Source organism: Gymnodraco acuticeps, unplaced genomic scaffold (genome assembly GCF_902827175.1).
Source record: "Gymnodraco acuticeps unplaced genomic scaffold, fGymAcu1.1, whole genome shotgun sequence".
Lineage (NCBI taxonomy): Eukaryota > Metazoa > Chordata > Actinopteri > Perciformes > Bathydraconidae > Gymnodraco > Gymnodraco acuticeps.
Window position 1 is genome coordinate 641,652 of NW_022990999.1, and position 72,089 is coordinate 713,740.

The 72,089-nt window shown below is 40.8% G+C and overlaps 1 protein-coding gene across 1 annotated transcript; it reads right to left on the reverse strand.

Annotated features, from left to right (window-relative positions):
• Window positions 1–18,690: 18,690 nt before the first annotated feature.
• On the reverse strand, window positions 18,691–19,234 carry nppal (natriuretic peptide A-like). Its single transcript, XM_034235924.1, has 2 exons — window positions 19,160–19,234; window positions 18,691–18,978 (listed from the first exon to the last, which is right to left on the reverse strand). The coding sequence occupies exons 1-2, from the start codon at window positions 19,232–19,234 to the stop codon at window positions 18,691–18,693; spliced, it is 363 nt and encodes a 120-aa protein (XP_034091815.1).
• Between the last annotated feature and the right edge of the window lie 52,855 nt (window positions 19,235–72,089).

The following is a 72,089-nucleotide window of genomic DNA, read 5'->3' on the forward strand; positions in this document are numbered from 1 at the left end:
GGCGGTTTGTGGAGGCGTTGTGAGGGCTCGTGTTCGCTTGTCGTGTGCTGGGATCGGAGGAGGATTGTCACGGAGGAGGGCCCGTGTTCTGCTGGATCGGAGGCCTGCTCTGGTGCCATCCACCTGTCTTGGTTCCGGTGTGAAGGCCTGCTCCTGCCTGTTTCTGCTTCTACGGGTGCGAAGGCCTGATCTGAGATACTGCGGAGAAACCTGGAGGGTTGCTACGCTGCTGCCTCCCTGCTGGTTCTTGCTGCTGTCCTGGCGTGGTTCTTGCTCCGGGAACAGCGTGGATACTGTTGTGCTGGACTGGGAGAATGGCGGGTGTCGTGTTAATGCTGGTGCCTTTTTTTTGGCTGTGCTGGACAAGGAGAAGATCGCTAGTCATCCTGAAAAATCTACTGGATGTTCTGCCGCCCACAGTGGACATCCCTTGTACAGTTTCGGAGGTGTTGCACAAACAATTGCTGGTTGCACTGTCGCGGACATTCATTTCGGAAAATGTTTGTCTTTCTCACATGCCTGCCACGATGGTCCTTCAGAATTGTTTTTTAAACTCTAATCTCACTTTCGCGAAGTTTGCTGGTGACTCTAGAACAGCTGACAATGTATGTGTGTTGATTAAGAGGAAAAGGTGCTTGGTATTTTTGTTGTTGTTACTATCAGGAAATGTACAGCCAAATCCAGGTCCACCTAGCAGTATTAGTCAAATAGCTACTCCTGCTGATTTTATATCTAGATCTGGGCTAGGTTTAATTCATTTAAATGTGCGTAGTCTGTTACCTAAATTAGATTTTGGGCGAGTTCGACTGATGCTGATGTCATTGTATTATCAGAGACGTGGCTGGATAAATCCATTTTGGCCTCTGACATTTACATAAATGGTTACAGTGTATATCGTACTGACCGGCCTAAAAAAGGTGGTGGCGTTGCCATTTATGTGAAAAATAAGTTTTGTGTAACTAATATGGTTTCCAAATCTGTTAGTAAACAGCTAGCATTTTTAGCCGTGAATATTGAGGGTAACAAAGGGTCACAGGTCATGGTGGTGGGCTGCTACAGGGCCCCCTCGGCTGTCAAGGACTCTTTATCGTCATTGGCAAAAACTGTTATCACAACTTTTCCTACGAGGGAAATAGTGCTGCTTTGGTGATTTTAATTGGGACTGGTTAACTTCTGTGTCAGAGGATTTTAAAAACCTGTGTACCTCTTTGAATTTTACCCAGATTATAGATAGACAGTCCTACTCGCCCAAATATTAAGTCCCCAAATAAATCCTCCTTAATTGATCTAATTTTAACAAATGTTCCACATAAATACTCATCTGTGGGAGTATTTGCTAATGATGTGAGTGACCACTGTGTTGTAGCCACAATTAGGGACACTAAGGTCCAAAAGGTTAAACCACGTATCATCACAAAGAGAGACAAAAAACACTTTGTGGTGCAGGGTTTTTTACATAATCTGTTTGATTTTGATTGGGGTAAAATCAATCTGTGTGCTGATGTAGAAACTGCATGGTCTTATTTTTATCTTGGTTTTATGAAAATTATAGATAGACATGCACCTCTGCGTAAATTTAGAGTGAAGGGACGAAACAATCCCTGGTTTTCTGCTGAGCTGTCCAGTCTACTTCATGAGAGAAATAATGCTTGGGCTAAGGCTAGGAAATCAGGCTCAGAGGTAGAATGGCTACGCTTTAGGCAGCTAAGAAATATTTTCACATCTCAAATAAAAAGTGCTAAATCAAAGTACTATCTGTCAGTTACCACAGAAAACCTGAATAATCCTAGGAAATTTTGGAAAGGCCATCAAATCGATTTCCACTGGTGATATCTCAAATGAGCTACCTCCGTGCCTCACCACAGCATCTGGCATTATATCAGACAGGGCTACTATGCTAAATTGCTTTAATAAGCATTTTTGTGTCTTGTGGCTCTCTGTTTGATTCTGTTACTGACTGTACTTCTGCTTCTGTGAACACTCTAATCCTTGACTCTGAACAATGTGGTCTGGAAAACCCTTTCAGTTTTACTCCTTTAACTATTGGTATTGTTCATGAAGCATTATCCAAGTTAGATCCTAGGAAACCGGCTGGCCCGGACAACTTAGAACCTTTCTTTTTAAAGTTAGCTGCAGATTTTATTGCTCCACCTCTCACTACTCTTTTTAACCTCTCCCTCAGCACAAATACAATTCCAAAAGTATGGAAGTCTGCTTATGTCTTGCCTTTACTGAAAGGAGGGGAGGCAACTATTTTAAATAACTATAGGCCAATCTCAAAATTGTCAGTTCTGGCTAAGGTGCTCGAACGACTTGTGAGTGAACAAGTAAAGGAGTTTCTATGTATAAATGACATCCTGTCTAAACATCAGTCAGGATTCAGAAAGAGACACAGCACCATCACTGCGACAATGAAAGTGGTAAATGACATTACTAGTATTTTAGATAATAAGCAGAGTTGTGCAGCTCTGTTTATTGACCTTTCCAAAGCGTTTGACACCGTCGATCATCACATTTTAAAGCAGAGGCTAGCCAGTATAGGCATGTCCAGCCATGCAGTGGGGTGGTTTGTAAACTACCTCTCTGAAAGGTCCCAATGTGTTCATTTTGATAGACTGTCTTCTGAGTGGTTAAACATTTCTAATGGTGTTCCTCAAGGTTCTGTTTTAGGACCACTTTTATTCTCCATATATATTAACAGTGTAGGTGATAATGTGGATGAAGCTACTTTACATTTTTATGCGGATGATACTGTGATGTATTGTGCAGGTCCCTCCATTAAGGAGGCTGTTGTTAAATTACAGGCTGTTTTTAACACTATTCAGACTCAGCTCTCTGAATTAAAGCTTCTTTTAAATGTGGATAAAACCAAGGTAATGCTCTTTTCAAAAGCAAAAAAGACACCAGAGCCTGTTTTAGATATTGTAACTACGCAAGGAACAAAACTTGAAGTTGTTGCCTGTTACAAATACCTTGGTATCTGGCTTGATGATTGTCTCTCTTTTAAACTTCATGTCAATAACCTGCTTAAAAAACTAAGGGTTAGGCCTAGGTTTCTTTTTCAGAAACAAGTCCTGTTTTCTCGCTTGAGGCCAGGAAAAGGCTAGTCACTGTCACCTTTTTACCTGTCTGGGACTATGGTGATTTGTGTACATGAATGCACCTGCCAATTACCTGAGCAAATTGGATGCTGCGTATCACAGTGCTCTGAGATTTGTCACAAATTGTAAAGCGCTTACACATCACTGTATACCAAGGCGGTTTACCATCACTCTCTGTACGGAGGCTCAGTCACTGGTACACTTTTATTTATAAAGCTATGTTGGGCAAACTCCCGTATTACATCTGTTCTCTGGTAAAGCAGAAAGTTGCAAGCAGCTATTGTCTGAGATCGCAGGATGTAGTCTTGTTAGATGTACCAAAGGGTAAGGACTGTTTAGGGCAAGACAGCTTTTATGTTGCGCAGCCTCCACTTGCTTGGAACAGCCTACAGTCCAAATTGAATTTGAGCAATTTTATTTCTCTGAATGTTTTTAAGGCACGTCTGCACGAGATGCTTTCTGACACTATGGGTGTTTGTAAGTGTTGGTAAATATGATGTCCTCTATTGTTTGTTTTTATGTTGTTTTTATGTTTCATGTGGAACTAAATTGATGTAGGTCTCCCTTGTAAAAGAGATCCGTGATCTCAAGGGACCTATCTGTCTAAATAAAGGTTTGAAATGAAATGAAATGAATCATAAACTAAAATGTATATGTATGCATAAAGGGTTACGTCCTTAGCTGGCTAATAAGTAACAAGCTAAGCTACCAAGCACACAAACACCTGCGAACGGGGTTAACATGTATAATATTATAATTTTAGACTTCTTGGAAGTTCTGTTAGTACATTCAAGCGCACAGCACGACATTTTAATTGTCTGGTATTTGTAACACCAGACAATATTCCCTAAAAGTCCAGTTGTTCCGAAGACCTGGCAGGGGATAATTGTAAGAGAATGGCAAAAATATTCAGCAGCAGGCTTACCTGATGATGTCATCTGAATGGAAACAGGGCTTCCTGATCAGGCCATGTTTAAAAGGGTGGCGGGGTTGGTGGAGCGCTTTGTGGGCTCCATTGTGTATTTCGCTGGATGGAAAGTGGAGGGCATCCTGCTGGCAGACCAGGTCTTAATAATTAAACATTTGATCCACAAAAAAAAAGGATGGTCAGGATCTAGACTCAGTGTGTAGTTTATTAATTTAGTGGGAATGCTGTTAACAGCATTCCCACTAACTGTTATTCTACGGACGAAAAGTTTATTATTATTATTATTCCGCCGGTATTTTGGCCCTCTTCTCCCGCATTGAACATCGCAGAAACTCCGTAAAACATCAAAACGTTCAGCTCGGTCGGGAATCGATTGGCTATTACTTTTCTCCTCATTCATAACTTTCATAATTCCAGAGATACATCCCATAATACATCAAATGTTTAACATTGAAGTCAATGGAGGAAATCTTCAGACTTCAACAATCTTCATGCGACTTCAACTGCTAACTGTTCATTCATACTTTCACTCAGAAACCTCATTCCAACTTTAAAATGTTTCACATCTTTCTGACATTATTCGTGTAAAATAACTTTTAAATCTGATTCTCACTTTTAGAGATATTAAACATTGTTCAGACCTTGTTTTAGAGCAGGGGTACTCAAATACAAATCTTAAAGGTCCAAAATAAATGTTTCAATAAGACAAAGGTCCGTTTATTACGGTCATTCAAACTTTTAAACAATTGCAACAAGATTCTTAACACGAGGTTGCAAAAACAAAAATAATCTGTATGCAGCCGTTTTCATTGTTATTGTTTCTGTGCTTGACCCCTCAGAGTCGCAGTGTAAGAGCTGCACAGTTATGAATAAAGGCAGCTGCACCCTCTTTCATTCAGCATTCCCATTATTGCTTTATAAATGTCTTGCCCCCTTGTGTGTCCACTGAGGTTCGTCAGGCCCAACACATCTTCAACAAACTCCCCCTTTGCCTCATCATAAAAACTCACAAACACCAGCAACTGAGCATTGTCAGTGGTGTCAGTGGACTCACCCACAGCTAAGGAAATGCACTGTGCATTTTTTATTCCATCACAAAGCTGATGAATCAAATCACCAGCCAGTATTTATGTTCTTCTGGTTGCTGTGGAATCTGAGAGGGGATATTTGCTTGATTTGACCTGTTATTTCCTCTTTTTGTTTGCCTTCAACATGGTCTCCATCACTTCAGTCATGCATTATTTTATACTGCAGTTATTATCCAGTGGAAAGTCCTTACCTACTGGCCTAGTTCAATCAAAGTGGTTACTTGTTTTTGGCTGGGCAGTGTAGTTTTACACACCGTCTGATTTGACTTTCTCAGGACTTAAAACAGTTTTTTTGGGGGCAGACCCCCTCAAAGAAAAAAATATATTTACACACGTAAGGTCATCATCTTAATAGTTGTGTATGCTCATCCGTGAGCAGAGCATCAAGTTGACATGTCTATTACAGCTGAATGCGGCGATTACCATTTTGTTCAGCAAAACGCCTCACAAACGTATTAAGATCAACAGCTTTAGTGCGTTTTGATTCAATGCTGAGTACAGCCAAGCTGACAGTCTCTTCTCTGTCATTGTAGACCGCAAATACCTCATTCCTTCAGTGCTTGGGTCCGAATGCTTCTCGTTTTGCGCCGTCCCCACTCCCCAAATGAAATCGCCGCCAATCATATGTCCACGCTCGCGCCAGGACCAGGGGAGGGGTTACATGACGTGCATCTTGTAATGCATTCACTTGCACTCGGACATTAGAGACTTACTCTCATAAATGTCCGATGAGCCACAACTTTTCTTTCAAAAGAAAGCTGCCAACTGGGGTGGCAGCTCGGGTGGCAAGGCCTATTTTTAGGGTGTCAGTTGCCACCCCGGTAGGTGAAACTAGGCTACTAGCTACAGTACAGATGGAACTAGATGAGCTGTTAACTCTCGCTCTGACTCAGACAGGTTGAAAGAGACGAGACACACATTTTCCCCACCCGCATTCCGCGAAGACCCGCCCCTACTGTGCCTCTGATTCGCAGATTGTTTGGGGGGAAAAAACGCTGACGGGATGCTGAATGTGATTGGACCAATGCGTTGACAGACACACACAGACAGTGGAACAGGACATGCAGAGCGCTGTTTGCAGTCAGCGGATCATTTTGACTCGTTGCGTTGTGGCGATGTCTCGCAGATAACACAGATAATACAGATAATACATATGAAAAGTATAATTTGCTCAGAGTCCATAGACAGTTGTGGTTCGGTCCGGATCCGGACCGGAGTCCGGACTTTGAGGATGCCTGTTTTAGAGGTTTCTTCAGATTTTAACATTAACTAGAGTGCGTGATGTCACAGCTAGAGGGTAGAAAATCTTGAAATGTGCCTTCATATATTTTTTTTAAAACTGCCATAATTCCCAAACCCTACATTCCTGAGACATCATTTATCATGACAAACGTAGGAAAACATCTCATAGCTTGAAAAATGACAAATAATTAAGCAAAAATAATTAAACAAAATGCCTCTTGAGGGCATAAAGTGACAAAAACGTTCAACATGCCTCCATCAAAGCCCATTGTAATTTCAGGCAGATATTTCCTCACGGCAGCAGCCGCACACCTTTAGTTAAACTGCCAAAAAGGCCACATTATTAACCGAAAGTACACACAAATTACACTTCAGATACTCAACTTCCTTGACATGCTTCACGTTTTGAAATTTCACAGATATCTGTTACGGTTCTTCCACAAAACGTTCACATGTAAGAGGTTCATCTCTCATTCAGAACAATGGAAACCTGTGATCTCTACAGAGCTCGTTAGCTCAAATATAAACACCTGTAATGGAACACGATGATGTCATCACTCCAGCTGACGTGCTCAGAGCAGCAGACTTCAGATAGCAGTGTGCTAATAGTCCAGCTGTGAAGACATCTACCGACACTTTTGAGATTTCTTCAAATGCCGTTGCCATGGCAACACAATGCTCGCCTTGAAACACGGTTTTCTCATAACTTGAAAATACTCCAAACAGCCCAGAACTTCACAGGTTTGGTAACGATGCAGCCATCAACGCATCTAAGCGTAGTATGGGGTGTCATCAAATGCCGTTGCCCATGGCGACAGACCACTCGCCATGAAACACGATGTGGCTGTTACTCCAATCGATACGGTCCAATCGTCCCCCAATCTTCACTTGTATATCACCGGTCCATTGCCTCAACAGCTCTACGCCAAATCTGAGATCTCACCATATGCCGTTTCCATGGAACGCATCCCTCACCATAAAACATGATGTCGCTATAACTCCTATGAAAATGTTTCAAAAAGTGCTCAAACTTCACATGTGGTGCTAACAGTCCAGTCGTGAAGACATCTACGGGACAGTTTTGAGATTTCTTTCAAATGACGTTACCATGGCAACACAATGCTCACCTTGAAACACGGTTTCTCATAACTTCAGTGAAAATGCTCCAAATGGCCCAAAGCTTCACAGGTTCGGTAACGATGTAGCCATCAACGCATCTAAGTGTATTATGGGATGTCATCAAATGCCGTTGCCATGGCGACAGATCATTCGCCATCAAGTTAGTTCAGAAGTTTGCAGTTCAAATATTCTGCTGCTTTTCCAAGCCTTTTTACTTTCTTTTCTTCTCTCATCACACATTCAAGCCCCCAGTGTTCATGTATCATTTCAATATAAATTCTTCACTTTCTTCTTACACATTACATTTCAGCATAGCAGTTTAAGCGTCACATTTTCAGCATAAAGCATTCCCACTAGCAATTTCTTCAGGAATTGCATTCTCTAGTTAATCAATGCTCTCTACATTAGGAAAACACATACCAGTGTACCAGAGGGAGTCACACACAACTGTGCCTAGATAACCAAACAAATTGACAAGATAACCAAAATCCTTGAATCTACACATAGCAATAAACTCAAATGACACAACGAGATGTAAAAGGAGATGACCACATACAGTATAGTCGATATAAAACTGGCCGCTTCAATCTGAAGTGTTGTGAGTCTTGAGGTTTTTACAACCCAACTCGGCTCCGCGTGTCGTTTTGGCGAGTCCTGCTTAAATCATAACAGGAAGGAAATCAGAAGACACCAGGATACCAGTTAACACAATAATCTGTTTTAATTATAAAAGGTAATAATGCAATGCAATATATAATACAATACAATATAATATAATATAATATAATGTAATGTAAGGAGTACTCCTGCCCTGGTTCGCGTGCTGCTTAGATCCTTCGGTCTTGGCAGCCCGAGAAGAGAGAGCGAACACACAAAAACAGACAGGAGATGCAGAGGTACCATGGGGAGGAAGCCGGGCGAGATTCTCCTCCCACAGAGCCCATCCTGCAGCATCTCAGAAAATTTCAGTTGGGTCTAAAGAATATTCCCTTGTTCACAAAAGATATATTACAAGGTTTAATCTTCTCATATTTCCAAGCTCCTGGTTACATAGTGGCTTATTATTAATACAAAGTAATTAAAACACACACATCTACTATTCAAGATATGTATACTTCCCTTGGTGGAGATTTTTAAGAAGAATGTTTTCCTCCCCTCCCTCTCTAGTCTTCTGTCATGACCGAAGTAATTAAACATGTTTAAGCCAATTATTTCACAATATTTGTAGCAATTTAGTCCCTCACATTTTATGAAAGAATAAAGCAGAGAAGTCAATAGAACAACAAACTCAGGTATTGTTTGAGCAGTATTCACATATCTGCTCAAGTAGCCTTATTCTGCATATCTTTAACACACACATATCTTTATCATTAACAGAAATTGATTGTTCCTTTTAGCTTAAGGGCTTCTGTGAACTTCCTTTCACCCCGAAGTCCGCGTTTACTGGAATGAATGCATTCATTGACAATTCAGACTGACTATTGTCTCTCTTAACTGTGTGACTCAATTCTCAAGGCCTGCAGGATGCGCATCATTAACTTAAGAAGAATTTAACCATTATATCTGGGGAAAATGTCCCCTCTCAGTTCCCTTGTTAATTTGCAAAGAACATTAATGATTAACCAAGACCCATATAGATCATGGCCCCTAACTGCAACAAGACTTTCTGAAAAAACACTCAACGGGTAATCTTTTCACTCAAAACAGAACTCACAAGTAATTCTGCATTTTACCTCCTCAAAAATAGCCAAAAAACACCCTTTTGATTATACATACAAGTGGAAGAAAAAGACTATTGTGCTAATCTACCGCCTCCAGCACAGACTCAATGTTCCCCCCGTCCAGCAGCAGCTCCCCGCTGTACAGGAAGTCCACTACAGCCTTCAGACCAATGTAGGACATCCCAACCAGCTCCACCTGGAAAAGGAAGAGGAAGATGCAGGTAATTGGCTTTAGAACACATCATAGCACAGAGACAGCTCTGGTTAAAGTCACAAATGACATTCTAATAGCCTCAGACAAGGGACTTGTCTCTATTCTTGTTTTGCTCGATCTCAGTGCTGCATTTGATACTATCGATCATGATATCTTATTGCAAAGACTCGAGCACTTAGTTGGCATAAAGGGAACTGCTTTAGACTGGTTTAGGTCCTATCTATCTGAACGCTCTCAGTTTGTACGTGTCAACGATGAATCTTCTACGCAAACCAAAGTTAGCCATGGAGTGCCACAGGGCTCAGTGCTCGGACCTATTTTGTTCACATTATATATGCTTCCGTTAGGCAATATTATAAGGAATCATTCTGTACATTTTCATTGTTATGCGGATGATACTCAACTATATTTATCAATCAAGCCTGATGAAATTAATCATCTAAATAAAATTCAAGACTGCCTTAAGGACTTAAAAACGTGGATGACCTTAAACGTTTTGATGTTAAACACGACCAAAACTGAAGTTATTGTACTTGGCCCGAAGAATCTACGAAACAAATTATCTAAGGATATACTAACTATGGATGGCATTAATTTGGCCTCCAGTGAGACTGTAAGGAATCTTGGTGTTATATTTGATCAGGATTTATCCTTTAACGCCCACATAAAATCAATTTCAAGGACCGCCTACTTCCATCTACGTAACATTGCAAAAATCAGGCATATCTTGCCTCAAAACGATGCAGAGAAACTAGTCCATGCATTTGTTACTTCAAGGCTGGATTATTGTAACTCTTTATTATCAGGGTTGTACCAAGAAGTCAGTCAAGTCGCTTCAGCTGATTCAAAATTCTGCAGCTCGTGTACTAACCAGAGTTAGGAAAAGGGACCACATTACTCCTGTTCTGGCTGCCTTACACTGGCTCCCTATAGAACACAGGATAGAATTTAAAATTCTTCTTCTCGCCTACAAAGCCCTTAATGGGCAGGCGCCATCTTACCTTAAAGAACTCATTTGGGGAACCCAGCTTCCCCAAATGTCTTTCTTTTTGGTGTCTATATACGCCGGGATCCGGAGTCATGGATGATCCTGCGCTCCTCTGTCCTGGATCGCGAGCCCTGGATCTTGAGTCGTGGCTGTGGTCCTGGATCATAGTCCCTGGATGGATGTCCTCGTGGATTCATCTTCCTATTATACACACATGCATTTCCAAACATTTGGACTACCTATGTTGCAATGTATTATCTTTTCAATTTACACACGGCATCTATTGCACGTCTGTCCGTCCTGGGAGAGGGATCCCTCCTCTGTTGCTCTCCCTGAGGTTTCTCCCATTTTTCCCTTTAAACTGTGGGTTTTCTTCGGAAGTTTTTCCTTGTATGATGTGAGGGTCTAAGGACAGAGGGTGTCGTATTGTCATACTGATATTTTGTACAAACTGTAAAGTCCACTGAGACAAATGTAACATTTGTGATATTGGGCTATATAAATAAACATTGATTGATTGATTGATACATAAGAGTATAATTCATATGTATAATATCAGTTAAAATAAGTGCTTCAACATAGTTAACATTGCAGGAAAGCAATATATTAGACGTTAAGTACTTTGTCAGGCTTAATATTTATCTGTAGATAGATACCCCCAAAGTTGTTTTCTTATTTAAAAGAAGACCTTAATCTGTTATTTAATATTTAAATAAAGGTTAATTCGTTTTTCTGTTTTGCACCTCCTCCTATTAATATCTTTGTACATTCTGCACTAAACTGTTTTATTGTAGAGATCACTTATAGTATCTTCTTGATTTTTTATATTCTATATTTATACTTTCCCCCTATGAAAGTATGTACTCTTAATATTTTTTTTTAATCAAATAAAACACAATAATTCAATAACGTGCTTTAACCACTAGGAGGTGCACACAAGGTACACACAGCCATAATAACTTTGTGTTATTAGTGTAGGACACTTATGTTTTCGTGCAACATCTGAAGATGTGTAGTTTTATGCATGCTTTCACATAGTTTTTCAGCATATTGCTGTAACTATTTCAGACTCAGTATTTACATTCTTACATTCAAAGAAAATCAGTAATATCTTTAAAAACTACAGTCCTTTTATATCAGCTGTGCACCGTTATGGTGTAAATACAACCTATCTGTGAATTAGATCAAATGTAAAAGTCAGCCGAATTAGTGTTGATACTGCAAGGAGACGTATTGTGTGAAGAGAAATTGAAGATGTTGTTTAATTGTTGAATATATTTATGATCCACGTCAAGTATTCAGTTCGGCGGCATTTTCTCAGTTTTTCCAAAGGTCTTCTCATCAGGGCTCTATAAATAAAGAACTACGGCAGATCTGTAATATGCAATGCAGCCGAACCGTGTATTACAATGCCGTTATGTGATGACTTTCAAAGAGAAAAGCAAGAGCGCTTGGAATTAAGTATTATTTTATTCTTTTAAAATGTTTTCCGGATTTCATATCATATAAACACCAAATCCCAGCATGCATTGCGGCTAAAACATCCAATAAGCGATCTTAAAACCATAGCTGAGGATCTTGGGTAATCGCTCGAAATGCCTACGTCTGTTTCCGGTTATTTTTATTTTGAAATTCAGTTCCTGACGGACGCCAAAAAAAGCCCGAGATTATGGAATTAAACCAATAAATAAAAGCAAGGATAATTGTGTGTTATTGGTGAGTAAATAACAGTGTGTTATTTTGAAAAGAATAACAAATTAGAAGGAAAAAAAGAATTAAAAAATACAGATTTCAGTATCCTGAGGCTCTGAGCCCCATTTATTTTCCTCACAGACGGCAACAAAAGTCCGAAATTATTCGATTTCAAATAAAAGCAATAACTGTGGCTTGATATTGAGTAAGAACATGTTTTTATGAACCACACAGCTTCCGGTCTTCCTCGACCCGACCGGAGAAAAAGACGTGCTGCAGGCAGTAGAAATACATTGCTTTTAAAATCGTGCTGTGCAACACGAAAAAAAAGGGGCAAATCGTGTTGGTGAATACGAATCAATAGATTAAAAATCGTGTTGGTGAACACGAAATGCCGTGAGACTGGGTTGGTTTGTGACACCAGATGGCGCAATTGTGTATCTGCGTGTGGGGAGTCTTGCAGTAGAAAATTCGACTGTAGCGCCGCCACAGTGGGCTAAGCCCCGAATGTTTCCAGGTCCAGGCGACGCCCCTGGTAGTAGCCTTAGTGTAAAACAGTTTTATTGAATAAGAATTGCATTTTGATGATACTTAATAATTATATTTAAATATTACCTACATATGTATTAAATGAAAGATAAGAATAGCAAGTAAAAACAACCTGAAAAGCCAAATATGTTTTGTAATAAGATGCAAATGTAATCTTAAGTAAAATCTACTATACAATAGTAAGTCAAATCTACTTACAAAAACTGAGTGTGACAGTAAAGTTTACTTAAGTGCCTTTAGTAACAAACACTTATTAACTGTAAGTAGAAGCTACTTGAAATATACATTGTTAAATTTACTTTCTGTTTTCTGTGTGCATTTTCTTACCTCGATTTAAAGTAAGCAAATCTTACTCTACGTTTTTTTAAATGCATAGAGTCCAGTAGAGTGCTCCGCCTGTGTTTATATAACAAGGCTTACCGTACGTAACCCCTCGTTTTTGACTATTTGAGAAAGACATTAAGAATAACCAAATTCAAAAATAGTATATTTCAAATCAAATCAAGTTTTATTTATATAGCACATTTATAAACGATTTTTGGTGGAGCCAAAGTGCTGTACATATAATAAAAATAGCCTACAGTAGAGACACTTTACAGCAAATACAACAGCACAGATTGTTCAGAATATCAGTATGAGAAAAACGACACCCTCTATCCTTAGACCCTCTGTCCTTAGACCCTCTGTCCTTAGACCCTCTGTCCTTAGACCCTCTGTCCTTAGAGACTCTGTCCTCAAACCCTCTGTCCTTAGACCCTCACATCGTACAAGGAAACACTTCCAGAGAAAACCCACAGTTTAAAGGGAACATGGGAGAAACCTCAGGGAGAGCAACAGAGGAGGGATCCCTCTCCCAGGACGGACAGACGTGCAATAGATGCCGTGTGTAAATCGAAGAGATAATACATTTTGCAGCATATAGACCGAATGTTAGGAAATGCATGTGTCTGTAATAAGAAGATGAATCCACGAGGATGTCAGCTACAATCCTGTGGAAGCCATCAGGGAAGCAGCATGACGAGACCCAAGGCAGGACCGCAGAGACAGGTTCAGCCACGACCCGAAGTCCACGACTTAATCCAGAACTCGGGATAGAGGATCCAAGACACAGGACTACAGCAATAGGATCAGCATCGACTCCGTATCCCGGCGTAGATATAGATACAAAACAAGAAAACATTTGGCTGGGTTAATCGGAACAAGAGAATACACAGACACAAACAGAGAGGGAAAAGGTCATTGGATAAAAGTTATTCTTGATAACCCTCTAGAAAGATCTCATGAACTTCCCCACTCAATCTATCAAGACCCGAGCAGTTCTATTAGATATAGGATAAGAAACAGAGATAGGGAGCACAACAACCTATCTCTTCGTCAGATGCACTCCCCTACACGGCAACATTTCTCAATGCTTCAGGTGATTCTTATTTGATATTGATATCAGTAAATGTAAACAAACCATGTTATTCCGTTTAGAACAGGGGTGTCCAAACTACGGCCCGGGGGCCAAATGCCCTTAAGTATAATACACTTCTGCTTGTCTTATATTGTACTTCTTAAATATATATTTAAGCACCTGCATGTGCCATCCGACCTCTGCAGCTCATCCAGAATGCAGCGGCTCGTCTGGTCTTCAAACTTCCAACATTTTCCCACACCACTCCGCTCCTCCGCTCCCTTCACTGGCTTCCGGTAACTGCTAGAATCCACTTCAAGACACTGGTACTTGCATACCATGCTGCGAATGGATCTGGCTCTTCCTACATCCAGGACATGGTTAAACTTTATCAGCAAAAACACGTGGGTTTGCTATCCTGGCTCCAAAATGGTGGAATGAGCTCCCCATTAACATCAGGACAGCAGAAAGCTTGCACATCTTCCGGCGCAGACTGAAAACTCATCTCTTTCGACTCCACTTTGAGCGATATAATTACTAACAAAGAACTGCTAACAGAGCACTTATATACTAATAAAGGACTGGCTTATCTAAAGCCAGTTGAGTAGCACTTGAAATGTTTGGCTCTATGAAACCTGATGTACTTATATGATTCTGTTTTCTTCAAGGTTGTATCTTCCTGGTCGAATGTACTTATTGTAAGTCGCTTTGGATAAAAGCGTCAGCTAAATGCAATGTCATGTAATATAGGTTCAAATATATATAAACTGGGAGAACAATCTGTATGAATAAAATGTGAGTTTTTTCCTAACTGAACCAAATTATCATAATAGCTGCAAGGTGTAAAGCAGGGGTGTCAAACTCAAATACACAGTGGGCCAAAAAAAAAATGGGTACTATTCGAGGGCCAGACTGGTTCAATGTTTATTGCAAAACGTATTGAAATAACTTATTGCACATATTAAACCTGGAACTAACAAAGCTTAAATTATTGCCTATAAAAACAACATTAAACATTAAATCTAATAGTAATTCGAAATTATCCTGCGGGCCGAAATTAAATCCACCAAGGGCCTTATCTGGCCCCCGGGCCTTGAGTTTGACACATGTGGTGTAAAGCCTCTAACGGCCTGTCATGTATTACAGTTCAGCTAATGTACCTGCAGATGGTGCTGCAAGAGCCATATATAGGCTTTTAAATCAGCACACTATTTGCAGCTTGGACCTGAGTGAGTGAAACAAAAATTATGTTTCTAAGCTTTAGCAACTGCATTTAAGAATTACACTGTATAACTGTATGAATGTCTTGCTTGAATAAACAGATAAAGAAGACCAAATAATTAACATTACGAAATATTAGCAAGCAAGCAGTGGCGTCTGTCCCCTAGCAGTGGCATCTGCCCCCTAGCAGTGGCATCTGCCCCCTAGCAGTAGCACTTGCCAGAGCAAGCTGTGGCAACTACCCCTAATCAGTTGTAGCTGAGGCTAATAACACCAGTGGACACGTTGCTGTGTCAAGAACAGAAATGGGAGAAGTACTCAGATCTTGTGCTTAAGTAAAAGTAGAAGTACCTAAATGTAGGAAGGAATACTCTATTACAGTAAAAGTCCTGCATTATTAATATTACTCATGTAAAAGTGCAAAAGTATTAGCATCAAAATATACTTAAAGTAAAAGTACATATTACATGTTTTCATTATAATGATTGATCATGAAAGTGTTCTCAAAGCTGGTGAAGGTGCAGCTAGTTTGAATGACTTTGTATACTGCAGGGTAGCTGGTGGATTTACTCCAGGTGGAACTAAAGTCTGATTTAACACTTGATTATATTTCACATCATTCATCCACATCTGTAGAGTAACTAAAGGTATTACATACATGTAGTGGAGTAAAAGTACACTATTTATCTCCACTACAGTGGGGTAGAAGTACTAACATACAATTGAAATACTCAACTAAAGCACAAGGCTATTTCTAAATTCTAAGTACAGTACTTAAGTAAGTTACTTCCCACCTCTGGTCAATAATGATAGATCTTAATTTCAATAAGTTGTCTTTATTTAAGTATAATATATCTTGAGTAGTATCATAAAAATAGCACGTTTATTTATTTTAATAAACCACGTTCTCCAAGTCAAATTGATTTGATTTGAAAATTAAATAGAAATTATAATTTATAATCCTTTGGAAAAATAGAGATCGCATATCAGCCATGTGTACAGATCAGTTCTATAAAGTCATGCCTAAACAGCGACAATTTACACGATGAATACGTGTTTAACCAGCAGCATTTGCCACGGAAGGCGAGTGGCAGCTACCGTAAACCTTCGCTTGCCCCAGCATCCAGTGGTAACTCCCGCTCAGCAGAGGCAGATGCCTCGGCAAGTAGTGGCATCTGCAGCTGCCACAGGAAGTACCTGCCACTGCTTGAAGATGCCACGAATTGAGCCAGGACCTACTGAAAATATGAGCTACAACACCGATCCCCGTTTATTGTCTAACAGCAAACTGTTCCGATGATTAACTGCTCACAGCTGACGACAAAATAAAAAAAATACATTTTTAAGGACCAAATTCAGTTGTTCATTTTACGTGCATTAAGAATGGTAGTATCACTTAGGATAATAATAATAAGCTAGCCTACATTTCACACAGAACCTAAACAAAAAGAGTCACACTCAGTTATTATGCAAAATATTTGTTTTACTACAATACCATTACAAGGCAACACTAATGGATCCAACAAGTTAATAATAAATACATTTTCCATAATTTATTATTCAACAGTTAACATATGAAAAGGGAAATCTCTGCTGCGCATCAGCACCATGGACAGGGTGCCTCGGGAGCGGAGAGCGCGAGGAGCTCCAGCCGCAGGTCCGCGCCTTTACACACACACACACACACACACACACACACACACACACACACACACACACACACACACACACACACACACACACACACACACACACACACACACACACACACACACACACACACACCACACAGCACGTTCAAATCAGAATATCGTCATAACTGTCTTACAGCTGCTTGAGGAAAATCCCCTGAAGCTCCAGCAGCTCTTACCGTACCTCTTACTGTAAATATCGCAATTTCACTGCAGTTAATTATAACAAACTCTTAAATGTTGCTGCTTCACTGTGTTTAACATGCATTGATGTAAAAGATCAAACACTTAAACATGTTGTTTTTACCCTAATGTTAAACATATTACTAGGCTGTTTATCAGGGACGTGCACAGACATTTTGAAAAAGGGCACTTCCCATAATAATTTATAAAAAAGAATATAGTTGCACATCTCTGACTTACTGACCAATTTATTTGAATACCCTCACACTCACGTAATTGTTTAATACTCAACAGAATTCTACAAAATAATCAGCTAACACGGAGACAATGGCCTTCTTTAGTATTCACTACGCACAAGAGCAGACAACAAACTAGTACAATTATTAGTTATTAAATGAGCAGCCAACAATGAAAATTATGAAGTTACTGTTTAAGGACATTACAGGCAAACATATCCTTTTTTCATGTACTTGTACATTTAGTTATTTTGGTCTATTTTGCTTCCATGTTTTCTTTCACTCTAATGGAAAGAAAACTTCAAAGAAACACATAAATGGTGTTCGTTTTGCTACCATGTCTGAATTCATCTATAGATTTAAAGCTAATCTGCATTTAAACATAACATTTCAGGGGGAAATACTGACTTGATGTAACTATCTGGGGAAGTTGTGAGGTGATATGTTTTTTTTTGTTTATCCATTTTTTGTTTGTTTATCATTTTCACCTGCAATGCCTTGGTAACTGCATGCAAATTAGCACATTTTAATTAGGCCTAGTTAACGCCTAATGTGCATATCAATGTGGTGATTGTGATGACGTTATTAGATACACATTTTACTGTATTCACTTTAAGTGTCTCCCCTTAAGTACAGTACATTAGCCTGTATGCCCATGATACATTGCCTTAGCTAAACCTTGAGCTAACTTATCAATTAGCTAGTAGCCTACCTTAGTTAACCATATTTGTTTTTGTCTTTTAGCTAATTAGCTGTAAACTCGAGGCACTGGCAGTTTAGTCATTTGTTCATCACCACTCACCTTCAGACAAGCCAAGAAAAGCCGGCATAACATGGGACAGTAAAGTGGAAGGTGCTGCTACCTGTCTGTCTGAAGAGACTGCCGACCTGATATTTAAATGTTGTATTCAATCAATATATTTTTGGAAAGGGAAACTGCACAAACAGCAGTAGATATATATTCATTTATAAAAAATAAAAAAGGGGGGGAAAAGGGCACTTTCTCTGGAGGAAGAAAAAGGGCAGGGGCTCAAGCCCACTTTTATGTCTATGTGTGCACGTCCCTGCTGTTTATAACTATAAGGATACTGTTCAATACATGTATGATAAAGTTCTTGTTTTACGATCCAGCGAGTCGCTTGGTCCGCACATATCCTGCATTATTTATTTATTATAACTGCATTTAGTTTGCTTACCCTGCAGATATTGTGAAAGTTAAATTGACATGCATTGAATATTGTCTCATATGTGACTGCACCTGGTCTTCACTCTGTGAACCGGATGTGTGTGGCATGGTGCTGTAATTGTAAGAGATACCTGTCTAGCAGCCCAGACCGCTGAAGGAGCCGATCCTCTCCAGCCGGACCCCGAAGCAGCTCCGCAGCCCCCCCTTCTTGTACCGGCTCCACGAGCGCTTGGAGGTCCTCGTGAGCTCCTTGAATAGACGCGCGAGGACGCTTCCTTCAGCCAGAGCTGAGTTGCTGAGGTGCGAGGGCCCCCCCCACTGCTGCTGGGGAGCTCCGAATAGAGCCTTGTCTGAGCTCCCATCCCGCTCCCCCCTCTCCTCCTCCGAGCTGCGGAGCTGCTCTCCAAACAGCTGATCCAGAGTCTGTGGCAAAACAAAGCACCATCTGAAAACATCTCCATCATCATTATTTCCCTGACATATGAGACATGAGACACAGTAATGAACTTTGTCTTATAAATCTTTATAAAAAAATAAACTGTAACTTCAGAAGCAGCTCTTTTGAAATGAATATTCCATGTTCCTCTCATCATCAGGGACTTACCTGCAGGTTACCTGCCCCTGCGCAGTGCAGCAGGACCAGCAGGGACAAACAGCACACGGACATGTTTGGGCTCATTTTTCTCTTTCTGTTAGGAGAACTATAGCTGTCGCGTGTCTCCGTCCCTGCTCCTCTCGCGTGTGTAGCGGGTGGGGGGCCAGGTGCTCCTTTATACTAACCTGATTCCGTCACGAGGCCTGGGAAAATGGACGAGGTGTGACTAATGGTCCTGCACGTGGGAGTACTGGCTGACCTGCTGATGGAATGTTCCAGGTTAATCTGCAGAGACAGCAGGCATTAAAGTCAGCTGCTGCTGCTGCTCCGGAGTAAAAGTCATCTCTGTTCTCAAGATATCTAAAGCAAGTTGATAACAGCACTTAGCTTCCCCTGCCAGATCCACACATTATTTTGTGTTTTTATCATATGAAGGTTATGTAAAATAATCACCTGAGAAGTACTCCGTTTTTTCAGTTTCATTTTTTTTTGTGACTTTTTGAATATTGAAGGTATTTCACTTACATTTTGTTCATTTACCCCTGCAGTTTTGGTCTTGAAAGGTCCCCCGCAGAGTGAAATCCCTTTTTAGTGTGATTGGTAAATGATTGATATTGGCATTTTATTCAAAACCCCAGATTGTGTTCAATAACAATGTTTTTAAAATAATGTCTTGCCACAAATTAGTGCATGCATTTACAGCTCCTCCACATCACGCTCTCTATTTCCTGCTTTGCTTCTGAGTGTAAATAGGTACTTTGAGCCAATCTGACACTCAAAAAGTCTGAAGGGGTGCATATGTGTGTGTGCGCGCGCCTCTATGGGACCTTGCTCCTTCATGCCCACCCCTCATCCTAGCCCCTCACAGCGCAGCCCCCTGCATTCAGGCTCGGGGCTTAATAATGAGTGATTGGCCCCTGTGAGGCTGGATCACTGTGGAGGTGGAGGGCGGCTAATTGGCATTCAGCAGCTTCTCAACTGGAGGGCTATCAGATGAAATTGACTCAGACCTCAGGGCAGCGGTTCCACATGTTTCTGTGGAAAGAGTCTGAACTCTCATCATTCCACCTGTGGCTCCTGTCAAGCAGAGACAGGTGTAGCCAGGAATCATCAGATCATACATTAAGATTATTTTGTTTTTGCATAAGTGAAGATGACATCCTTTCAACTTTTTCATATATTGTTGAATAATTTAATAATTTAATAAGATAATGTCGTCATTTATATTCAAATAATACTTTATAAAATCACAACATTTAATCAAAGTTTAATCTAAATTTAAAAAATTGATTTGTCACTTTATGTGTTAGATATATCCAGTAAAAATAAAAAGTACAATATTTCCTCCTGAAACCCATAGGCTACTTTAGTAATTGAGGAAATTAATGTTATAACATTGATTTTCCACATTGACGGTATCAGTGGCCAGCAGGTCTCTACAGCTTCAGGAGTGAGCTGGTTGTTTGGACTGGCTGACATTTAAACCTCTAAACTGTCACTTAGATGAAGAATGTTCCATCCAGCCTGACACCGGTTCCCCTCCATTAAAGGCCTTAATTAGAACATGGGTGACTCATCATCTAACGATGGAGCCTGCTGAACTGAGGAGGAACTCTGAAATGAGAGCATGATGACGTCAAAGCCTATAGACAGCCAGCCAGAGGTTCCCCACACCTTGAGGAGGAAGTCCCCCTTACATGACTGAACTAAAGTGGTGCAGGAATGAGTCCTAAAACTCGGAAAAAACGTAGCATTTCACCACTTCCGGTCCCTTGTCTCAAAGTCAAAAATGTTTTGAACGTGTATGTGGTTGGAAGCCTAACATAAAATACATAACAATAGCATTTTCAACCCAGTCTGACAAAAAAAACCTGTCATAACTTCGTTGGTCCAGGGAAAAACAAGTATTTTAATAAAAGAATACTCTCAAATTGTGACATGGCTAAAAAAAAAATCCTATTAATTTCTAACGGCCAGTGTCCATGTCACGTGAGCGTCAACTTTCCGAGCTTGTTGACAAATCGTGAGGTTTGTCAAGCAAAGCGGACTGGCGTCGTCATCACAACGATAGCAGAGGATTATGGGTAGTGTAGTGTCTTTAGCCATCCCAAACTATTTGTTTCTCAGAATCAAAAGGGAGAAACCCAAAGGCATTGTTCACAATTTTAACCAGGACAAACCGGTGTTTTTGAGTTGATGAGTACTGCAAATATCAGTGTGAGATCAATTCGTTTTTGTGTTTATAGTTTCTTGTTTTAATTTGAAATGTTTTCCCTCTATTGAATAGGCATTCAGGTTAGAGATGGCAAATCCGGATCCTTTTACGGACTCAGGGTCTTCTGAGTCAGTCATTGAAGAGATCCGGATCATACGAGTCCTTTGAGTCATATGAGTCAGCATCACCAAGAGCGTAGAAATCCTACCGGTGAAACCGAAAAGTTGTTGCATTTCACGAGCATATTAAACTAACGTTACATTAACCTCCGCTACACAGTGTCTTTTGCTTTAATAAAAAATGTTGATCACAAAAATGTTGGCAAATTTGGCAAATCTGAGTCTGCTGTTGACTCGTGCATGACGACGAGTCTGCTGGATCTCTGGATCTGCTGCTATACGGTTACAGCTCTGAGTCCGCACGAGTCTGCTATGTTTTGCACAGTGAGTCAGGATTTGCGAATCTCTGAGTCTGCTGTTGACTCGTGCACAATAGCCACGGGAAGTAGGGGTGCTGGAGGCGGGGCTGTGAATGGTGTACATTTGAAAAACTTCATGTTACTGTTTTTGAAATCTCTCCCCACTTTTGTCCGCACCCCCTAAGTAAAATGACTTCCCATTTCCCGCGGCTATGCTCGTGCATGACGAGTCTGGATCTCTGGATCTGCTATACAGTTACGGCTCTGACTCCCCACGAGTCTGCAGGAAGTGAAGGAAGTTCCCTTGATTCAGTGAGTCAGGATTTGCGAATCTGAGTCTGCTGTTGAGTCGTGCATGTTGAGTCTGCCTGGATCTCTGGATCTGCTACGGTTACGGCTCTGAGTCCGCACAAGTCTGCAGGAAGTTTCACTGATCCGTGTCCCCTGAGCCAAACGATAACTTCTGGCAGCTATCCTACTTGCTAAAGGCTAGGCAGATGGACTGGGGTACGTTGTACTGTGATTTTACATGTTATAAGGAGAGTAGCGAGAGACGCAATTTATAGTTTTAATTTATACGTCACCAGGTGTAGGACTCAAAGGACTCGGGTTAATGGAGAGGGGAGACTCGTCACGACCAGCTCATTACTAGGATCCGGGTTAATGATCCGGTTTAATCAGGACTCACCCATCTCTATTTGTGAGTACTCGAGCAGCAGCGTTCTGAATCAGCTGCAGCTTTCTAATTGTTTTTTTAGTAAGACCTATGAAGACACCATTGCAGTAGTCGAGTCTGCTAAAAATAAAAGCATGAACACGTTTTTCCAAATCCTGCTGTGACATTAGTTTTTTAATCCTAGATATATTCTTTAGGTGATAGTATGCAGACTTAATAATTATTGTAATGTGACTGTTAAAATTGAAGCTCTGCGATGACTTTTATTCGTTCCTCCTTTGCTCCAATAACAATAATCTGTTTTCTTTTTGTTTAATTGGAGAAGGTTCTTACTCATCCAGTCATTGGCGTGCTCAATGCACTTACTCAGTGTTGTAATTGGAGAATAGTCTCCTGGTGAAATTGTTATACATTTGGGTGTCATCTGCTATGATAACTTAGGTCGTTTTTTTTCATTATTTGAGCCAGTGGTAGCATATAGATATTAAAAAGCAGAGGTCCTAAGATGGAGCCTTGAGGAACCCCACATGTCATATTTGTCAACGCTGATGTGTAATTGCCTATAGAGACAACGTTTTGTCTGTCCTTTAAGTACGATTCAAACCATTTAGAACTGTTGCCGAAACTCCCACCCAGTTTTCCAGTCGGTCTAGTAATATGATGTGGTCAACAGTGTCAAATGCAGCGCTGAGATCTAATAATACTAACACTGACATTCTGCCACTGTCTGTGTTTAGGTGGATGTCATTGAATACCTTAACAAGAGCTGTCTCAGTGCTGTGGTGTGGTCGAAAAGCCTGACTGGAACAGTGTTACACATCAAAACCGTGATTTAAAAGCATGAAATCACTCAGCTGTTGAAAAACAACTTTTTCAATAATTTTGCCTAAAAATGGGAGGTTTTGTATTGGCCTATAATTATTCATTACTCATTGCTATTATATAGCATAATAGGTGAGCTTTAAGGCATTTCTGAAGGCAGAAGGGGGTCCAACCCGTTACTAGCAAGGTGTACCTAATAAAGTGGCCGGTGAGTTTACATTTATGTTGCATTGTTGGTGTAGCCTGGGACTTTTCATTCATTGCCATAACTACACTGTGGCTGTGTGTATGACAATAAAGCCTTTGAACCTTTGAACCTGGAAGGATTGACGCAGGACTCATGCAGTCTATCACAGTTTACCCTCACACCCTGTGGAGGTGATTGTGCTAGCCACCATGCCACATGAAATGCTAACACTCAATAAAAAAAATAACCACCACAGTTCATAAATCACAATTTAATACAGACAACAAAACCATACAAAAACACTACATAATACATTAAATTCTCCTTAACACAATTATTGGACTTAGAAAATAATAAAACATCTGGACACATGATTCAGTCCTGATATTTATCCCCATGTTGTTAATGTTTGGCAGTAAAACACAGGTTTCAGGTTGTGTTACTTCAGTGTAAACACCATTTTAACCTTAATGCTGTCTATTCCTGTCCTGGACTGATCCCAGACTTCCACGCCATTACATCATGCCCCCCCCCCCCCCCCCCCCCCCCCCCCCCCCCTTCCTAGTCCGGTGGAAACACTTGCCTGCATATGTTGTACATGTGACCCCATAGTGCCACCTTTACACAGATAAGGATATTTTTACACAACAAGGATGTTGCTGCATATACTTAACACATGTTCATGGTATTCTTAACACAGATCACATTAATAAGAGGAATAAGAAAGGACTTTTTTTTTGTTCACTATTGCTTTGTTATTGGTCAGCGATGGGGTGTTGGTATTTTTTACTACTAAAAGCTGACAGTCTTGTAAATGTATACAGGTGATTGCTGTAATATTCATAATCTCATAGTAATTATACTCATAATCATACAGTATTGTTAGATATAATCTGTATTAAGCCCTCTAGATCAGTGGTTCTCTACTGGTCAGGCCTCGGGACTCACTTTTTCCTTTGTCAATAAATCGTGACCCAAAATTTGAACCACTCAAATCTATTCAACAAAAGATCGTGCTGTAATATATATGCTTTTCAGCATACAATATTAATTAAAGTGGAGTACAGTGCATATATCCCTTCACAGAACTAAAAAGGTTTAATGAGATGATGGAATCAATGCTGAACTAACATCAAAAGGCACACATGCTGAAAACCCAACCCCAGACGGGGGGTCTGGGGGGATTCTCCCCCAGGAGATTTTTAGAAATACTAACATATAAACTACGGATTCTGGTACAAACTGAGAAGAAAATAAATATATCTATTACTACCCCAGATATTAATAATATGTTATGCCATTGTTTATTTTTCACTTTGTTCTGACAGCTGAACTTGTCTGTGTGAATTACTTTAAATTGTGGGTAAGGGTAGATAGCCCCCATTGTTCTGTGACCTGTCAATCATCAAACCGGGGGTCATATTTCATTATGTGTTCATTTTTATCTGAAGTTGTACCCATGGATGTATAAAGAAGAGTTCTACCGCAAAGTTATTCTCCGTGGGGACTTCCGGCAACAATCTTGATTTTACGGAGCCCCCTAGGGGACATGGAGAAGAAAAAAAAAAAATGTTTTGCGAGATATCGCAAAACCTTTGCGATATCTCGCAATACTTTTGCGAGATCTCGCAAAACCCCTTTGCGAGATCCCACTAAAATGTTCGTTTAGCGCAATGTATTTCCGACCGGTTCAGTTCGGCAACCTACAGTACTCTGGGGCAGCTTGTAACAGATGAAAGAGTCATGGAGGAGGATTTGGAAAGGTTTCTTCGCTCGAGAGAGGTCCCACAAGAGGACATCATGAAAATGCAAAGTGACAAGGTGGGTAGAACATTCAGTCAATTCACGGAATAAGTTACCGTAACAACACAGAGCCTGGAAAAGTCAAACACTTTATAAGTAATATGGAGGTAGCATGGCAGTTTTAATACGAACGTGAGTGACACAGTAAACTGTGTGTTTTTCTCATCATGTACCGTGCAGCTTAAAAAAATCCTTCTGTAAAAATTGTAATGCTGACTTCTGAATTTGATAAGCTCCGTTTGTTTACAAGTTAAGTGTTAGGTAGGGTGACGTTAGTACTGTGTAGTAACTAGCTTGCTACCTAGCTAAAAATGCGTTATTTGTGGTACAAATAAGAATGGTTTTTGGTAATGTATTAGCTATTTTATTTTTGCAGGTTGACAAGGCAGTGCTAACCATCATGAATGATGAACAAATGGCAAAGTATATCACTTCATACGGTGACCGAGTAGCTGTCCTCTCCTTCTGTCAACAAACAAAGTGCAGCACAGATAAAGAGACTCTTCTACAGACATTAAGAGATAAAATAGGAGCACGGAAAAGTAAATCAAAAACAAAAGGAGCATTGTGTGGTGCATCAGGTGTGTTTCAAAAAGAAGGTGAAGGGATGTCAAGACAAAGAAATAATGCAGCAGAAAAGACTTCCAGGAAGATTGAAATAGGATGGCTTCATTTTCACAATAAGGAATACCAACAAGTGAGGACCTGCAATGGCGGGGGAACAAGACATGCATCGGTGGAAAAAACAACAACTGTTGCTCAGCTTTTGGAAATGGGAAAGAAGCTATTCTTCCCAAATGGCCACTCAACAAAAGGGCGAGTTGAAGACTTTACCTTTGATGTCTGTGATTTTAAAAGAAACCAGATCCCTTCAGATGACACTGTTGGCAGACTTTATGAACAAACCAAACTGAAGCTGCTTAGATTTGACATATCCACAAAAGAAGAAGCCCACCCAACAGATCAATCCCCATCTGAGGTAGAAACAGTTAGTGAAGATTCCTTATCTTTAGATTCATCTGTTGACATCACTGAGGGAGCAGACGCACATGGATCTGTTGATGCAGATGAATTGATTACAGATCTGCCGGAGCGTGGATATTCATCTGACAGCGACAATAGCGATCAGGTTTGTGGCAGTAGGAAATATAAAGTCACTTTAATGACAGGGACAGATGGAAAGAGATAGTGCTTGAATATTAAACTTCAGGTAATAACTAAATTAAAAAATGATGTACATGGATTTCATAAAACAGAAAGGTTCCATTGTGTGCCATCAGTCACCACAGTTTGTCAGCAACTTTCTACATAGCTATAGTTATGGTAGGCCTATTTAGCACACACTTTTGTCCAAGGCGTTACCAACATACCTTCACCTCTGTATGTTTCAATTTTTCCAGGACTTTGTTGTTGACATGTGTGGTCAGACGCATTCATTTCTTTGTGTTGCATATTTTTTTGCAATTTCATACTTTTATTTGTAATGCTTTGAAACACATCACTTATCTTAGAGACTCTGAGGGAAGATTGAAGAATATCTAAAAGTTATTGTACAGTACCTTTATGCTTAATAGGCTAATGTGTAGTCGTATGTATTTTTTTGCACACCATTTGATATTAATTGTGAAACATGTTTTTCTCCCTGCCATTATTACAAATGACTGCTGACAACAAAAGTTGTTTTTTGTTGCATTTCCAGATACAACCAAGATCAAAAAAACAAAGATCAACCTCTGACACTGTGACAGCAGAAGGTCCAATACAATCACATCGCTCCCATTCAACCCCAACAGAGGAGGCAGATACACTTTTATGGGATCCGGAAGATGATCTTTGGGGAGCAGGTGGTGATGAGATAGTTGTGATCAAATGGAATGACGTCACACATGATCACTCAGGTAATGTGATCAGGAACGTTTTTGGGTTAGGGGGTAGAAATGCAAATATATGTATTAAAACCAAACCAGTAAACACAGAAAAGATTGAGAAATGTATTGCTACTTCAATTCAATCAATTACATAATGAAAGCTTTAGCGCAAGTTCAATAAGGAAGACCTAACTCGAGTCACTCACACGTCACTCTATGGCTCCCTTCCCCCCTCATTAAATATGAGGGCGTCACGCCTCAGCAGCCAATCGCTGCACATGCTAAATGCCTTAAATACCTGCTCTTCCTCCCTGTCAGTTGTCATTGCAGATGATCACACGCAATGGTAGTTGCAATACAATACTGCTTCTCGTGAGAAAAAACCGTAAGAAACAACTAGCTCAAGATGTCCAACTCGGACAATTCGGAACACGAACTTTCTCTGGAAGTCTCCGATCCCGGTTCGGCTCCCCACAGCGGCTTATCAACAGAGGAAGACTTCCTCATCGCCCGGCTCCTGCAGCAGGGCTTTCCCACAGCCCCAGGCCTCACTCTCTCTCAGCGGCGATAGCTCTCGGACCAGGTCTCCAGCGTAGCTCCCCAGTCCGGGGCAGCAGCTCCAGCCAGCTTCCCAGAGAGCAGGACGAGGCCGCAGCCGCGGAGGTAAAAAAGGGCAGGAAGTCGAGCCCTCCAGGATCCCGTCCCCCTCCAAAAAATCCACCCCTTCTCAGGCTCGCCAGTCCGGGAGCGTCACACACCCCTATGGAGAGTAGCGCGGCCGGCTCCCTGCAATCCCTGGCTAGCTCCATGATAGCTATCGATGCTCGCCTCCAGGCTCTGGAAGACTCCGCCACAGGAGCTTCAACTTCCGTTGCACTCAGGTACTAGTTTTAACGAAAACGTTTGCACTCGACCCTTACACAGGGTTGGGTCGTAACGGAATACATGTAACGGTGTTACGTAATCGGAAGAAAAAGAAAGAAGAAAAAAAATCAGTACATTCAGCTGGCGTTACATTTGAAAAAACGAGTAAACTGAGTGCAGTTACTTTCGTAAACCTGAAGTGAATACTTATTGGAATTATTGGTGGAAAGTTTCCTCACAATGTAATATTCATTACCGGCAGAACCGCGTGCACAGCGCTGCAGCGTATCTGCGAGCGAGAGATGCAGCGTGTCCGTGAGGCCCCGCCCCGCACGCAGATGAGAGAGAGAGAGAGAGTTCTCTTTCAAAACATATTGGAAGGTAGAAACGGAGATGTTTAGATAAAACGTGGAAGATAACGTTTATGTAGCATTTATTTATTGTCGAAATGATGACATTCATAACGGGATCAAATCTAACTGAATGGCCTGCTGCTGCCGAATGCATGGGGCAAGTAACTGGGAAAAGTTTTAAAAGTGATTACATCGTTTCAGATAATAAATAATAACGATAATGTATTCTATTTAGGGGCGCCTTTCAAAGCACCCAAGGACACCTTACAATGCATACACTTTTCCAAGGAAAGGTTTTAAGACAGTACAAAGAATGCAGTCTGGGTGAGTTTTTCTTTTTATGTACGGTGCAGATGAGAGAGCTGTCAAGAATGACACTAAAATGTTGTGTTCGTGCTCTTCATAAGCCATTAAAACAGTAAAATACGTGTCTCCCGTTCACCAAAACATACCCATCTGTTATGGAAAAGAAAGTATTCTAAAGAGAAAGAAGAGGAAAAGATAAAAAGAAGATGAAAAGGAGAAAAGAAAAGATAAAAAGAAGAGGAGGGAGGAAGAAAAAGAAGAGGAAAGGAAGTATTCTAAAAGTAATCTGCCACCGGTACCGGCGGGATCGTGGTTAGTTTCCGATGCGCAGAAGAAAAATCTAAAGTCTAAAGTATCTAAAGTAAATTTCTGCCTACGCTACTGGTCCGCACAGCAGCAACAACCAATCACATGAATCTCTTGCCCCCGACACACAAAGCAATAGCAATGTTAAAACTAAGTAAACTGGAAAAAAAAAAAAAAAAAAAATCCCCAACAGGCGAAAACCTACCAGTTTCACCCACTGTCTCTGCCTCCTCCCTCCATGCCTCGCTCCTCTGGTTTGTATCCCGGTAGACGAACAGAGACTGATCATACAGCACCGGGTGATTCACTACCGCCATAATGAATTTTCCATCACATTTTTGGAATATGAGGAATTACCTGCGTAGTCTCTCCCAACATACACGCGGTCTGATTGGCTAGCGCTGTACCGGCAGATTTGCATAAACGGGATTTCATTGGCTGACGCTTCTGCCGAGGCGCCAAAAGTTGAACATTGCTCAACTTTTTGAAGCGAGCAACGCCAGCAAACGCTCCACGTCGCTTCCCAAAATACAGTTCTACTAAAAGTGACGTCACCCCATTCAAAGTGAATGGGCAGAAGCATTTGGAAGCTGTAACGCACGCCACCGTGTGGACGGGCCGTCACAGTGGCTCTGCGCCAGAAACATCAACACATTCAAAAAATTAAAAAAAAACATTCTGGAATATCACCCCTCCACTTCCATTAACATCCCTCAGCCAGCAGCTGCGCTATCTACAGATTCCGTGTTTGTTGACTATCTCCCGTCAGGGCTCTCCCAAGGCTTCAGGGTAGGGGTCCTCCCATCTCCCACAGTGACTTTCGTAGCAAGAAACTTACAGTCAGCCGCTAAAGAACCCAACATAGTTTCCCAGCTCATCGACAAAGAACTTCTCAAAGGATATATAATCGGTCCTTTTAGCTCCTCCCCCTTCTCAGTGTTCCGTTCAAATCCCATCGGAATAGCCACACGTAAATAAAAGGCTGATTTTCGATCTGTCCGCTCCCTGCTCCGGCCCATTCTGCAGCGCCAATAGCATCATCCCTCCAGATCAGTTCTCCCTTCACCATGCCTCAGTGGATAATGCAATAAAGATGATCAAGTTCACAGGGCACGGAGCTCGGCTCTCCAAAGCGGACATTACCGATGCCTTCAAATCATCCCCATTCATCCGTCTCAGTGGAACTTGTTCGGTATTAAGTGGGAGTCCAAACTCTATCTTCGCGTTCGCACGACCTTCGGGTGCAGAAGCAGCCCCTGCATCTTCAATTCCTTCTCGGAAGCGCTCTATTGGATCCTGCTGAACATCGTCAGAATCCCCTCCGTCCTTCACCTACCGGACGACTTCCTCCCCATAAACCCGCCACAGGACAGCTCAGGGATCTCACTGGCCAAGCTTAAACACTGCTTCAGGAGTGAGGTGACCCTCTCTTCAAAGAGAAAACGTTAGGTCCCGTCACACGCTTAGAGTTCTTAGGCATCATCCTCGACTCCATAGACATGAAGGCGTCTCTCCCCTCCGACAAATCGCAGCGCATCCAGGACATCACCAAGTCATACTGCGAGCAACAAGTTATCACAAAACAACAGTTGCTCTCCCTTCTCGGACACCTCAACTTCGCCATGCACGTCATCCCCCAGGGGCGCTCGTTCATCTCCCGCCTCCTGGACGCAGCATCAGCGGTCGACAACCTCCATGACTGCGTTTTCTTAGACGAAGGCTGCCGTTCAGACCTTCGGTTCTGGTCCCTCCTGCTCGCCCACTGGAACGGAATTACTTTATTTTACGATGGCCTCGTGCGTTCCTCTGACTCAATGAGGTCTTCACGGATGCCGCCCATCCATGGGTTTTGGGGGGTTTCTTCCAGGGAGAGTGGTTCGCAGGGTCATGGCCCCGTCAATTTCTACCCAAGCAAGTTCTCACTAAATCCAGCCTATCACCCATATCATACCCGGGCATTCCTTCAGGATAGGTGCAGCCACCTCTGCTGCTAATTAAGGTCTCTCTACCTCATCCCTACAACAACTAGGACGGTGGTCCTCCTCCGCCTTCACAACCTTCATTCGTCCGGACATCAGCGCCGTACGGGCTTCCCAAAGATCTCTCAGACCCTAACTATGGTAGTTATACATATAACTGGTGGTGGCTCAAACACATTCACAAGTATACATGTCTCACTAAGGTTCCCAATATTCAAAACTGCATTCCTGTCCTAATTCCGCGGGCCCCGCCCACAGGGAATAATGTCTCGTCTCACGCCGCAACTACAGGTAACGGGCTTCATCTCCGGCACACAGGTATTTCATTCCCAGGCCTTGCTCAAACGCATCAGTGTAAAATGTATTTCCTGCAGTCCGCGTGGACTCGGGCCACCGTACACTCCGGTGTCAGTTACAAAACAAAGGAAATAAAGAAAGAGTAAAGATATATATATATATATATATATATATATATATATAGCCTGCGAAGTCAGGCGTGGCGGAAGGCCACCGTACACTTCGGTGTCGTAGCGGAAAGCTACCGTACACTTCGGTGTCAGTTACAAAACAAAGAGTAAAGAAAAAAGATACATATATATATATATATATATATATATATATATATATATATCCTGCGAAGTCAGGCGTGGCGGAAGGCCACCGTACACTTCGGTGTCGTAGCGGAAGGCTACCGTACACTTCGGTGTCAGTTACAAAACAAAGAGTAAAGAAAAAAGATACATATATATATATATATATATATATATAACCTGCGAAGTCAGGCGTGGCGGAAGGCCACCGTACACTTCGGTGTCGTAGCGGAAGGCTACCGTACACTTCGGTGTCAGTTACAAAACAAAGGAAAGAGTAAAGAAAATATATATATATAACCTGTGAAGTCAGGCGTGGCGGAAGGCCACCGTACACTTCGGTGTCAGTTACAAAACAAAGGAAAAAGAAATAAAGAAAAAAAAAAAAAATATATATATATATAGCCTGCGAAGTCAGGCGTGGCGGAAGGCCACCGTACACTTCGGTGTCGTAGCGGAAGGCTACCGTACACTTCGGTGTCAGTTACAAAACAAAGGAAAGAGTAAAGAAAAGATATATATATATATATATATAACCTGCGAAGTCAGGCGTGGCGGAAGGCCACCGTACACTTCGGTGTCAGTTACAAAACAAAGGAAAAAGAATAAAGAGAAATATATATATATATATATATATATATATATATATATATATATATATATATATATATATATATATATATATATAGCCTGCGAAGTCAGGCGTGGCGGAAGGCCACCGTACACTTCGGTGTCGTAGCGGAAGGCTACCGTACACTTCGGTGTCGTGGACGTTGGGCCACCGTTACAAAACGAAACCGCTCGCTCCTCGGCGTAGTCAAGCCCTGCTGGCCAGGCATGCGACCCGCAGGTCGTTTTCAGATAAGACCGGCACTGATTTCGGCAGTCAGAGTCTCAGCATGACCAGTAAGCTCCGGCAGTGATTCCGGCACAGTGTCGCTCATATACGTGTTAATCTATTATCTCTCCTCCCCAGATCACCAGTCACCCCACAAGGTAAGCAACTCAGTTCATCTCAGTATTCATACTTCACTGGTTTTGGGGATTTCATCGGAGCGGTGCTTTCCCTCCTGAATGATTATCCTGCAAACCGGGGGCCTAATCGCCAAACACCATTACATTCTCCTGTCGTACTATCATGGCAATCATTTCATTCATATGACGTGTAAACAATAAATATGTAATTCTTACATCACGTCTCTCCGGTTTGAAATGAAAGCTTTAGCGCAAGTTCAATAAGGAAGACCTAACTCGAGTCACTCACACGTCACTCTATGGCTCCCTTCCCCCCTCATTAAATATGAGGGCGTCACGCCTCAGCAGCCAATCGCTGCACATGCTAAATGCCTTAAATACCTGCTCTTAAATACCTGCTCTTCCTCCCTGTCAGTTGTCATTGCAGATGATCACACGCAACCCGCCTCCACCCCTCTCGCCTCCCGTCTCCTTCAGGACAAAGCTAAACCTTCCTCCTTCAGACTGGTCTCACCTACTCATCACCACCACCAGTGTCTAGACCCCGGGGATTTCATCGGAGCGGTGCTTTCCCTCCTGAATGATTATCCTGCAAACCGGGGGCCTAATCGCCAAACACCATTACATTCTCCTGTCGTACTATCATGGCAATCATTTCATTCATATGACGTGTAAACAATAAATATGTAATTCTTACATCACGTCTCTCCGGTTTGAACTGTAGTTTTTGTTAGATTTCAATAGTCAGTAAATTCGATTCAATTAATAAAAAAACTCAAATGTGCATTCCTACTTTGAAAAAAATGTACCATGTCCTTTTATTTTTATGGCATGTATTCTGTTCCCCGATTCTTCTTTGGACACACGAATGAAATAACCTACAGTGCTGTGAAACGCTTACTGTACTTAATGAGATATTAGCTCACCCCTTGTATATTTAGAGCTTCATTTTGCCACGTAATATTAATTAACATTTAATAGTTTATGCTGCTTTAGAACCTTTCACATTTCAACAAACCAAACAAGACCTGATGAAAACCTGTGGAATTCCACAAAGATTTTAATTTTGCACTCATAAGCCATACATGGTGGCATGCACAACTTCACAATTCTCCTTTTTTATGATAATTTCTATATCAAACTACCATTTGTTGTGTATAGTGGTATAGCATAGTCATGCACAACTTGTATTAAAATAAATGGTGTTATTTAGCAAGCTGCAGTAGAAGTGGAAAGCAACAGAGTCCTTTTGACTTGTGATTGTGCAGTAGTTTTTATAAACACTGATTTGTGACTTTATTATACTCTGTCTCTGAAATTGAAGGTTTGTCTTTTTCCATTTATTTTTTCCAAGTGTAATTTTTACAGAGTATTTCTGGTTTTAAATAGAAGATGATGTTGAAGACTATTACGGAAATACTTTTGTAAATTACGGTCTGCAATAACGTCTAAGACTTCAAAGTGTCTGCTGTCAATTAATAACATACTTAATTCATCCTTCAGAGTGCGGAGATGAATGGAGTACCAATGCAGGATTTACAACTCCCCTTGTCCTCTGATTTTGGCCTACCTTCGGCACATGTGTCCATACATGAGGATACAGTGCAAACATCACAGGTAAGATGCATCACTGCAAGAAACCCTGAACACATCCTTTAAACTACCGCTCTTGTAACATTTCACATAACTGTGGCCTGTAAAACATTTGTATACTGTCCTGAGAGCTCTGGAGGAGCTCGGTCAGGTATAAAATAAGTAACTTTGATGATGTCATACTGAAGTTGTCAGTGTTACCTCGGCTTTGAATTGAAGACAACAAATCGAAAGTCTGTGTTACAAACTGGAGGTGTGGTGGAGTTGGAAAAAAGGTCTTATAAAAAATAGCTTTTGAGTTGCATTATGGGAAAAACATAGAATCTAATATTATATGGAACTTGATTCATACTCAACATTTAAACAATTAGGACATTTTGGCCTCTGCTTCATTCATTGACCAATCTTGTTGTGTGTGTTTGTATGTTTCGTTCTTCTACTACAGGATTTGCTTTTAAATTCGAGCAGCCAACTATCCCCATCAACCTCAGCTGACGGCTCAGGAAATCCAGAGAGCACGCAACGTGCATCAATTCACAGGACAAAGGTTGTTGAAGATCTTTTGGCTGTATTTATGGACAGTAGCATAATACATTTGACTCTAAAGATGGACTTTGTAAATGAAAAAGCTATTGATGATAATGGAGTATCAAGGGAGGTTTACACTGCATTCTGGGAGCAATTTCTTGAAACGTGTGAAGGGGAAGCAGAGCGAGTTCCAAGGCCGAGGCCAGATTTCTGTGAGGCTGAATGGCAAGCAGTTGGACGGATCTGGGTGAAAGGATTACTGGACCATGGTGTCATGCCAGTGAGGCTATCAAAGGCTTTCATTGTAGCCTGCATTCATGGAGTCCACTCCGTTGATGTAGACATCCTGATGACATCGTTTCTCAACTACCTCTCTCCTGTTGAGAGATCAGCTGTGGAGAAGGCTCTCCAGGGCACAATGGAGGAGAGTGATGAAGAGGACTTGCTCGACCTTTTCACAAGGATGGGTTCCCATTTCCTACCTGCAAAGAACAACATGGAGCCTGCCATAGAAACAATGGCTCATAAAGCCATTCTCCAAGAGCCAAAGTATATCGTTGATTGCTTCTTGACACCCATGTCACTTGTACAGTTGCAACTGCCAGACAAGGACAGTGTGTTGTCTCTGTATGAGAAGAAGAAAGCCACAGGCAGAAGAGTGTCCCAACTATTTGAAACAACCAACGTGGTGCTGTCTCAGAGAGAACAGACAACTTTCAACCATCTCCAACGATATGTGAAAAATGCTGACCAAACCAAAGCTGAAAAAATCCTGCGTTTCTTCACTGGTTCTTCTGTCATATGTGTTGACAGAATTGGGGTGTGCTTTAATGCTGAAACTGGGCTCAGCAGAAGGCCTGTTGCTCATACCTGTGGAGCTACCCTTGAAATACCGTGTACCTACAGCTCTTTCCCTGAATTTCGCACGGAATTTGACAATATCCTGTCCAACAACTCCTTTGAAATGGATATTCTTTGAACTTGAGAGCAGTCGTTATCAGGCCTAATAGTAACAGTTTGGAATATTATTTTGATTTGATATTTTTGTTGTTTGTTTTGTCATTGAAACAACTGATGCACTGAACCGTGTAATGAGCCGTCTGCAATTCTATTTTCTGCTTTAACAAGGATATTACCTTTTTTTTTATACGCTTTGAGAATGACTGCAGTTTTCATTTTTGTCAGTTTGATCCTAACCCAGTTTAGAGGCTGAGATTAATATTGTGTGTTTTTTTTTTGTAACTAAGAAAGCTAAACGGTGTTGTCCGTCACTGGTCGAATTGTTGATGTTATGGTGTTAAAGAGTCAGTCCTTTTTGATAACTCTCGGAAAAACAATGTTTGAAATTTAATGTGGAAAATAGTTATGTTAGATCCTGTTTGCAAAAAGCTGATGTTGAAAGTGTGAAATGTGGCCTGAAAAGACTAGCCTCTAATTACAAGCCCTAATATGCACAATTGGCCGTGATATATACATGATATTACCAACATATCACTTTCATTTACTGCCAACTTAACATGGTACCGAATTATAACTCAATGCTATTTTTTTAAGAAACAGAAATCGTGTGCATATGAAGTGACTTATACATAATGTGCAATGTTTTATTTCTCAATTGTTCTTAATAAATTGACAAACCAAACTGATTAGGCACATTTTAAATGTAATCAGGGTTGCAGGTGTGGTCGAATATTCATTTTAATTACAGGTTTAAAAAAAACATTTGAACCTGTTATAATGTGAAAGTGTTGCTTCTTCAGTCCCTATTTTTACATTAAGCAAGTGTTTCTCGAAAATCATACATGTTCCAGTTGTACTAAGGCTCAGTTCTGCTGTGGTGGATGCAGGTTCCAATCCGGCATGCGATCTCTTTACGAGTCTCATGCCTTCAATGTTCCCTTTTCAACACTGTAACTCTTCAACAAAGGCTTTATTGGCACAACATAATATCTAAAAAACATGTTCTAGTGTGAGGTTCTACATATGCCTCCAAGACATAGTTCTCACACTGATGCAAAGATCTACTTACAATGTCATTAAAACCTCTTTAGCGCCCCCTCCCCTCACCACTGGCCTCCCACTGCGTCCTGACAGATATCAATGGCATTACCTCAGGGTTTCTGACTACCGCTAGCTTGGTTGCTAGGTTACTAGCTGGGTGTTCTCCGATAAGGGGCCGGGGGAAAAAAAGTTAGTGATTACTGGTTCCATGTTGATTTAATTCAATACAAATTGTTGGGGGGAACTGAAGGGCTCTTACCGTAATGGTTACACATTTAGACGCGATCGCAACACAGAAGTACCTTTCAAATCCGATCATTTTTAAGACCTTCTAAATCATATTTAAGACCTTTCTTATTTTTTTGGTCATATTTAAGACCTTTTTAAGACTTTTAGAGACCCCGCCGGAACCCTGCTTATTGAGTGGGTTATTGAATCCGAAGCCTTATTAAGAGGGTAATAGAATATGAGGACTACAGAGACTGGGAGCTGAGCAGGAACGTTCAACAGGAAGATATTTAGAGAAAGACCAGAACATGCAAAGTTGCAAATCATCCATGACAGTTTGGTCAGTTTGATAACCAACCAGATTAAATCAAACTTCATCAACGTGCACAAATCATATTGGATCATTTCTTACAAGCGTCACAGGTAGTAATGTGTATTTACTCCTGTCAGTTCTATGCAAAACACACCAGTGGCGAACCGTGTCTATCACAACTGGACCTTCTGTAGACACACACACCCCCCCTCCGCGGCATTATAATAATAAGTCTTTTCACCTAATTGTCGTCTTGAAAATGGTACTCACAACAATTCCTCAACAACTTCATCTTCACCTGTTGCACTTTCCATTTCAACGTTAAAAACAATAAAATGGCATGAATTGCTTCTTCACATTCATCTAGATCCTCTGTCTCGAGCCAGTTAACTAGCGGGCCTTCTAGAATACCCTGGAACCGAGGGAAACTCTGAAAGAATACGCCCATTGGCTACAAGTCAATATATGATTGGTTGATCAAACTGTCAGACCAAACGTATGCTCTCATTCAGTGCAACGGCCAGGGCAGAGATAAAGATTATCTTTCGATCCCGTTTGAATTGTGCCACAAATTACACATATGATGTTGATGATAATTTTGCAAGCCAATTTTTTTTAAATGTGTCTTAAAACTGTGAAGTAACAATTTTTTTTGTGTGAAACGCTTAATGAACTACATCTCTGGTCTCGCAGACTCTCACAACAACACACGTCACCAAGATGGCCGTCACTACTGTCTTGTCAACAAAACGATTGACTACCCTCACTATCAACACAATGAAACACATCCAGAAGAATGTCATGCAAAGCTGCCTGCCTGCCTTTGATTCTCTCTGAACTGCCTGGTCTTTTTAATGTTTAATGTCAACCATTTGTGCAGATAGCATGAAGTAGAACAGATCGCCGGTGCTAATGTAGCGTTAACATTTCTCCCCCGGGCTTAAATGGTGTATTATAGAATGATCACACCGGTGTGACAGTACTCTTCAAAGGGTTCACGAAATATGACTACTACTCTTACTGTTTAACATTTTGGGGTACTTGATGTTACTTCATGTTAAGGCTAATACAAATTACAAGGCTAAGACTGTAATGCTAACTAACGTGCTTGCTACTAGCTAGGTAGCTAACTTGATCCAGCCAGCCACTCCTGGTCCTTTCATCAGACGGGAAGCGAAAGAACGAGCAAGACTCATTGCTGGTATGATAACAACCTGGTACTAAGCACACAGGCATCTTGTTAAAGTGATCTTATCTTAGCTATCTCTTATATTTAGCGGAGGAAAACAATTGTGACATCAGTTATGACATTACTTACGCGACTCTGGGATTTGTAGTCTTTCGAGTTGCATATTTCCCATAGTCTTATATTTCAACAGTTTTACGACAAACACAATCACACATGTTGATTTTTATCCTTAAGTCATTGCTAGGTAAGCTGCCCTTATATATCTCCAGACTTCTGTCCTTTTATACTTGCTTTTTTAATACCAGACGAGCAGCAAATGGGATGCTTTTAAATGTTCCTTTGATGCAGTCAGAGCTTGGTAAAGCTGCATTCTCCCACTATGCTCCCTTTTTATGGAATACGCTGCAAGTAAAACTTTGTCTAGAGGCACTTCCTACTGTAAATGCTTTTAAAGGTATGCTACGATTAGCCCTTCATGAAACATGTAACTGTTTTACCTGATGCTATTGCTGATGTGATTATGCTTCTTGCCACTGTACAAATGGCCTTCTGTATTTATATTTGAATTGTATGTTTTTTGTTTAATGCCCTTGTTTTATGTTGAAACTGGTTGTGTGCCGTGTTGGTCAGGACTCCCTGGAAGAAGATATCTTGTATCTCAATGGGACATTCCTGGATAAATAAAGGATAAATAAAATAAAAAATAAAAAACTGACTTTTTTGACATCCATCCATCCATCCATCCAAGATGGATGGATGTCATTTCCATGTCATTTTTTGAAATGGAAATTATTTTTTTTTAAGATTGACAAACATCATATGTGTAATTCATGGCACAATTCAAACGGGATCGAAATATACGTTTTCTCTCTCCATTGACTTCAATACATAATTTTTCCGAAATAAGGTCCCATGGACCGGAAGTAGACTCTATCCCCTCTTCACCGGCCCTCTGAGTTGTCCGGTGGAACAGGAGTGATAAAGTGACCTCTGAGCTGCTTCAGTGGAGAAAAATGTGATACAGAAGCCTCTTTCAGTGCAGCCTCTCCTGGGTCCCTCTATTGACTCTCTGTTTGCTGCTCTTTTACCTGAAATAGTTCAAACACACAAAAATAAACCAGAAACCTAAAATTGTTATTTTTACATATAGGTATTCATGTTGAAACTATTTCTGGTTACAACAAATCGTCCCTCTTTCCCAAACGGCTTTCAAGAGATCCAGTCTTAAGATGATATGACGGTTTAACAAATCAACTTTGTTTTGTGTCTCTGTGTTTCCTTTGACAGTGTTCCTGCAGAGAAGGAATGTAACAGAAATGGAAGCACTGCCACTTTTCAGAATGCATTTTGACATAGAGAGAGGATGATGGATGTTGTCCCCCATCACTAATGTTGAAAGTTAATTTAGGAAGTATTGAACCAACTAAACATTCTATATATAGTGTTTTTATATACAGTATATGTGCGTATTTTCGAGCCTTTGAGGAACACACAGGCAGATGGGGGCTGTATTTGGATTAGCACCAAAGCTTATCTTCCTTGAAGAAAATAAAGGGTTTGAATTGTGGGCCTTTGAAAGCCATACATAGTTTAAGCGTCTTTGAGTTTCTAGAAAAGCGCTATACAAGTCTCATGTATTATTATTATTATTATTAACATTCACTATTTATTAATTTAAATAAACAAATTATAGAACCAGATGGGAAAGAGCATTTGAGAAGTGCAGCAATCGGTCAGACAGAAAGCATGCCCCCCAAATCGGTGACCCCCCTTGTGACAGATTTATTATCAGAGCTGGTATGCAACGAGAGTCATTTCCCCTAATGATCTCAGACGCCTTCCGCACCTCAGGACAAGTGAGTGTGGCTGACATGGGAGGAAGGGGGACAGAGAGGGAGAGAGGAAGGGAGGACAAGGGAGGAAGATATTCTATAAGAAGGAAAAAACTGTTGTGTACCAGACTGGACTGAGTGAATTAACAAAAATGAAAGACATTAAGAGCATTAAGAAACATATTATAAAATGAGAAACACTCATTTAAAAGCAATGATATAAAATGACATTTAATAACTCATTTAAAAGCAAAGATAAAAGGCCCTCGCGTCCGTGCACCTGTCGGGGAGGGCAGCCGGTCATCCCAGCGTCAAGCAGACGCACAAGAGTCCTGGAAAGTGAGCCGTTTCTCATTTCTATAATTTTCGCGTCCCAGACTCCCAGGTCCTCCGGCAGCGACCCGGAAACGGATGTCGGCGCACCGTCTCGAAGGAAAACTAATTTAGATTATCGAGGAGGCCGTCTGGAGGAGCCTGTTAGTGTATTCTAGAACCCCGAAGGCAGGAGAGACTGAAAAGAGTCAAGGGAAGCTTATAAAAGTTAACAGCATTTAATTACACAAAAGATGCGGTGGTGTACAAAATGAAATGTGCGAGTGGAGGCGCTCTCCTCATCCAACCGGTCAGTCCAGGTCAGCAGGTAGAAGCGATCAATTCTTGGCTTGCTCTTCCTGTTGTCATTTGAGGTCTTCTCCTATTGGCCGGCGTCGTCGGGGCGGGTCCAATGCAATTCCTGCCTTTTTCTGTTGTTAAATTACATTACATTGCATTTAGCTGACGCTTTTGTCCAAAGCGACTTACAATAAGTACATTCGACCAGGAAGACACAACCTTGAAGAAAACAGAATCATATAAGTACATCAGGTTTCATAGAGCCAAACATTTCAAGTGCTACTCAACTGGCTTTAGGTAAGCCAGTCCTTTATTAGTATAAAAGTGCTTCGTTAATAGTTCTAACGCTCGAAGTGGAGTCGAAAGAGATGAGTTTTCAGTTTGCGCCGGAAGATGTGCAAGCTATCTGCCGTCCTGATGTCAATGGGGAGCTCATTCCACCATCTTGGAGCCAGGACAGCAAACCCACGGGTTTTTGCCGATGGGAACTTGGGTCCCCCTCGTAGCGAGGGCGCAGCGAGTCGTTTGGCTGATGCAGAGCGTAGTGCACGCGCTGGGGTGTACGGTTTAACCATGTCCTGGATGTAGGAAGGGCCAGATCCATTCGCAGCATGGTAAGCAAGTACCAGTGTCTTGAAGTGGATTCTAGCAGTTACCGGAAGCCAGTGAAGGGAGCGGAGGAGCGATGATATCATTCTGGTGTCTGTGGTTATTTAAACATTCCCTAATAAACGTTATTCAGCGGTAATAAATGAGTGCTAAACCCAGTGTGCTCAGTGTACAACATCACATGTCATTTCACCTTTGATTCACGGTTTAAAAATGCAGCATTTCGCCACATGCTAATGATAACCGGAAGTGAATACTTTTCAGAATACAATTATTAAGTTAAGTTAGTGAACCTCCGGTTTTTCAGAATAAAACTGATTTAAATTAAATAGTGTATTTAATTCAAATTACGCCATATCAACATTGATTTTAATTTCTAACAATCCCTCCTTACATACCCTTTAAGGCAGAGGTTCTCAATTGTTTTTCAGCCAAGGACCCCTTACAAGATAGAGAATACACCAAGGACCCCCTCATTCTGATTTGTGATTTTGGGCTATATAAATAAAAATTGACTTGATTTGACATGTATGTCCCTTGGAATAATCTAGCCTATTTTTTTACACTTCTATAGTCTTAGTTATGTGAAAGAACAACACAAGAGAAATGTATTAGAAAGATATTAGATATGTATTAAAAATATTTGCACCATCTCAACACAGAATACCCATAACACAATCAATCAATTAGCTGCAAGTAACACTGTACCTAAAGAAAATATCAAAGGGAAATCAAGAGAAAAGTGATCATTTGAAGTGCATTTCAGAACACACACACACACACACACACACACACACACACACACACACACACACACACACACACACACACACACACACACACACACACACACACACACACACACACACACACACACACACACACACACACACACACACACACACACACACACAACACACACACACACACACACACACACACACACACACACACACACACACACACACACACACACACACACACACACACACACACACACACACACACACACCACACACACACACACACACACACACACACACACACACACACACACACACACACACACACACACACACACACACACACACACACACACACACACACACACACACACACACACACACACACACACCAAGTGTTTCACTCTTAGTTGAATGATTTATAAAAGTCTAATCACAAAATAAATGCAGACTATAAACAATTGAACACATGCCTGCATTGCAACATATATCAAGTAAATTGCAAAACAACTGTAACTGCATTGCTACAATCCCAAACCACTACTTGTAATGGCAGCCCGCTCTGGACACTATTGGAGTGATGCAAGGCAGTCCATGAAGCTGATTGCTTCTCTCTGCAAGTGAAGACACGCAAGGTGTGGCCCTTAGTGTGGGTGGGACCTTGGACATGCTGCGTGATGTTAAAGCACTCCAATAGTGACAGAAACTCAGCGGCAAAGGTGCAGGTGCTGGAGTCCACGTGGATGTTAAAATCACCTAGCAGCAGATTGAGGTGACAAGCTCAGACAACTCAGACATGAATGAGGTGGAAGGTTTGGGGGGGGCGGTAAATGAGGACGACCTGCTGCTTTGAGGGGGCAGCCACTGAGAAGGCAATGCACTCAAGTGAGATTTTATTCGTCACAAGCAGCTGTTTGACAGGGATATCTGCTCTGTGGATGACTGCCAGCCCACCACCACGACCAATGGAGCGGGGCTGTTGGAGATAAGCATAACCTGGGGGGGTGGCTAGGTTGAGTGTGAGGAAGTCCTGTTGGTTTTGCCATGTCTCAGTGAGGCAGAGAAAATCCAATTTCCTATCAATGATGATTTCATTAATAAGTGATGCTTTGTTGTTAAGGGAACGGGTATTTAACTACATGAATGCGTGGGAGTTGTTATATGTTGCAATGGCTGGTAAAACAGTGATGCCATCAACACAGGCCAAGGGCTTCAGGTTAACACTGCACACGTCTGGTTTGTTGTGATGACGTAAGTGGGCGGTGACGGGGCGCCGGGACCACACAGTTGGGATAGTGTCAGCTGAGCCGGTGTAAACAAACCCACGTTTGGAACCTCTATGGACATACCTGGGTCTGCCAACTCGTAACAGCCCGAGGTATTCAATGACTGACAGACATAGAGGGGGTGTAGTGAAGTGGTTGATCCTAAAAAGTTGCGAGGCGGAGTAAAGAAGCATCACGATGGTATGATGCTAACGTTAGCACAGCGTTAGCTGTGGCCGCGGATCGGCCGGGAGAATGCGCTATCACTGAGGAGAGATGGTGGAAGTTGAAGAAGTTTGCCGCAGAGGAGCACCGGTGGTGGCCAGAGCAGGCTAGCCTGAGCAGGTAGAACTAGGCTAGCTTCTGATCGCCGTCAGATTGGCTGGGTGGAGAGGACCGTTGTTGTGTCTTTTGTGGCAGAACAAAATCAAACAGCAGCTAAGCAGGTGATACAGTGAAGCAGGATCGGGACACAAAACGGGAAAATGAGAAGGAGAATCGGGCTTGTCGTCAGATGGAGCCACTAACGTTAGCGATAGCGTTAGCCCTGAAGCAGGAGCAACATTAGCAGGTGTAGCAGGGTGGACAGGTCGGAAGCGGAGCATCCGTAAAAAGTTGCGATCGGGTGTTACAAAAGTGTCCAGAACAGCGTGTGCAAGCCACTGAACGTATGGAAACTGAGGTAGAAACGTTGGTCCAAAACTCGGCAGATACATTTTCGGACAGAGAAGCGGCGAACAGACAACGCCATCGTCCTCTCTCTCCAAAAGTGTTGCGTCACAAAAAAAAATCGAATGAATCGGAAAACTTTTCACGGACCCCCTGGCAGAGTGCCACGGACCCCCGGGGGGTCGCGGACCCCACTTTGAGAACCACTGCTTTAAGATATGTAAATAATATTGAAATCAATTAGTTCTTCATCCGAACATTGCATGGTACATAACTCATAAAAGTTAAAAAAATACAAATAAGAATACATATTCATCATAAATATGAAGTTTTTCATTTGTGCATAACTTCTAGCTTAAACCTTGAATGTCACTTTGTAAAATAGCAGCAATTAGCTTGGTATGGAAAACGTCTAACTGCCTCCTTTCACATCATAAATCATCTTCTTACTGTATCTGGTGTAAAGGCACTTGTTCTTTTACAAAGTATAAGAAGGATTCAACTATCTGAAAATAGCTAAATATTACTCTTTATTTACTTTTACTGTGTCTCTGGTGTAATTTATGAATCTCTGCTGGTTCTAGTAGATATAGTTCTCCCCATCCACATTCTTGTTGGTTGTGGAACAGAGGAATAATAACCTGCTGATATTTGAATCTTACTACTGGGCATATGTTACAAACAAAAAACATCTTCATGGTGAACTAAATAAAAACCTTGTAATCTTTCTCAAATCTAAATATAACAATGAACTATTCCTGTTTGTGGTAAAGACACACTAACGTTATGTAATACAATTTCATTATGGATTCAAAAACAACTAAAGTCATGATGCTGTCAGAGTGAATGATTTCCTGTGTGTATCTGTCCTGTAAGGTACGTCATTCTCTGCTTGGATCGTGTGCAGAAATCCCATGGATTGCACCTGGCAATACGGCTTCGACCTGTCTATTATTAAGCTGAAAAATGAATACAGAATTCCAACATACTGTCATCAAATGTCTTTCCATTATGAATTTAAATTAAATGTATATCCCCATAATGAACTAAACAATAAAGTCTATGGCTTTTACTTCTAATTCTTTAACAGGCTAGTTACAATATGTTGTCTAAATTAAATTCGGTCTCATTACATTACTATGTTTTAGCTTAACTTAACTGTAATATGTTCTTTCTACATTTCAAACCTCAGTTACTCTAATGTCTGTTAAAATATTACAAAATTGTTTCATTATCACAGGTCAACTTCTTCGGTATTCTATTCTGGAATTACATCTCTCACAGTAGCCCCTTGGCCACTGATTCTGTGTTACCTGTTATAACTCAATCAATATTTAGAAAGATGTCAACATTCATCAAACAGTATCTTATCCCCAGATATGGAGCAGGTTCATTATAAAACTATCATTCAATGCTCAGTTTGAACATCTGGGTTGGGGCGGAAGGTTTCTGTCAATCCTTAAAAGAAAAATTTTAATTGTGAATTTTACAGCCATGTTGACATTATACACACTCCCCCCTTTTGACACATGAACCCATGTGTAACAAAACCCTGTAATGGGGAGGGGGAAAACAACTGTCAGGTAAATATTGGTTAGGGACATAACGAACATTATTTACAATTTTACATCCATTATCATTATTTCCACAGTAAACACTTCAGTGAAAATAAGTGTTTCTCTCCGTCCTTCAGATTTTAGTTTGAGTTTTACATTTGCAAACCGCCAACTCCTGTGGGAGTAAAATATCAAGTAGATTAGAAACGGGTCACATGTGCGGTTTCCATTTTTGTGGAATTTTTAGGAAACCTCTCGTTTCCCTTGGAGCTCCAAAATAATATGTTAGTCCAAAAACATGCTTGGTTAGTTATTGTTTTAGAATCATGCAGTTACACTGATCACATGCCGGCATTCATTCACACTCACACGGTCTGGTTGTCACGTCAGGTTTGGTCAGGTACACCCCAGGGTCAGTCATGGACAGTGCTTTTGTCACACTGTCAGTCAGGCTCAAAGGTCATTTGGTCTCGGTCTTGCTCTGCAGAGTCTTTTCAGAGGTATTTCAGCATAGGCGGGTACCCTTTATCTACAAAAATATGTCATATGTGGAGCGCCATTCCTTATTCATTCACGATTTCAACTATGATTTTCAAGATGGTTCTAACTTTTCATTGGGACTTCTGCCTCCCACCTTTCCTTAAACTTTGTATAAAACTCACTTCCTTAGAGTACTACTACTACTGCAATTCATTTACACCTAATTAGTATTAAAATGTCTAATAGATCTATTTCAGAAACTTGTGCACATAACTATTATCTTGAGTCAAAACATTACTAGGATCTGTGTAGCTCTGCTATGCATTTCATAACTCATTATACTCATTTATCCTTAGCAGTGTGTGGAACCTTGGGTGTCCGAACATGCAACAATTACTCCCTCCTTTATCAATGATTTAAAACAGAAGTCATCTTATATTTCCATCTTAAAGCCCTCCTATGGTAATAACTATGCTACAATGGTGAAATCAATACTTTAGATTGGAATTGTATATGTGGCTTGGCACCAGATCTCCCTTTAACATTATCCATACAAATAAAGATTTGTCTTATAGAGTGGTTCCTAAAACTATCCTTTTAATGGTGATCAATATTGTAACAAATTAGATCACTACTTTATTCACACGTGAAGAAAAATCTCTTAAAGAATGATTTGTTAACATGATGAAAAGATTGAAGAATATGGTTCTCTACTCTGTCATGTCTCCCCCTTTATCCCTCAGTGGGTTTTAGGATGATTCTCATTTTACTTTAGTAGTTTCCTCTTTACTGCTATTTTTAATTTACCAATTGATTAATTCATGGTTAATAAATATTTCTGTCTTTACGTATTTATGCTTTAAATGTGCGTTTTGTGAATAAGTGTGTTTATGTGTAAACTCACTCATTCCCGTTCTCCTTTTCTCCTCCCCTGGTTTTCTCAAGCCGTGACCCCGGCCTCCTCACTTCTAATCGACCATGCCAACTCCTCTGATTCTGTCTTCTCTTCAGTCCATCAGCTGTTCAATCCATCCGCTGTAACTCTTTTAGGCAGCCATTGGCCCACTTACATCTGCAGCCCCCATCATGCCACTGTTCTTGTACTGCTTTGCATTTCATCTCCTCCTTTAGTCTCTCTGCTGTTTTTATGGAGGGCGGATTCTGCTCTCATGTCCCACACTTTGCTCTTGTGCCAAATCTCGTGGCTCAGCTTGGAACTTCATGCCCTGTCTGAGGGGCTGATGAGAGTATCTCTCTGTATGTCAGCATGCTGTTTGGTTCTGGATGCCACAGGTGGAGATAGTTCTGGCTGCAGTTCTGGATGTAGTCTTGTTGTTGTTGTTGTTGTTGTTGTTTCAGCTCTGGTTCTCTGTCTGTTCGATGGAGAAGGAGGAGTCTCCTGTTGGGTTAGGTCTTTTGTCTGCTTGGAGGGTCGGGATCGTAGCCTTTCTAACTCAGAGGGGGAGTCCAGGTCTCGGGACGCATTACCTATAAGAAGTCTTGCACACTGATGTTAAATAAGTCCAACCCTTTCAACTCTGTCTCTTTCTAATCATACTATCTGGCTTAGTTGTTAAATGCCATCTAAACAACATAATTAATGTCTACTAATGATATTACAAAAACTCACTCTAAAAATGGTTTCATCCATTGTTATATATTTACCCAACACAACTCTTAAATACTTACATGTTTCCAGCATCACATATTCCACACACTACGAAAGAACATCTCCATATTTTAAATCCCACTGTTACTTAGAACAATAGTAAACCTGCGGAGCACACTAATCAGATCACAGTAATGAAATTTGACTCAAGTGTAGGCCTATGTCTACTTTCCATTATACTTATTACTTTTGCTGAACATTTATTTATATTGTCTAAATTCCTTGTCTATGATGTGCAAACAGTTCGAGTGTAAAATGTGTTTTTCTCAATGTATTTACACTCTACAGATTCTTGAGTTTACTCATCTCCTGGTGCTGTCGTTGTAAACAAATTTCAATTCCTTATTGTTTTGTACCAGTTTTCCAAAATCAGTTCTGAACTGCCGTGCCGTTTCTGGAAAGGTGGCGGTACGGCTACACAATGTGTAAGTGGGTGCCAACATGTTCCTTTTTTAACTTTGATCCGGAGCACATCTGCAGTGCGTTCTACAACTTCCCATGGTCCACTCCATACAGGTTGCAACGAGTTCATCTTGTGGATTTTTACATTTACCCAATCACCTGATCCAACAGAAATATTCATCATGACCCTGGCATATGCTTCCGCCTCAATATTTCTAATATCTAACAATGGTTCTCCTCTGTATTGTGAGGTGCTACCTTGTGGTGGATATTGCTGAGTGGGGCAATCTCTGGCCAATGTCTACAATCTCCACATATGAAGCAGCCCTCATCCATTCTTCCTCTTGATCGTTGCTTTCCTCTCCATTGTCCCTTTTGTTGATGCTGTATGGGAGTGTATACCTGTGCTTGCGGCTGTACTTGGGTAGGAAGATACACAGGTATTTGCTGTTGAAGATACTGTGGTGCTTGTGTCTGTACTTGCGTAGGAAGATACACAGGTGTCTGCTGAACCTGGTTTTGTGGACATACACTTCCTCCTCCGCTTTGTTGAACTGTTGGAGGTGTCCGCCCTGCCTTCTCTGCTAGTATGGCCATCTGCTTTGTCGATTTCTTGTTTTTATTAGCTTTGGCATCTTTCTCAGCTACTTGTATCTTCAAAAGTCTTAGTTTTAGTGTTTTAATTTCTTCATCATTTTCCCTCTTTGTTGCCTGGTATTTCATATCGTGGTGAATGAGATGTAGTCTCCATTCTTCAATGGGTTTAGCGACTAATCCCACCACGTCTCCCAGGCCTGCCTGCACTGATCGGGGAAGGGCTTTAATGACAGCGTTCTTCCACAACATTACAACAGCCGGAGAAACGTCATGCCGTTCTCCAGTGTAGTCCTCCCACACTCCTTCACATCTCTTCAAGAATGCATGCATGTCTTCCCCCGGTTCTTTTCTCAGGCTGTTGAGGGCATGTAAACTGCGTGTTGTCGGGTAGATGTGACGAATAGCAGCCCAATAATTCGACCTGATATTGTTGAATGAAGTTTCATCTGGGTCGTGCGTGAAATTGGCCTCGGAATCTACTGCTCTTGCCTCTAGTCTTCCTTCTATCCGTCCAAGCAGGGCCCTCATGTCTCCCAAGCACAGGTGGTCTTGGACAGTGTACTTCTCCAGATCATTCACCCACTTCTGACCTCCTTTCGTGAGTGGAGGTAGCTTTGACACTAATGCTTCCATGTCCCTGTGAGTCCATGATTGGTATTGAAATCCTCCTCTTCCAGCCGCTATCAATGGCATGGAGGTATGTGCACCGGTCTTGGTTCTTTTAGTTGTCTTGGTTCTTCTAGTTTTGGGGCATGTCCCAGGGTAATGTTGCTCGTTTTCGTCGCTACTATTATTCTCAGGAGGAGATGCAAAACTGCGTTGTTGCTGTGACTGTTCATGGTATGGGGAGTGTCTACTGGTTTCAGACTGTGTACCGCCGTCGTCATCTTCATCTCTCCGTCCTTTGGAATAGTCAGGAGAGTAGTTTGTTCGGTGTGTTCTTTGAGTTCTTTGTTCTTGTCTCCGTTGTCTATCTGCCATCATGTCCTGGAATCTTAAATCTTCTTGTCGTCTTTCCGCCAGAAGTTGTTGGTATTTATCTTCCTCCCTTTGTCTTTCTACAATAATGTCATTATGGGCTTCATCTGCCTTCCGTCTTTCTTCAATAATGTCATTATGGGCTTCATCTGCCTTTCGTCTCTCTTCCATTCCTCTGATGAGTTCTGCTTCCATTCTTCTGTTGAGCTCCTCTTCCATTCTTCTGTCGAGTTCCTCCATTCTTCTGTCGAGTTCCTCCATTCTTCTGTCGAGTTCTTCCTGTCTTCTGCCGAGTTCTTTACATTACATTACATTACATTACATTACATTACATTGCATTTAGCTGACGCTTTTGTCCAAAGCGACTTACAATAAGTACATTCGACCAGGAAGACACAACCTTGAAGAAAACAGAATCATATAAGTATATCAGGTTTCATAGAGCCAAACATTTCAAGTGCTACTCAACTGGCTTTAGGTAATCCAGTCCTTTATTGGTATAAAAGTGCTTCGTTAATCGTTCTAACGCTCGAAGTGGAGTCGAAAGAGATGAGTTTTCAGTTTGCGCCGGAAAATGTGCAAGCTATCTGCCGTCCTGATGTCAATGGGGAGCTCATTCCACCATCTTGGAGCCAGGATAGCAAACCCACGTGTTTTCGCCGATGGGAACTTGGGTCCCCCTCGCAGCGAGGGCGCAACGAGTCGTTTGGCTGATGCAGAGCGTAGTGCACGCGCTGGGGTGTACAGTTCTGCTTCCATTCTTCTGCTGAGTTATTCCATTACTGGCAGATCTTCTGCTGCTACCACATGTAAGCTGTTTGTCAATCCCTGGCTGGTATATTTTAGATGGAGAATCAGATTTGCAACCATAACTTTTCTTTTTTCAGCTTTTTTCATAGCGTTTTTAGCAGGTCCATACCGAGAGGGTTGTCCGGCTTTGATCCATGCTTTTTCCTGTTGTAGGTATTCAGCATTCTCCTGTTCAACTACAGCTTTTCTATGGGCTTCCGTTGGTCCAGGTTGATCATCTGCTGGAATCAATCCTCTCGTTTGCCACTGCTTGAACAGTTCCTCTATTTGGTTCCATGTCTTCTGTCTTTTACTGGGAACTGTCCCAGCATCTGACCAGGTGTTTACTCTCGCCATAATATCTGCAGTTGTGCCTGGCACTGTGAGTGCTCTCAACTCTGGCGACATGTTTCTTAAGTACACGGATAATATTATTAAGTTATCAAAAATGAATTACTAATCCTCTGAATAGTACCCTTGTATTCTTTATAAAGATATCCTATGTCATCTGAACTTAACTTTAAAATCTGGTAATTTATTTTTATTTTTTACAGAATTTGGAAAAATAAATTTAAATGTTGTAAAACTGAGAAAGGAAAATCAAAATTAGACAAATTAAATTAAAATTTTGAAATTATGCAAATTAAAAAAATCTGAACAAATAAATAAAAATGAACAGTGTATGGTTTTGACTTTGTAATATGAAAATAGGAATATGGTGCAAATCCAAATAAACCGTGTACAGTGTATACTCAAGTTTATGAAATTATGCAAATGTGATAAAAATGTGTTAACTACAATACTTCAATTCAAAGAAACCACATGTAATCTTTATCTGTGTGGTGAAGAATGTATTAACTGTAATACTTATTATGTCCGCTAGGGGAGCTGTTTTATTTGTAACTCCTCTCAAATGTATCAACTAGTACTTCCGGTTCATAAACCTACTTCCTGTTTATTTCCTCAAAATATAAAGTTCAAATTACTTTCTTTCAAAAGCATGAAAAACAAAACATCTCAATCTACTCTCAACGTTCAGGGGTGCCCAACCTTTTTTGAACCGAGAGCTACTTTTAAAGTTGCCAGTCTGCCGAGATCTACCAGGCCAAATAGAGAGGCGTAGTTACTGACAGCCTACTACCAGGTAAATACACACTTCTACTTGTATAAAACTGACCTTCATACGATTAATACTTCATAAAATAATGCAGATTCTTTATCTTACCTCTTTCTAATCTACACACATACAAGTATTTAACTGAAGTTACACAACAGTGTTGTTGATACAAAGTTGGATTTTATTCACACGTCACACTACAGTGGGTAATGTTTTCAAGAAACATTGAACAGTGCTGCCACATATGACACAGGAAAAAAAGAAAAGACTCTGAACCCTTTCTTTGCCATTATATAAAAATAGTGTTGCTACAAAAGTATAAATTAGGCTTACTAATAAGACAACTCAGATCTGAAGCTACACAGGAATCTGCTGCCAAAGTGCAATACAAAAGACAACATTAATAAAATCAAACCCTTTTTTGTTGCATTTTAGTAGAGTATACAAATAAATGCCTTTAAAATAGGATGCAACACTAGTTTCTTAACCTGAATTGATAATAGACTGTAATCAATTTAAGTTTGCATTCTTATACCATTTTGTACAATAATTATAATGAATAAGTTCAAACAAACAAAAACTTACAGCTGATTAATAACGGTATCTAACTTGAGTTTTTATTATATCAAAAACCTGTTGAAATGCTACTGTTATTTTTACTGTCCACCAAAAGCGCATCGGCAGCCTCCAGGAAAGCTTCTTTCACAACTTCGCCGTCTTTGAAAGACTTCATGTGTTTCGCAAGAACGTGACTGACACGATAAGATGCTCTGGTAGCAGCCTTGCTCTTGTTGTTGGGCCTGGTGAAAATGGACTGCTGTGCATTTAGCTGTCCTTTCAGGCCCCTCCCCTTTTGGAGCGTAGGGCAGAATTAGGAGGGAATTCCGTCTCGTAGCGTTTGTGCACTGTTTTGAAATGCCGCTCCTAAATTACCCTTCTTCGATAAAGCCACGCTCGCATTGCAGATGAGACAGATGGACTTTGAATTGGAATAGATAAAAAAATAATCATCCTCCCACTCGGAGTTAAAATTATATATATGTTTTGCTTCTGCCATAATTGCGGTCTTGTTTGTGTGCAGACTGTCACTCCTGTTGACACGGACAACGTTAGCAAATTAGTGCACTGCCCACTATCCACGCCCCGACACATGGGGTCACGCCGGCCAATCACAAAGCTTTGATGCGTTCAAGTGCATTATTCTGGCACAGGAAGATTATGTTATAGGACATTAACGATAAAACAGAATATTGTTGTTCTATTTTTAGACACATCTCGCGATCGACTGGGAATCTCCCCTGATCTACACCATCCCTGTGTATTTAATCAGTAGTTACCGGTTGTATCTTTACTCGAAGTATTTCACCATCTAGTAATGCTAACTGGCTAGGTAACTAGTTTAGCAGTATAGCATTAACCTCATGTGACTGGGGGAAGGGGAACAATGGGAACACTCAACATCTGCAGATAAAAAACCACACTGCTTGACAATACAAAACAACACAATCTTCATTTATCTTAGCTCTAAATTCTATAGATGCTGACCTTAAAAGCTGATCTCATACCAATCTTGTACACAATCGTTTCGGCTTAGAACATCACACAAAAATATACTTTTTGGCTTAAAAACTCCACACAATATACGTTATTAAACCAGACTACGCAGGTTTAACACATCAAACATATAGACTAACATGAATGGACCCAGTCCAGTGTAAAACAGATCAGGTCTGGTACCTACCCAGAGGTATTTAACACAAGGTGGACCCAGTCCTATCCCAGATAAAATCTAGTGCCTCCCCAGAAGGTCTTAATACTATGTAATATTCACATTAATCGGGCGGCGCCGAAGATACAACAGAGACGAATAGAAACACTATATACAATCTCCACACCACTCGCAATCACCACGGAATTAAACACTGTCTCACCTTTCGTTTAGGCCCAGCCAAAAACTCATTTTCTGCAGCCTAGTGTGATGCCAGTTAGCTTGCAGCCTTCCCCTCTTTTCCAGCTCTATCCCGCTTGAGAGTCCACCCAGGGACGCCATGTTAGTGTATTCTAGAACCCTGAAGGCAGGAGAGACTGAAAGAGTCAAGGGAAGCTTATAAAAGTTAACAGCATTTAATTACACAAAAGATGCGGTGGTGTACAAAATGAAATGTGCGAGTGGAGGCGCTCTCCTCATCCGACCGGTCAGTCCAGGTCAGCAGGTCGAAGAGGTCAATTCTTGGCCTGTTGTCATCTGAGGTCTTCTCCTATTGGCCGGCGTCGTCGGGGACGAGTCCAATGCAATTCCTGCCTTTTTCTGTTGTGAAATTATATCATTCTGGTGTCTGTGGTTATTTAAACATTCCCTAATAAACGTTATTCAGCGGTAATACATTAGTGCTAAACCCAGTGTGCTCAGTGTACAACATCACATGTCATTTCACCTTTGATTCACGGTTTGAAAATGCAGCATTTCGCCACATGCTAATGCTAACCGGAAGTGAATAATTTTCAGAATAAAAGTATTAAGTTAATAGTTAGTGAACTTCCGATTTTTCAGAATAAAACTGATTTAAATTAAATAGTGTATTTAATTCAAATTATGCCATATCAACATTGATTTTAATTTCTAACAAGCCGTAACCGAGGATACACTGATTTAGAGGAGAGAGGAGTCTCTCTGGAGGAGCTATAACCGAGGGTACACTGAAGTATTCTCCTGAGACGATTTCAGCCAACAGTGATGTTTAAAAGAGGTGTGACACATGGCTGGACTTATGTCAACGAAGCACAGCTCTGCAAACTGTTCCCGTTGTGATTATGAGTTATTTGAGATGATCAATGTGCATCAGACTTTCTGCACTTTACCGTTTGTTTACTCACTTATGTATGTTAGGCTATTTCTTTTTTTAATACAACTGCTTTCATTGTGACGCGATGTTTACAGTGAGAACAGCTGCTGAGGTCAGCGCAGAAAGCAGAACAGTGTGTATAATATATATAATATATTTAACAGGCCTACATTTCACACTTTATTTGTAGGCTTTAGGAGATATCTACAAATAAACAGTAGATATTTTTCATGAAACCATATACAGGGTTCTTACACCTTTTCCAAAGTCAAATTCAAGCACTTTTCAAGCATTTTCAAGGTGCATTTTCCAGCTTTTCAAGCAGCTTACAGCTGTTGTAAATTACATATTTATATACACATACTCAAATGATTATTTCCCTACCTCACATTAAATCAGATGTTCTTTATGCTATAAACAACCAAATGTGTGTTTCGTGATAGTATTCTACACGAGGATGAAAAATTAAAGAAAAAAAACTAAGTGTAATATTTCAAAATGAGTGATCTGTACGTAGACTGGGCCTCCCATATAACCTGGCTGAGCCAATATACAACAATCAGCCAAATAACTTTTCAATACATTATTGATTACTATTTTTGAGGTACTTTTAGGTTGGAAGTGAACATAAGTCAGAGGTAAATGGTGTACTTTTCCTCCACTACATGTATTTAATACCTTTAGTTACTTTACAGATGTGGATGGTGTGAAATATAACCAAGTGTTGAATCAGACTTTAGTTCCACCTGGAGTAAATCCACCAGCTACCCTGCAGTATACAAAGTCATTCAGACTAGCTGCACCTTTACCAGCTTTGAGAACACTTTCATGATCAATCTTTATAAAACATATCATATATATTATTCTGAAATGGACCAATCTGCACAATGACTACTTTTACTGTCGCTACTTTCACTATATTTTGATGATAATACTTTTCTAGTTTTACTTGAGGAACATTTTGAATGCAGGAATTTTACTGTAACAGAGTATTCCTACACTCTCTGGTACTTCTACTTTTACTCAAGTACAAGATCTGAGTACTTGTACTTTTACTCAAGTACAAGATCTGAGTACTTATTCCACCTCTGGTAGTGTATTAGTCTGAACTGTAGCCACAAAATCACGCAGAGCTGCATACAAATAGACTCACAATGGTAACAAGTGGAAAATAATATTTACAAATGTGTACAATGATTTGTAGGTAATGCTGACTACTCAAGACACCTGACTTATACAAAGGAAGACTGTGTTCATTCTACAATTACATGGGATTAAAGCAACATGTAGTTTTACTTGTATAATACTTCCATTTTATATAAAAGACAGTTTGTTTTCATCTGTTTTCAAATAAACAAAGTCTTGGCTTTCAGAATATTAAACTTGTTTCGGCAAATTCAGATGATAAATACAACTTTGAAGCTTCGGCAGAATTACAAGCAGAGAACGGACTAATGTAACATCACAGCAAGCATAACAACAGCCGGTGTTTCTTGTGAGTGTTTCCCCGGTACACAAACACAAAAATACACAAACACACTCGCGAGCTTCCCCCAGACCAGTAATACAAACGAAAATGTGTCTTCGGGTCAATGTGACTGATTTCGATAGAGCAAGTCACATTTGGTTTAGGCACGAAACATACTACCAGTAGAAATACATTGCTTTCAAAATCGCTCTGTGTCGAATCAATAGATTATATTTCGTGACTATAACACGAAATGCCGTGAGTGCTTCATCCTCTGAACACCGCAGAATGGCGACTGTAACGCACATAACATAGGTACGCTCCTCTGAAATGATTGTCCCCTGCAATTATTATTATCCCTCAATCGAGTTCGCTATTCAGCTCGCTAACGTTAGCTTAAACAAACGTAACATGCAACGTTAGCCTAATCTAAAATGCTCTTCTACGGCGTACCTTTCATGTGGCTCGTCAGCGCAGACTCTCGCATCGTTATTTGTTGCAAACTTTGCAGGAGGCTACTCGTGGGCTTGACCCTCGTCTTAGCCATGGCTTGTATTTGTCTTCTGCTAGCCAACGCTCGTTGAAACTGCAACCTCCTGGCACACAGTCATCTATCACACGTAACACATACACTTGCAGGTCGCGCGCATAGCGCGGGAAGGTGCAGCGGAGCTGTTTTATGTAGAAGCGAAGCAATTCTTTTCTTTTAATCTAAAAAGCGAACTATTCAGTCAGACAGCAATTTATTGTAAAAGTAAAGCATTTACATTTTCAAGCACTTTATCTCAATTTCAAGCACCATTCCCAAAATGCAAGCACTTTCCCAACCTTGAAAATACCACCTCAAATTTCAAGCATTTTCAAGGATTTCAAGCACCCGTACGAACCCTGCATATAGTGCTTCACATAATAAAATATACAAGGGCTGTAGCCTGATATTTAGTATATGCTTTAGGAGCTGTTTGTTGTACTGTGTGTGTGTGTGTGTGTGGTGTGTGTGTGTGTGTGTGGTGTGTGTGTGTGTGTGTGTGTGTGTGTGTGGTGTGTGTGTGTGTGTGTGTGTGTGTGTGTGTGTGTGTGTGTGTGTGTGTGTGTGTGTGTGTGTGTGTGTGTGTGTGTGTGTGTGTGTGTGTGTGTGTGTGTGTGTGTGTGAGTGTGGTGGCGTCTTGATCCTTGTCTACAATTTAATAGCCACCTCTATCAGGGTTGTGGGTTTTGACGCGCCTCTCTTTGTTTCCAAACAATTCAGCGGAGATCGTAGTTGAATCAGATGAGCTTTATTCATTGATCCACACGGCATATACAGGAGGACACATTTCTTCGCTTCATAGTAACTCAAAAGTGTATCATTTTCCAAAGTAACAAAAAGAACACGGTCAAAAGACTTTTCCGTTTCCCCGTCTATCACCCTCAGCTGTGTCCTATCAATCTACCATATATAGGCATAGCCATGCACGTGATACTGACGCACATATCACAAATAATAAGTGAGCCTTAAATTAATGCATTTTAAACCATAATGTGACTCACAAAAATAGCCGATAATTTACAGTATAATCTAATTTATATTATTATTAAGCCCAACATTCAGACAATAATAACAAAAGGTAAAATGGCTCTAACATACCAGCCCCTAATTGCTTATTACATAGCAATTACCAATAATAATACATCAACAGAGTAATTTTAACAAAACATAACGTCCATCCATAGCATATTTGTATACTTAAGTCCATAGTATATTGTATACTTTCAAGTCCATGTAAGACCAGTACTGAAGTGTGTAGGTCTAGTACTAATTGTCTGTAATGGTCTACGTTCAAAAGGCAGCCTTTGATGGGGAGGGGGTAGGAGACCAAGAGTCTAGTCCTTTGGTCTAACAGTCAGAGGTGCACGTGACTGAAAGGCTGAGGCTTAGTAGGCTCAGTCTGTTGCCTCCAGGAGCAGACATAACTTAGTTATGGGTCTTTCGATCGTACTTGTCTTGGTTTTAACCAGGACACTCCTAACAAATCCTTTTGAACCAGGAAGGGTCTTAACTACGCGTCCCAGGAGCCAAGTGTTCCTCGGTGCGTTCTCATCAACGATGACGACCAGGTCTCCGGGGGTGAAGTTTATTTTGATAGTATTCCATTTGTGCCGTTCTTGCATCAAAGGAAGATATTCCCTGGTCCAGCGCTTCCAAAACAGGTCAGCAAGGTATTGCACCTGTTTCCATCTTCTCTGTGAGTACAGATCCTCTCTCTGAAAGAGTCCGGGGGGCAAGATTGGATTTGTTCTTAACTGAAGTAGGTGATTAGATGTGAGGGGTTCAAGGTCGTTTGGGTCGTTTGTCACTGTTGTGATTGGCCTATCGTTCATTATTGCCTCAACCTCACACAAGGCTGTGTGCAGAGCGTCATCATCCAATGTTTGTTCCTTCAGGACAGAATGGAGGATCTTTTTAACCAGTCGTATTAGCCTTTCCCACACTCCGCCACGGTGAGCTCCAGAGGGGGGATTGAATGTCCAATCAATTCCTTCTTTGAGTAGTGTTTGCTTGATTTTGTTGTTATCCAGTTGTTTTACAGACTCCTCCAGTTCCTTTTGTGTGCCGATGAAGTTGGTGCCTCGATCTGTTCTGATGCTCTTTATTGTGCCACGACGACAGATGAATCGACGAAGAGCGTTTATGCATGCAGCTGTATCCAAATGACTGGCAACTTCCAGGTGGACAGCACGGCTTACCAGGCAGGTAAAGATTACTCCCCATCTTTTGACATGAGCTCGGCCACGTTTCACCTCGATGGGTCCAAAATAGTCTATGCCTACATGAGTGAAAGGTGGAAGATCAGGTGTTATTCGATCAAGTGGGAGATTGGCCATTTTCTGCTCTCCAGCTCTAGCCTGTAGGCGTCTGCAAAACACACAGTTCTTTATGATCCTCCTTGCTGAAGAGTTAGCAGCGGATAGCCAGTAACGTTGATGGAGTTTGGAGAGCATGTGACCTCTTCCTGAGTGACCAACTTGATTATGGATGTGGCTTAATATCAACTTGGAGATATTAGAATGTTTCGGTAGAATCATTGGATGTTTGACCTCAGTTGACATAGCCATCTTTCTAGTTCTTCCTCCAACTCTCAGAAGCCCGGCATCAATGATAGGGTCCAGCTTGTATAGGGAGCTTCCTCTATTGCACTGTTTTCCTTTTTCCAGCAAGGCAATTTCCTCTTTGAAATGCTGTCTCTGCTCGTGGCAAATAATGGCTTTTTCAGCATTTTCTGTGTCCTCTACTGAAAGTCTAGTGCATTAGCTGTAGGCATATTGAGCAGAAGCATCTGATCCTTCAGTCTCTTTCCTTTATCCTGCCTTGCTCCAAGATCAGTGGAGCCATCTTTTCTTTTTTCTCTCATCTGCAGGAGGATTGTCTTTAAATTCATTATCCATGCAACAGCTCTTTTTAGGTAATTCCATGAAGAGTAATAGTCCAAGAGCTTACTTGTTGGAGTTTTTTCCATCTTACATGTGACAATGCTGGTGACAATCGCTTCTTTGCGTACTTCAGGGTCATCTGGAAGGAGAGAATCAAGTTCTTTTGGAATACTTGGCCACTGTGCTTCAGATTTCTTCAAGAATTCTGGACCCTGAAGCCATCCTTTTGAACTGTAAAAGGATTCAATGCTCAGTCCTCTTGAAGCGTCATCAGCGGGGTTGTTTTTGGAGTCTACAAACCGCCACTGGTTCACTTTTGTGAGGTTATGAATAACAGCAATCCGATTTGCCACGAAAGTGTGGAACCTCTTAGTCCTGTTTCGAATATATTTCAGTACTGACTGGCTGTCAGTCCACAATACTGATTCCAGAAGCTCTCCTTGTAGCTCTGATCGGAGCATTTTGTCCATTCGTGCAGCCAATGTAGCAGCAGTGAGTTCCAACCTTGGAATTGTCATGACTTTTAGTGGGGTAACTCTTGATTTTCCCATCACAAAGGCTACGTGTACCTCCTCCATGTCATTGGTGAATCTCAGGTAACTTGCGGTACCGTATCCTTCTTCACTTGCATCACAAAAGGTGTGTAGCTGTGCAGTTTTCACTCTTCCAAAGTTCTTGGGTTTTACACACCTGTCAATTTGGAATCTGGCCAGCTGGTCTAAATCCTTGAGCCACTTCTGCCATGGCTTTGAGAGTTCCACCTGAATTTCTTCATCCCATCCATATTGGGCTTTACAGAGTAATCGAAGTATTTGCTTTGCCTTCAATATGAAAGGGGAGAGAAGACCAAGAGGATCGTACACAGAGCTGACAGTGGAAAGTATACTCCTTCTTGTAAGGGTTTTGTTGTTCACAGTCACACGGAAACTGAATATATCATTTTCAATGTCCCAGTACATCCCTAGTGCTCTTTCATGTGGCAGCTTATCCCTGTCCAGATCCAAGTTTTTCACCTGTTTAGCCTTGTGTTCATCAGGGATGGATGCTAGCACCACTCGACTATTACTTATCCATTTCGTCAGTTTGAATCCACCAAGGGAACACATTTCTCTGAGAGACCTAATAAGGCTTATAGCTTGATTTTCTCTTGCTAGCGACTTGAGGCAATCATCCACATAGAAATTTGATTTGATTGTTTTCTGCCACTTCTCCATCAAATTTGCCACAGTTGTCCTCAGCTGTTCTCCGCAATGCAAAGTTTGCGCAGCTAGGAGAGGAAACAGCTTGGAAGAGATGGACCCTCAACCGGTATTCCTCCAGATTTGTGCTGGTTTCTCCTTCAGGCCACCACAGGAATCTCAGCAAGTTTATGTTCTCCTCGTTTACACACACTTGGTGAAACATCCCCTCAATATCTGCCATAATGGCGATGGGCTCTTGACGGAACCTGAGTAGAACACCAATCAATGAGTTTGCCAAGTCAGGGCCCTGAAGGAGTACACTGTTGAGGGATTTGCCTTTATAGGATGATGCACAATCAAAGACCACACGGATCGTTTTTTTACGTTTATGATAGACACCATGATGGGGTATATACAGATGGAGCGCTCCATTTCAGACGCCTACCCATGCGGGTCCGTGATCGGCACGGGGTGGGCCCCTGCTGAAAAGGAAAACCCCCCCGCAGGAATTGAAACGCCACCTTGATAAATACATTTAATTATAATGAAACCAGCTGCAATGGATAATGGATACACCAGGGGGAGCCGTGATTAAAAAGCTGCCACACTGGAACTCATGTGAAATAAACAGCTGATCTACAGGTATCTGATATAGCGGATATTTGTTAAGATCCATATGTCACGGATAGGATCATATTCTGTGCTAAATAAGAGACATGTAATCATTTACTAAACATCCCCATGTTTTTATTTAACAAAATAATGTTTAATTCACGTTGGCGTAAGTACAAAACCATCGCTATGTTTTTAGATCAGGAAATGCATCCAGGCTCAATCAAACGATTTTCAATCATCATCCTCACGATCATTTAATGTATCATATGTTCGCGAGTTGAAATGAATGCACTAAATTTAATCCACGTGAGTTTACAACAACAAAAATAATCGCTTTGTTTTTATATCACATCCGACCGGAGGAAAATGCAGCACGGGTCTCACTACCGATCATCCTAATCCCACGGGCAAACAATAATATGTACAGTGTTAATAGTTTACTGTATTATTAGTGTCTAATATTACTGGGGATTTCGGAATGGTACTGGATTTTCATATCGCAATATATTCCCGAAGTCTGAAATGCAAAAATGTCCCACATTAGGGCAATTCACCCTACATTTAATCATTCATACAAAATCATATTTCGTTTCTTTTTAACGAAATAAATGTGGTTTAATCCACATAATTTACTGTGTTAATTGTTTTCTGTAGTATTGTGCACATTACTTTTCGCTGCTTGTTGAACCCCTGGTTAGAAGCTAAACTGCATTTCGTTGTCTCAGTACCTGCAATATGTGCAATAACAATAAAGTTGAATCTAATCTTGAGCAGGAACAAATGTATTTAGGCTACTTAGTACATATCTGACATAAACGATTAAACACATTTGTGCATTCTTTAAACCGAGTCAAGCCGAGTCCGGAGGTGGCGGCACATTAAAGTGTGCACCTGATTGTTTAACTTGATCTTAATCTTTCAAACAAAATCATATTTCGTTTATTTTTAACGAAATAAATGTGGTTTAATCCACATCATTTAGGCCTACTGTGTTAATTGTTTAGTATTGTTTAACTTGAAGGTGCCTGATGTGAACATTTCCAGAAGAACTCTAGCTTGAATGGCTTTTGTATGTATACAGTAGGCCTACACATAGGCGGCGCGTGAGGCTCAGGTTTGGGAAGGCTAAATAACTTTTTTTTTCATCTTACGCTGCCCGCCTCCGGCGTCTATAGAAAATAGATCAACTCAGTGAAAGCACCGCCTGCTGACCGATCAGAGCTCAGTGTGCGGAGTTTAAATCTATCAAGTCATATTACAGGAAAAAGGAAATGCAGTTTAAACTGCCGTATGCAGAGAAGACGCCGACGTGTCGCACTTATCATTCATATCACACTGACATCACATCATCAATCAGATCATCGATCTCACATCGATATCACAATATTTCCTTATCTGAGTCAGCTTCTCGAGCCGTATCTGGCCGTGCAACACTTAGTTACATTATCACATATACTGTATGCAGACGTATTATTTTAAGCAACACATTAAGTTGACGAAACACTCAATTCAAATGTAATAAAGTCAGATCCCCTCGTGTTTTAGATGGGGCAGTATCATAACACTGTTGTACGCTTTCAAACACTCGGTAGTTTATTTTTTAACGAGTTGTTCTGTATTCTCCTTGCAGGTGCAACTATGTGGCTTGTATCCTGGATTATATGTTTAAGTCATCATGGATGTTTAAAGTTCATATTTGTCTAATATTAGTTTACTTTTCATTAATGAAGTATGACACTGCGCTGTCAGTACACTTGTCCCTGTTTGTGATTGGTCAAATGTAGCTAACCCCGCCCCTTTCACGTGAACGCGCTCTCAGCTGGAGAGAGAAACCCTGGCTTGATTTACCGAGTTGATATTAACCAGCGCCGTAGGACCGTTTAGCGAGATCTCGTTTGTTAGGGTTAGTTAAGATAACTCAAGCATATCCAGGGTCTGTTGAACTGGCTTCGTGGTACAGGGCACAGGTGGCTGCATAGCAGCGCTAATGTCAAAGACATTATATTTTTATTTTACCAGGATGCAGTCACACAAATATTTGGGAAGGCTTAGCCGTCATAGCCTACAGCACCCGCCGCCCCTGGGCCTACAGTATAGCCCAACCATGTACACCTTCCTTTTTTCCCGTCCAAAGTTTGAATTGGATAAAGGTAATGGTTATCGATGGTGCTTTTATAGCCTATTGTATAATAACTGTGTGATTTATATTGCTTTTCAAATACATATGGCCACCCATTTACACTGCTCTTCCCGTCAAGAATATGAATAGAACTTAGTTAGATCACTTTACATTTCTGCAAATTAATTTTTAATCACACACGTCTCCCCGTCCCGAAAATGATACATAAAATAAAAAGAGGAAACCATTTTCAAGTTCAGTTTTCAACGTTTTATTTAAAATAACTGACATAACACAGACACCATACTGTAGGCCTATCTGCTGCGGAAACCAGGACGAGCTATTTCGGGATCTGTTTTTCGGGGGCTCCTCAGTCTCTCATTTACCCGGCTCCTGATTAGAACACATCCTGGGGATTGTGTTTACAAACATTGACCAGACCGTTCACCAGCCCCCACCCCCCATGTTGCCTATGCTGTCCTGTGTTGCGAACTCTTTGTTTAAAACGAATTGGCCATCGGAATGTGTGGAGGAATTCTCCCAAGGGTCACATTCCACAGCTCTCCCCCCCACTCCTGTGATCTCCCATCCCCCAGTCTGTAGGTTTGTGTTTGCATATTTCTATGCCGTAATTCATACTGGTCCTCTCACGCACATACATTCTCCTTACAGTATACATACATAGGCTATATGAGTCCGTGTATCTACGGACCATTTGTTTTTCTTTATTAATAAAGTAAACGGAAGAGCGTCTGAGAGGCGTTTTTGCCCTTTTGCTTGTTACCTTACTAAATGGTCTAATGGTCAGTGGAGCGAGGGGGGAGGCCCGCGAAACTCGCGGAAGTGATTTCAAAACAAAAAACACTCGTTTGCTTGGAACAAAGAAAACGGCCAAGACACACATTGAGTCCAGAAAATGAATGTTATTAAGGGCTGTAAATATAATAAGCCTGTGTCTAAAATTGATAACAGGCTTATTATATTTACAGCCCTTAAGATACACTTTTGTGTTTAACAGCTGACCACTACCATGACGTACTTTGTTTTAGTAGATTTCGCATGAGAGCAAAATGTATAAATATGAGCATTAAATTATATGAATATGAGAACAAAATGCATGAATGTGTGAGTGACAATATATGAATGTGTGCATTGAAATATGATAATATGAGAGCAAAATGTATGAATGTGTGAGTATATATACGTGTGTGAGAGTGAAAATGTATGTATGTAAAAGGAGAATATATGTGTGTAAGAGTGAAAATGTATGTATGTAAAAGGAGTATATATACGTGTGTGAGAGTGAAAATGTATGTATGTAAAAGGAGAATATATGTGTGTGAGAGTGAAAATGTACGTATGTAAAAGGAGAATATATGTGTGTAGAGTGAAGATGTATGTATGTAAAAGGAGAATATATGTGTGTAAGAGTGAAAATATGCTGCATTTTGAATGTCCGATAGTCCACCATTTCCACCGGAAATATCAAACATTTAATAAAAGTGAAAAACAATGAACAAGACTTAACGTATTCATCATAATTAATTATATTTATTTCGTTTGGATGTAGGATTTTTGACTTTGTTTAGAGCAGTGATCTTCTACTATATGAACATTTTGGACCCAAAATCACAAAAAAAAACGTAAAAACAGATTTTGAAAATGATATTATTTTTCATATGTAACACAAACATACACAACGAAACCATTTAAAAGCTGGAAATATATACATGGGATGTCACTATGATAATGTGAAAGTTTGATTGAGGTAGCATGGGATTTCATTCTGATAAGGCAAAAGTGTTATTATAAATATAATACAAATATATATATACACATTATGTACAAAAATCAGTTTTTTCTGTCTTTATCTGTGCCACGCCTCAAAGCGGTTTCTGTCAACTACGACACAGAGGGCAAAATCACAGGTTCCTCCTCCTCCATGTCAAAAAACAAGCTTAAAGCTTGACTCACGTTCAGAGTTCTCTTCATCATAGTTGAATCTTCAAAACTCTAAATCTATCTAACTATATCTAAATTCTCAATGTTTGTCTGTCACTTTACTTCAATCGCAGTCTCCCGCTGTCTCTCTTCGTCTCTCTTCGTCTCGTTTCGTATCACTCCGTTTACCTGATTACCTCACCCCCTCCCTCCCTGGTAAATACATCCTGTTGAGCAGAATCTACAGTTTCCAGTATTTTCCGTTTCGTAAAATGATAAAATACGGCGAAGATATTAAAATATGTGCTTCCATTATTCATACTTCTGAAATATATCTGTATTAACTTTATATCATCGTATGTCCGTGTTTATTGGGTCTTTTTGCATGAAACAAAGACTGGCATATAGTTTCAAGCCAGTACTTTCGACAGAAATACACATATACATCCTGTTGAGCAGAATCTACAGTTTCCAGTATTTTCCGTTTCGTAAAATGATAAAATACGGCGAAGATATTAAAATATGTGCTTCCATTATTCATACTTCTGAAATATATCTGTATTAACTTTATATCATCGTATGTCCGTGTTTATTGGGGTCTTTTTGCATGAAACAAAGACTGGCATATAGTTTCAAGCCAGTACTTTCGACAGAAATACACATATACATCCTGTTGAGCAGGATCTACAGTTTCCAGTATTTTCCGTTTCGTAAAATGATAAAATACGGCGAAGATATTCAAATATGTGCTTCCATTTTTCATACTTTTTAAATGTATTACCTTTATATCGTCGTATCTCCGTGTTTACTGGGTCTTTTTGCATGAAACAAAGACTGGGATATAGTTTCAAGCCAGTACTTTCGACAGAAACACACGGCAATGTTGTCCGGACTGTTGTTTTTATGCGGCACAGGTCATGTTATCTGATCACGCCGGCGTGACGGTCGACTCCAAAGGGTTAATATTAAATACATATAAGTATTTTCACAACTTGTATTTAGAAATACTCTGTTGTAATTATTGATGCATAAATGTCTTCATCCATTCAATGTGGCATCTGCTATAATAGGGTTAATGTATGATATTACTTAATAATACAATACATTATAATATATGATATGATAATTATATTTTAGTTTTATTCATTTCTTATTTCATAGTTTCTCATTATTATTATTTGTATCGCTCATCTTATTTTTGATTTTATTAATCTGTGTGAATCTGTGCTGTCCTGTTTTTCACTCTCACCCTGTTGCTGTTTGAACTACTGAATTTCCCCACGGGATTAATAAAGGTCCATCTTATCTTATCTTAATGTATAAGTTGATTTACTTCAATCTACTGTACTGTGTAAAAACACCCCAACAATATTACAAGAAATATACTGCATAAAGCAAACTATATACTTTATTTGATCTAAAATATTGATGTTTTTTCATTATAGTAGCTTGTGAAAACCATACAGTAACAAATAAGTGATTAAATGCTACAGTATTCAGCAAACACAACTGCAGAGCTGCAAACATTGCAAACAGTTGTCTTTGTGTATTTTGTGAATGAAGCGCCATCTCATGGTTCAATCCTGTAATTGAACAAATGGGGAAATTGGGCAACGCCCTCTAGCAATTTGGCAACACCCCTAGCCACTGGCATCCGCTGGGCTTTTGACTGGGACACACCCATCTGAGTCTGATCTGGAGTGCTCCATCTGTACCACACTTTGCCGTTTTCCACATGTAGATCGTCCGATGGTACTTTCTCTGCATATCCTTTTTTGATAATGTCACTCATAAAGCCTTTATACTCAGCTGCATAGGTCTGATCCTTCTGGAATTTCCTTTTTAGTGACATTGCTCGTTGCTCTGCCATTTTGCGGTTGTTTGGCATGATAATGTTTGGATTATCTAGAGGAAGAGGTAAATTGTAGTGGCCATCTTTAAGAGAAACCGAGCTTGATACAATCTGCATGAACTTTCGGTCATCAGCTGACATTTGTCTTTCCTCGTCATACTCTTTCTCTGGAAAGTCGTTAATATATTGTCTTTCAATTAGCTTCTCAAGGTGAACAATTGAGATCCTGTTCACTAATGCCACGGGGGTTTCATCATCCAGATCTGTGGAAGCATTAAGTGGACCATTAACGACTCATCCTAACAGTGTTTTCACTGCATATGGGCCATTTCCTTGGCTATTTATAACTCTCCATGGTTCCATAGCCTTTGGAGTATTTACTCCAATAAGAAGTCCCACGTCAGCATCTATTTCTTTTATTTGGATGTCCTGCAGATAAGGCCATTTCTTGAGGTCCGCCTGGGTAAGAATGTTTCTTTTGGTAACAGGGATTTTGTTCTGAGTGTAAACCTTGGGCAAGTTTATATATGTGCCATCTTCCATATGTCCCACTTCTAGACCTGTTACCTCAAAACTCCTGACTGTTTTCTCTGTTCCCATCGTTTGAAGAAGGACTTCAGTTCTCCGTCCTCTAGCACCAAGCTGCCTCATGAGCCCTTCTGTTCAAAATGTGTCGGTGCTACCAGGGTCCAGGAATGCATAGGTCAGTATGCTTTTATTTCCATGGCAGAGTTTCACCTTCACTGGCACTATGGCAAGTATGCTGTCTTTACCAGCCCCGATTCCTTCACCTTCTCCTACTGAAACAAGAGCACTGCTGATGGATGTCTCATCAGGCCTTGCTCCCCCACTCTGCTGCTCTGCCTTATCATGTTTAAAGTTCTCAGTTTCAGGCTTTGAAGATCTTTTAATGTGCAGAATAGTTGGGTGCTTAGCATGACAGATTTGACAGGTCATTCTCCTGTTACAGTTCCTGCTCAAGTGCCCCATCTTCAGGCAGCCAAAGCATAGTACCTTCTCTTTCAGAAACTCAATTTTAGCTTCATGAGATACTGAATGTATTTTATGGCATTCAGCTAAAGGATGTTTACTTGTACATGAGGTGTCATTGTTAGTGGAGGAAATGTAGCTTTTAACAGGATATTTGTCTTCTTTGAGTTTCTCTGCACGCCTGTCTGACACTATAGCCACTGTGGTTGCAAAACTGCTCCCTTTGCTCTTATTTAGATATGAATCAACAAGAGTCTTGGTCTTGAAAGCCGCCTTTGTACTGTTAAGTTGATCAGGAATGTCACCAAAGAGAGGGTCTTGAAGTATTCTAGCTTGTCTTTCAATAAATACAACAAGGTCAGGTAATCTTGCTCTTTCATGGCTCCGCTCCAGAATATCACAAGCTGCTGTTCTCCACTTCTCCCTTAGTTTGTAAGGTAGCTTTGAAAGAATGAGCCGTAGGTTGGATGGCAGGTCCAGCTCCTCCATGTTCTGCAGATCCCTCATTGCATTACAGCAGCCTCTCAGAAAAAGTGCATAACAGTGCAGCGACTTTCCATCCTCTGCCTTTATAGTGTTCCAGTTGAGAGCTTTTCCCATATATGCGCTTGCTATCTTGAGCTCATCTCCAAAATGCACTTTTAGCAGTCTCTTAGCTTCAGCAAAGCCACTATTAGCATCCATGTGAAGGCAGCTTCTCACCAGTTCCCTGCAGGATCCCGAAGTATATTGTTCCAGGTAAGATAATCGATCCTGGTTACTGGTGGTTTTCTCCTCAATGCTATGTTGAAATGCCCTCACAAATATTTGATAATTCAGGGGATTGCCATCAAAGACTGGGATTTCCCTAGTGGGCAGTGATGCTTGTTTTTGTTGAAGTACAAGTAAATTAACAATGTCATTTTGTCTTTGCATCACAGTCAGGAAATTGTCATTAGTATTTGTCCCTGTAATTCCTGCATCTCTAGCTGTTTGTTGAGAGCTTTGATTTGCATTATCAATATTTTCTGGTGGTCTTGGTTGTTGGTGTAGAAGCCTTTGAAGTGGTGTCTTGGGAATGGTTCCGAACTCAGCAAAGGAAATTGGAGACGGCTCTGCATCCATTGACATATGTGTTTTTAATCTGTAGTCCTTTAAATAGTCATTCATGCCATCATATTTGCCTTGTGTTGGATTTTGTGAACCAGTCTCAAAGTGCTCCAGGACTTTCATTTTTGCATCAGATTCAGCTACTGTAGGCTGGCTTCCATTTCTATCCGTTCGGATCTAGCTTGCAGTTGAGCTTGCAGTTGAGCCTTTTCCATTTCAAATGCATGCTTTTCTTTTAATCCTGCTGCCCGGGCAAGGAGGGCAGCTCTTTCTGTGGCCATTTTGAGGTGGATTAAGGAAGCAGAAGAAGTTGCTGATCCTGCTTTTGAGCTCCTCCTGGTTGATGCATTGGAAACACTGTCATGGGGTTCAATCAGTATCTGAGGATCCATTTGAGAGCTTTTCCACATTTCATCATCCTTAATGAAATTCGTGAATGCAGACATTTTTGGTTCATACCAATCTATTCTCTCAGTTTCCCTTATTTCCTCAGATAAAAGCATTTGAATTATTCCATGACATTCCATAAATTCATTGAGTAACATCTTGAACGTTGCAACAGCTTCATCCACCTTTTCCATATTTCCACCTCGCACCAGTAATGGGTTAATTTCATTCATTCTGCGGGTGCATGCTCCAAGTTTTCCTCTTCGCGATTGGCTGAGAGTTTTAAATCTCTCCTCTGCCGCGGCGTATATCAGGATCCATTGTTTATTTTATTTTTTCTTCACTTAAAACACATGAAATAAAGTCATTAATATTTCCAAGAACAGCTCTTCGCGAATCCTGCTTTTGTGCCAAATATTCCTTTAACGTCCGCTTCCTAAACTGCGTGATAGTTCGTTAATGCATTTCATTGTTTAAGCATTCCAACAGCAATTGAGGATTATCTTCAGTAAGCATCAGGATATCACTGGATGGATTTCCCGTTTCGTTTTGTCAAACATCCGTAACTATGCACACATCAGTACTTGCATTGTTTGACGAAGCGACCCCGTTGTAAACAGCGTCTCTTTCATAAATTCCGGGCCGGCATGGTTTACTCACGGCCTCCTCCTCGGCACTTGTTTCCAAAGCAGAGCTGAAATCCACACGAATCCTGTGCTTGTCCTTCGAAGTCTTTATCCACAGCTTACGCAGTCTTTTGACTAATGTGGTGGCGTCTTGATCCTTGTCTACAATTGAATAGCCACCTCTATCGGGGTTGTGGGTTTTGACGCGCCTCTCTTTGTTTCCAAACAATTCAGCGGAGATCGTAGTTGAATCAGATGAGCTTTATTCATTGATCCACACGGCATATACAGGAGGACACATTTCTTCGCTTCATTCATAGTAACTCAAAAGTGTATCATTTTCCAAAGTAACAAAAAGAACACGGTCAAAAGACTTTTCCGTTTCCCCGTCTATCACCCTCAGCTGTGTCCTATCAATCTACCATATATAGGCATAGCCATGCACGTGATACTGACGCACATATCACAAATAATAAGTGAGCCTTAAATTAATGCATTTTAAACCATAATGTGACTCACAAAAATAGCCGATAATTTACAGTATAATCTAATTTATATTATTATTAAGCCCAAGTGATGTGTCCTGGGTTTGTTCTGCCTCTGATGGGTCATCTGACAGCGATCCAGAGCCTCCGCGGAAAGTGAGGCCGTCCCATCCTGACCCTCCGCTTGAAGATGCGCCTACTGATGTACCAGCCCATGCAGAAGGTAAGATACAAATAAATAGGGATAGCTTATGCAACATAGGCTATCCCTCACTCACTTCAGTGTTCCTATCTGTCAAACATGCTCGGACACACACAGTGAAGCCACACATACACACACCATCTTATCGCTAAAAACACTCGGCCGCATAAATGACTCTGATATGATAAAGCACTCAACACTGCAGATAACAACGTGTATATGTTTACCTGCTCTTCATGGGAGAATGACTAATACTACAAAATAAGACTATAGCCATACTCTTCTACAAATCGTATACGATAGCCTATCAAGGCATATAGATAATGCCTTTTCTTTTTACAAATGATCTTTTCATTTCCTTTCGAGGCCTTACTATTATCAAATAAACATTTATGAAATATACTTTAGTCCATGGGCGTCGCAGCCATTATATGAGGGTGGGAAAAGTCCCACCCACTTTTTGAAATGATTAGTTTAGACCCCCCCACTTTCACCATGTGGAAAGTCCGTGAATCGGTCTATCCACTCGCCGCACTTTGTAGAGCGCTGTGTCAGTGCTTCACTATCAAATCCATTCCACTTGCTTATGGAGAGAATGCCCAAATCAATGAAACTCCATACCATGTTTTCACTGCTACTTTGTACCAAGGCAGATTCTCCCATAGCGCGCGCATTAGGGCTGTGCATCTTCACTGGTCTCACGATTCGATTACGATTATCCTGTCAACGATTCGATTCAATTCGATATCCCGATGCATCCCGATGCATCACGATGCATCACGATTCATACCAATGCATTGCATCCTCAATTTTCTATATTACTGCACATGGCTTATTTTTCATCAATGCATACATGCAGTAAATACATATGAACTCTCTTTTTATTATTTAGAAAGTGCTTCAGAAATCAATAACATAAATGTCTTGACATTCATTTATAAACCAAAATAAATGAATTGTATAGGTCTAGCCTCCCTATATCTGTGTGTGAAGTTGTTCCATCCTCAAAAACTAAAAAAGAATGCTTCTGCAGTCTAGCTGCAGCTTCTAGCAACGGTCTTCTGTTAAAGAAAGGACACTGAATGTCCTGAATGTGGCATCACACACAGGACTTGAGTCTGAACCATAGGGTCTGAACACAGCAGACAACAGGAGTATTTACAACAGCATATACAAACAAAAATACTGCATGTGGGTG

Excerpts from the sequence above, each read along its gene's own strand:
- nppal (XM_034235924.1), bottom strand. The coding sequence starts at position 19,234 with ATGAGCCCAAACATGTCCGTGTGCTGTTTGTCCCTGCTGGTCCTGCTG. Across the intron at positions 18,979-19,159 it reads CAGGGGCAGGTAACCTGCAG|ACTCTGGATCAGCTGTTTGG; the intron begins GTAAGTCCCTGA and ends GTTTTGCCACAG.